Here is a 69,561-nt window from a genome sequence, read left to right on the forward strand (position 1 = left end):
CATTCTGGTCAGCCTATTAGTGAACAATTACAAATTGCACTGCAGTAATCAAGTGGAATTTTATTGCCGCTTTTAGCAATAAAATGTTCATCTCTATAAAGGATAAAAATTTTAAAGCATTAAATAAGCATAATGTCACTACCACTGAAAAAAAAAAAACTGAAGCAATAAAAGCCAAAGAACAGAAATTCAATGCAAGTGTGACTTCTACTTATATATTGGAGTGTGATGCCCATGGCATTCATAACTGCATGTTACAGTATAGTGATTGATATCCATCCATATACAGAGCCCAGGATACTGTTTTATTGTATATTGGTGTAGAACTTGGAGTCCTTGACTTGGGAAAAATTTGATTAATAATAATGTGCAGAAAATGTTAGTGAGATTACTTACATATAGGTAAAGAATAAACCACTGACCTCTTGATTATTTATCCTGTATGATCACAACCAAATGTATCACACAGGTCCTCAGTGGTTTACATAAGGGTGACAAGCTAGCCATGACACAAATCCAACAACTGCAACATCAATCTTCTGGGACAAAACATACAGAGACAACTTACTCCAAAATTTTGGAGTGTCTGAGGGAATTTGTTGGTCAAATGGGTTCAGTGGGGTTGAGGTCAAGGCTCTATCCAAGACACTAGAGTTACAACCTTGTCAAACCTTAGCTCCATTCATAATGGAATTTCCCACTGACTATCATGGGAATATGAGGGATTAAAGTTTGTACTGCAGCAAGCCACTAGAGTACCTCAGAGACATTTGGCATCACCTTTTACATCCTTACTGACACAATGTCCATGGGCTCTTGGAAATTCCAAATGATTCTAAAATTGCTTTATATAACATTAAACTAAGAATGTTCTATGTATTTTCTAATAAAAATCTAGTTATTTGGGAAAAATAAAGTATATAGGGAGAGCTAAAACCTGACTCTTGCTTTCAGACTGTTCCAGCCCTGTGAGATCAACAGGATGCCAACCGTTTAACTGTTAAATTAGCTAAACTGTTAACACTGCATACTTTAACAACAAAAAAGCACTTATTCTCCCCTTATTTCACTTTGTGCCTGTTCAGCATTTGTTGTCTCACTCAGACAGACTCTATACACATTTATCATTTATTTAAGGGCCACATTTTATGGCTGGATTGCTGTTACACAGTATATATCACTGGGCCCAAAGAGAGAATCCTGAGGGAGTGCAACAACAACCAATAGGATCACATTTACCAAGCTTTAGTATAAAGAAAAAACATGCAGTAAAAAAAGGGATGGAAGTAAGTAGTGACAATAGGTTTATATTTAGAAATAATGATAATTTAACAGTAGAAATGTACAACAGAAGTGAGTTTATGTAACATGTAGGAATATTTAAGATGGCTAATTTGTGTGCTCACATCTATTGTGGTATGTAGTTAGTCTAAGTAGTAGGATCAGGATTGCTGTTGGTGATGAGTAAGGACTAAGTATGTTAATCAATACTGTATGTTGGTTATAGATCCTGAGTGTTTGCTAATAAAGTGTGACATGTCCAAGGTTTACTGAGAGAGTATCTCAGACATTATAGACATTATCGTGCATGCATCTGAGCCAAATGTATACACAGAGGAGAACAGAGAATGGATAACAGGCTAATTATGGGAAATAACTATGATAAAATCTTAAAGAAATTAGTGCTTAGCTTTTATATATTATAATGCTATATATATTATATAAAAGCTAAGCACTACTTTCTTTGTGACTTCATGTTTTTCATGTTGTGACTGAAATTATACCACTTCAGTTCAATTTTACTGAAGCACAAAAATGAGTCACGTAGATGGAACCACATGATCACACAATCGTCGCAATTAATTCCCAGGGTCTTATTTAAGGCACGAGCGAGCCACCTACAGCCAGCTACTAATTAACAGAATGGTTGCCGTTACAGCGCATGTAGAGCATTTGCCTCAAATAAGCAGTTGCCATGGCAATGCAGTCATAACACACACAAACAATTTCAACGTCATTGCAAAGCTTTGACAGTTGTGTATTTACAAAAGGTTTACAAGTTTAAAAATAGTCATCACTCAAATGTCTTCCAACTCTTGGTTTCTTGCTTTAGTTGGGAGCAAGACAGAAAACATGTTTCAATCACAACATAGAAACATCAGTACCACCAACACAAGGTGTAATTGCCCATTTTCATTATATTGGTAGAATTAGGAATGTGCTTTTTAACTCTTATTGTTTCAGTTACTACTTTAGAGAGGCATTCATGTTAACATCTAAATGTTTAACAAATGGTATATCTGTAAAGGAAAATGAGTTGACAACTTTTATGTCAAAAATGTATCTTTATTTCATCTTTTTTTGTAATCATCAATACAGTAACTTTTCCAGCTGGGCCATAACACAACACACCCAGCAACTAGATCAAAAATTGTGTCTGTCCGCATCCTAATGGTTCTGTGGCATCCTTACAACCTACACTTAGGCACGATAGCGAGAGATGCACTCACATTCTCATAAAACTGTCAACAGTATGACCTTTTTGATGATGGCACAGAGTGCATGTATGTAAGATTTATGGCTATAGTCATGAAGCCCATGGGCTCTGATCCTGAATAAAGAGCAGTATGTAATAAAGTCCCCCAATCTCCATCAATCTGTAGTATAGGGATGTTTACCACAGAATTGTCATGTTTCTCTGTACAGAGTAAAGAATGGGAAACTGTTTCTACATTTTAATGATGAATTAATAATTGTAATCTAAGGGCAGTTCATTTTCTGTCACATAGGGATTCAATACAGGACTATTGAAGAAATTCAAAACTGCAGAGTTTTACATAACAGTAATGGTTTAAGAAGACAGAAATGACAGAATTTGAATTTTGTGGAATCTGCCATCAGACCCACACAACACTAGTAATGTAAATGTGTCCCTCTGAAAACGTAGTCGCATTTTATTTAAATAATAACTATACAGATTAGGGCCTTTCTTACAAATTCCTTTGATTTGAGAAACTTTTGCAGAAAAACTGTGCCGATTTATCAAATTATTTAATGTAATTGTAAAATATAAACCGGTGTAAGATTAAAAAAAAAAAAAAAAAGTAAAAGTAACAATGAAAAAGTGAAGTATTTGTGTAAGTAACTGAAGTATTTCTTCAACTCCTTTTGTGCACAAAGATAAATTAAACAAAGATAATTAAATTAAAGCAATTACTTTTTGTTAAATCCATGGTACAATTTGCTATTGAGAATCAAAACTTGCATAAAAAAACAAAAAAAAAAACAAACAAAAAAACCTCCATGTAACCGTTACAATTTTTAATTGATCATACAAGTACATGAATCAGGATGCGGCTGAACTATATATAAGAAGGTGGTTGTTCACATAGGGAATAGTATATGACAAAAAGTAAATAAGAAATGCTTAAATTTCTGATCCAAATATAATTTTTGCAAAACTGGAGGAAAGGTGAATTTAGCCTTTACATACATTAGAACAGAAAAAAAATAATGTGTCCATCTTTTTTCAGATGTGTTCTTAATGTGTTCATCTTGTTTTATGCTGGTCACTCACTCATTCATCCTCTATATTCTAGGTTAAATGTGTGTGTGTGTGTGTTTTGTGGGTAATAAGGTGTATTCTACGCAGCACCAAGAGCTATCTGAAGCTCGTGGAGTAGCATGGAGCCGATGACCGTCTTTTCTGTGTTGACAGTTAGTTGAGCACTGACATCTTTCTGTACCACACACACCAACACCAGGGTGCCAGAGCTCACCAGCTTGGCTGCATACCTACACAAACAAACAGAAAAGTAACTTAAAATACAATGTTTCTGAAAATAATGTAAGACTCAAAGTCTGTGAGTGTTTGTATTACAGTGCTACTAGTCATTCAAATCAAGAATGTTAAGGTGGTTACATGTATAGCGAGATCAGGCATTTTTTATTTCGTTTTTTAGTGTGTTTACATTGAATGGTGTAAAAAAAACTAAAACCACTGTGTGTGAATGATCTGCAGGCTGATACACCTTTTTGACAAGAGAGATCAGAGGAGAATGGCCAGACTGGTTTGAGCTGACAAAGTCTAAAACAACTTATATCTCTCTGTATAGCTGTAGTTAACAGAAAATCATCAACCCTTGAGGTGTGGATGGGCTACAACAGCAAAAGACTACGTCAGGTCTGATGCTGAATCTGATGAAGGCTATCATGGGCACAGATTCAGCTGGACAGCTGGGTAAAGACAAAGTGATTTTTACAAACTAATCTTCAACTGTTCAGTTTGCATGAGTCTATGTCCATGACCGCCTCAGATTCCTATTCTTGGCTGACAGGAGTGGAACCTGATGTAGTCTTTTGCTGTTATAGCTCATCCACCTCAAGGTTCATTGTTTTGAGCATGCTAAGATGTTTTTCTGTCCACCACAATTGTAAAGCGTGAATATTCAAGTTGCTACATTGTTTCTGACAGTTTAGCATTTGGCCATATTCCTATGAGTAAAAATTTACCATTGTGTGTAAATATTACAGACCGCAGGAGATCAGCATACTCAAACCAACCCATCTGATACCAACAACCATGCCATGGTTAAAGTTACAACAATCACAATTGTTCTCCATTATCGAGTTTGATATGAACATTAACTAAAGCACTTGATGTGTAGATGCATGATTTGATAATACATCAATACATAATACATCCCTGCTAAAGAGGACAGTGAGTGTACAAACCCCTCCAATGTAATGGAAAATCAACCTCAACCTCAAGTTTGTTTTTTGTTGTACAGTGAAGACATTTAGGATTGTGCTCAAAAGATATGAAACAATTGATCTGAATTTCAGCTTTAGTTTATGGATATTTATGTTTTAAAGTATTAAACAACAACTGATGTATTGTTCAGAGTAAAGCAAAAACAAAAGACTTCTTCCCATTCTAAAACTTTAAGAGAAGACTATATAGAAGGTTTATAACTTTGAAAAGTTGAGTGTGTGAACGTCTATCCAAAATAAATCATGCAAGCTAAAAGACAACATAAACAAGCTTCTGCTTTATTTTTTTATTTTAGTCATTATGAAGACGAAATAAATAAGATAAAGCTTCTTGATTTAAAGAGCGGCAACAATACCAGGAGAGTACAGGAAAATACAGTAAAGCTGAGAGCTTCACAACATGCAGCAATGCTCATTAGAGACCTGCACTTACTCAGTGACTCAGTACAAAAAAAACCTTTTTCCCTCTTTACCAGATTACTTGACTGCAGAAAATCAGGTTTTGGAATGTTTATATCAACACATTTACAAACACTTCAAATCAAAATCTGTAACTATAAAGTGCATTTTTTTAAAATATAATAACTTTTTGTATGCTAAACATAATAGAATAAATAAACCAACACTAAGAAGAAGTGTATTAAAAGAATTACACAGATCTCTGAAACGGAACAGAACTTGATCATATTTGTCAATGAATGCCAGATCACAGTAAACGAGTGCTACAGAGGAGCTGAATTTTTGTTGATTTCAAATTTAAATTCCAAAAGGCAATAAAACTAATACAGATAATTTCAATATTAAATAGAAAATAATTTGTTTAGGATTTAGGTGTGCACAAGAAAGGTTTTTTCCTTGTAACCGAAACACCAGATTAATGGATATTAAGCTGTATGTAAACAGAAGAATTAAGAAGCTTTGTAAAATAATACAAGCTAAGACAAAAAAAGAGTTTTCTACTTAGAAAATAAACAGAGAATGTGTTAGCTCAGGAGGAGGCTCAGCTAGTCTATTATGCCAGCTGATTAAAAAGCTATTAAGGGCTGAGAGAGGCCGTCTGTCAATCGTTCTTTCCCACATGCCCACCCACCTGCCCTGTACAGACACTGGGGTCAGAGAGCACCTCAAGGGGGAGGCTGTGTGCACGACACAAAGAGCAAGTACTATTGCATATCTGATGTTGATTTTGTAGTGCAGTGCAAAAAATCCCCCCACTGCTACTCCAATGTGCGCGCACACATACACCAACACACACAAGCATGCACACACTCTTCCTTGCCATCTGCTTCCACTTTGACGCCATATCACAACAATAAAGCATTTAGTACACACACCGGTCCTCCTTTTTTCAGTGACACACCTCCCATTGCGCAACACAATAAGCCACCCCAGCCCATTTACCTCCTTCCCCCTCTCCCTATCCCAACTGACACATATACCAACACAAATCCCTATTTAGCTATGACAGCATCACACAATGCTGCCTACAGGGGACGTCACGACTGCTAACCAGCTGCTCAGGGTGATACGATTAGCAGACTCAGATACACTCACAAATGCTACACTTGAGAGAACTTATTGCCTTGACACACTGACTTATGACCACCTTCCGTTGTTTCACTTCCCTGAAAAGCTGAACCACTGTGACAAATGCTGAGGGTCAATACTCATGTACAGTAGGTTGAGCTTCCAAGTCAAAAGAAATGCTCATATTTATTGCTCTACTTTAAGCTTACCATCTGATATGGATGGGTCCACAAGGATGCATAAATCCACTGACCACATTTGCCTAAAACCTCCAATGTTGTCGGTTTTATTTCCAAATCTGCCCAGTGTGGAGTTTTCATGTTTTTCCTGTGCTTTGGGGGTGTCCTCTGGGTACTCAGGTTTCCTCTCCCAGAAATTGCAGACATTGTTTACACACTATAGATAATTTAGAGATGCCAATTAGCCAACAATGGGTTGACAACCCCTCTTGGGTGTTTTCTGGGATGAGCTCCAGGCTCCCTCATGACCTTTTGTAGTTTAAGTCGAAAAGAAACTAGAGGAATGGCATCCACATACAATACACTGTATTGCATGTAAAACACAATAAAACACATACGTATATACTGAACTTTCTGTGATGCGTTTAAGAGTTCAGAAATCCAGAGTTCCAGAATGGCTAGTTAGCGATCAATGAGATGAAAAGCACAATGGGGTGCATTGGTGTTAGTGTAAAACTAGAACAGTTACATGGGCAGGCAATTAGACAACACTGAGTTATGTAGGAAACTGTTTACAAAAGTAAAAACATACTAACATGTTGAAAAAAGAAGCATAAACTTCTTTAAGATACCAGCTTAAGATACCAGCTTTGTTACATCCGATCTGAACTACCTCTCCTCACTGTTGGCAGGTACACCCCTGCACAACATCTGATATCTGCAACTAATCCAGGATGCAGCGGAATTCAACCTCTCCAATTTCTCCTACAATACCTCATTGCAGTGGCTTCCCTTAGTTGCCTGCATTCGATTTAAAGCACTGATGCTTGCCTGCAAATCCAAATACGACACCAAACTACCTTAAAGCCCTTATCACAACCCTGCACCGTTCCATGCACCCTCATATCCTCTAGTACTGCTTGATTGTGCCCACTAGCTCTCATAGTAAAAACCCAGTTGGTGAGCTTTGATGCATGTCTCCTTTGAACTAAGATGGTAAACTTAATCCCTGACCTACCACAAGGATGTGTTTTTTTATTGAGATCACAAAGCACTTCTGTAAGTTGTTCTGGATAAGAATGCCTGCCAAATGCCATAAATGTAAATGCCAATAGCAGCTGAGTTGGTGATACATGAGATACACTGTGTGTCTTCTAGAGTATTGTTTCCCTGTTCTGCTTACTTCCATTTCTTTCTCCTGCACTGATTTGCTAGACTCAGCAGCCAGTCAGAGAACTCACTTATTGCCTGCCTCCAATACCAGTTCATCATTTAACATGTTCAAACAGTGCTGACAATGTTCAACTATTGCCAACATTATGAGACACAAAGTAAAGGTGTTTCAGGGTCCTTACACAGATTATATGGGTTCTTTAAGACTTACAGGGGGCATGTCAAGCCTAAATTATTCTGGAACACATTTGTCCTATTGCAGCAGAAGAGAAAATGGTTCTGTTAGTTACACAAACAAGATGATCAGGATTACCTAAATTTTTTTTTTTCAAAATTTAAACTATCTAGTACAGTATATAAGGTTCAAAGAACAGCTCTGAATCAAGACTTTCAGTCATCACTAAACATTAGCATTGCATCATTTGAACAATAATGTTTCTGAAAGTGAATAATTGTTGCACCAAACTGTGATTTGTACTCTTGACAGTGGAATGCTTTCAAAGAAAATTTAAAGCACTGTGCGATGAAATGCTTTGTAATTAAGTAATTAAGCTATTACTTAATCAGTGTTCCTTGGGCAGGTTATCAACATTGATCAGACAAACGATAATCAAATCTTATCCATTTATTCACAGAAAAAATACCTTCACACAACTGGCATCTTTCACATACAACCGAGAGTGTGAGAAAGTGAGAACTACAATATGCTTCTTTATATCAAAGATAAAGATGATGCAGACATGACTGATAAATTCAGTTTTCAGTTTCATGGGAAAGCTGTGAAAATGTGCAACGGTTTAGTGTTTATTCCAAAGCTTTATAGTTCAGTAGAATTATTACCACCTTGCAGCCATTTTGTGCAAGATTTCATGCAATACATGACGATGACCATGGAAAAGAACTGGTGTGAACTCACTTTTCCACACACAGTCAGGGGTATGAGAAGTGCTCAGTGTAAACAGGAAAGAATTTAACCCTTTATCTTCACCCATGTAGCATGGAGAGGTTCAGTATCGTTAGCCCCACAGGTTCACTAGAGGAGTTCCCCACAGGTCAGTAGCTTTCCTGTTCATGTTCTCTCTGCTGTGACAGAAGATCCTGAGCTGCCCTAAGCACTTTTTCCTGGCAACACATCATCTTTAATGAAATCTTAACAAAAATGATTTACATACTGTTTGAATGTCATTATGCTATGGTCATTCAAATACCACAGACACTCACCAGATCATTTGAGATTCCCATACAATCCACCTACGCTGCTTAAATTTGCAGATAAAGTGCAGTCATTTCAATACATGAGTACAGTAAAATATTTCTTACTGTTCTCCCTCCACATGCCATGTTTCCTTTACAGAACACCCAGAACCGTTCTCCACCTCCTGAGGATTTCACATGTAACTGCTTCAGTGTCCTGCCAACATGTTGAATTGCCATGGCATTGCCCTATGTAGCCCAATCATCATTGTGCCTTTATGGTTTCTGCACCCACCTCGATCCAGAAACTATCCATGGTAACACTTCTTGCATTTCTGCGCACTAGCATTTATTCTATATATATTCTAGTTAGGCTTTGAAATTTTTGTTACTGTCCAAACCATTCTAGCATTTACACAAGTAAAGCTTAGCCTCTTGAGTCTTTACTGGTTCCAAGCATTACTCAATTACCTTATAAATAAATACCCTATAAGAGACCTTTCTAAAACACCCGTGAATGCTCTGAGCTACACACACTGTTGTGCTTTGAAAAATTAAAACACTTAAATTTTAAACATTTGCAGAAGTATGTCTATTATACTCGATTAAGACTTTAAACTATCATTTTAGTCTTAAGTCTTTATCAAGTTTTTTAAATTGATTAATGCAAATATTTAATTAGAAGGCCATATAACTGTCCTTTCACAAAACAAATACACAGCCAGTAATTTGAGATATCTTCATTACACACGACTGTGAATCTTCTAATGGGATTTAGCTCTTACATACTAACTCACTTGAGTCCCTGGCTATTGTTTGTTCATAGCAATATCTACAATGTAATCCAGGAACCGTGCTGCTCAGATAAACCCTAGAGCAGCACGTTTAAAGGAATCAAATCACTACTCTGGCTTATAAAATGTCAATCAACCTTCTGGACCAACTAAATTGTGTTAAGATACAAAGATAAACAAAATAGATCATTTGAGAGAAACAGCCAATGATCTGTACATCATTTGCTATTTCACACACAACATCTTTTAAGTCTTGTCTTTAATGAGGAGCTGTGACCCAATGCAGCTTCCTAGGTTCAACAAAACACAATTGTATTTGTTAAGTTTTACAGTGCCGCAATTATGTTATGACAACAGACTGCTTCTTTTGTAAAAACTAATGATTGTCAAGTTGTGAGGGAAAAAATGGACCTCACAAGCCTTTTATCCAGTTGACAAACTCTACTCAAAATTTTTACGCATACACATCCATGTACGTTTACTAAAGTTCAACGCACAAGTCTGTTATTAAATTTACATAGTGTTTTGCAAAGTATACATAAAAATAGATGGCAGTGGAGGAGATAGGTCTGTATTACTTGACCAATCACAATTTCCAAGGTCACACTATACTCTCTCAGTGCAGCGACACTAACCGTTTAACAGGAACAACACTGCCCTCTACTGCTGCACACAGGAACTGACAGAGGCTAAAAAAAAATAAAATAAACCCCTACAACATACTCAAATATTTGTAGAATTGTTTCATTTCATTTCTTCCTTTTTTAATATTTTAAATAGATTTCCAGCATTTTATATTGTTTTGAATCAACTATGACGAAACAAAGCATTCCAAATTAGACAGTAAAGGCTCATGTTATGCCTGAGCTGTACATTTTGAATCTTTTAGTTCTGAAAGTTAAGTTGCATGACTTAAAGGCAGTATTTTTGTATTATTATTACTATTTATTTTAATGTATGCCTTGGTTTTGATACTAAAAAAAATAAGGTAATTCGAAAGTAATTTATATTTTTGTTTTTGTATCTCAGAAAAAGGGTTCATTTAAAACCCAGAATTTTTGGCACTTAAATGTACTTAATTCTTCTCAGTCAACTTTGTCATTGTTCAAAGTACAAGTACAGACAGAGAAACAATGGGTAATATCTAAATGTTTATTTTTGATAGAAAATATTGTTGTATGCATTGCATACTATGCATTTGAAAAATAAAAGTTCATTTTTCTAAAAAAAGAAACCAATTAGTTGCTCAATTTAAGAGACCTGTCTTATTTTCTCTTGTATATTTAATATTGCTCTTTAATTAAGCAAAAATACATTTTATCAGATTACGCGATTAATCGATGAAATTTTTGGTAGAATACTCAATTACTAAAATATTCGATAGCTACAGCTCTAATTATCAGTCTACGAAAATATACTTGAATAGTTCAACTTCAAGTATGATTAGAGCAAGAATAACGAGTTACTTTTTCATATTTCTGCAGGTTTTATATTTCAAACAATGTTACTGTAGTGTATCAGGTTTGTTTTTTATATTACAGATGTATCTCAGCCTACCTCAGTTTTATTTATGTTTAAAAAACACTGCACATATTTTAAAACACTTTATTCACCAGAAGGTGAACAGCTAGTGAACTTGGTAGCACTAAACTTGCACTAAATTCTCAGGTTTCTCTATGTTTATATTTAACATTTTGCACTATTTTATTACACTTTATTAAGCATTTCTTACATTTTCTTTCATTTTGCACCTTAAATGTTAAGAGATAATTGTTAAGTCTTCATTGTGACTTTAGACTTATGTTTACATTTTAATTATTTGAGTTTTCCTGGTTGTTGACGTTTCTGTCTTAATTAACTGAACGGATTATGATCAGAGGAAGGTTAAGTTTAAAATAAAAATGTTTAATTGTAATATAGTTTTCTCCTGGTCCTGGTTAAATGGGCCATAAAAAAGTTCAATAATTATCGATATGAAACACTGATATCGTGATACAGTTTTCGGCCATATCGCCCAGCCCTATTATTTGCATAGTGCTTTTACCAATAAATATTTTCACAAAGCTTTACATAAATATATAAATTAATGCTACAAATTCTAAATTAAATGTATCCCTAATAAGCAAGCCACAGTCAGAGCCACAGGCTGATGATAATTTAATTATTAACAAAAAAGATTTTGTAATTTCTACTTCACACAAAAGGCTTTTCACAAGCAGCCAAATGTGATCCACCATAACGACATGTTTTTTAAGCCTGCATGTAAATTCAGTTGAAACACATCTCAATCCATTATAAGTGAAATGGACATAATAAACCTATTTTTTTTTAACATTGTCAATGACGTCGGTGCTATTAAAATAGGAATAGTATTATCAGTCAGTAGTTATGTTTACATGTTCCCATTTTGTACAATCTGGATGAATTTAACTGTAAATTCTTAAAGTACTGTTGATATGTACCCTAAACATCGCAACCTGATTCTAATAATCATTTACATATATTCCCAATAAAACTTCTGCAGAAGCACAGAGCGCAAAGAATTATTAAATTCGATTGACAAAACAGACGGATAGGAGTCTTTACATGCTACTATTTTTTACTATTTAAAAAATTTTGATTTACAACACCCATTTCGATCTGACTGAAATTGAATTCAATTCAATCTAATTGAGCCATCAATTCAATTACTAATGGATTATTTGATTGCACATAAACATACATGAGTGTTATGACATTATCACATCTGGTTTGGGGGTGTGAACTAACTGTTGGGTTAATATTTATACACAGCATAGAAAAATGTAATTTATTAAGATGTTAATCTGTAACATCTAAGGACAAAGGATTGGAATTTCAAATATCAGGTGAGTGCTTTGGATTAATTTAAAACGATTACATGTTAAGTACACCAATTTACATTTGGCATTATTAGTATTAATAATCGGTAGTAGTATTTACAACAACAAACAATAATAATAATAATAAAGCTCAGTAGAAATAACACCCTGGCAAAAAAAAAACTAAGCAGAATGGGTAAATTAAAAGAATTTTGTTGGACTAAATGTGTGTTCTGTCCAATTCTTACATGAGCTTTAATTTTTTCGTTTTTCCTCACCATTCCTTTCACACTCCCAACACATTAAATAGCGAAGTACAGACAGAAGAGAAGCATTTAGCATGACTGCATGCATGCAGAAGGGCACCTTCAGCATCACTACACTGATGTGCTTGGGTAATCCTGTGGTCATCAAGGAAAGCCATGGGCTGAACCAAGGATGAGGCACACGCTTAAAAGTTCTGATGTGAAAAGGCGGTGAATCACTTTCCTGAATTCTGGGCTTACATTATATTCTTTCTCCTGTATTTATTTATATCAAAGTTGTATTTTTGTGTGTAGTACTTTTACTTCTTAGCAATAAAATACTGTTAACTATGCTTTTACCTCCAAAGCAGCAATTGTGCCAGACGTCACAGAACAATTTCAGTCAATTTCTGAGATCAGGAGCTCTTATGCTTCCTGATCTATGTGCCCTGCCCAATCTGAATGGTGCATGCAGACCAGACAGTGAACAGGGATTGGGTAACCATAATCCTCATTTGTATCTATGTATTACATTTACATTTAGGGTACTGGGCAGATGGCCTTAACCAAAGCAACTTATATTTTTGTCTAATTTACACTTAGATAGCTGTTGAGGGTTAAGGGTCCAGCAGGGGCATCTTGGCAGTGCTGGGATCGGTAGCTCAATGTCTTGACCACTGAGTTAATGCTGCTCTCCAGGAATTGTTTGAGAGCTGGGAAATTTGGACACTGGGTCAACAACTTGAAGTTTTCGTCCTCTTCATCAAACTGATAGTGGACTTCAAAAAAGTGATATTCTTTATTTAAGTGATATTCTTTATTTAAGGGAGTTGTTTATTGGACCACCTTTGCAATATCCATTAGCAAAGCCAGGAAATGAGCATGTCAGTGTAATGAACCCAAAGGTGCCCTTCTGTGTGCGCAGTTGTGAAAATCTCAACTCGCATGTCACTTATAATTTGTCATGTCCTTTGTCAAGCACGTGCTTCTCACAAAACAATGTCTAAAGCTGCTACAGTGCAAGCTGTACAAAATTAGATTAAACAGGTAGTTCACAAAGCCAAGTTCCTTTATAAAACTGTTCACCTTCATGAAAGCCATCATTTAATTATAAGGAAAACTGCATAACACTAAAAGGAGAAATTTAGAAAAAAGATGGGAAAGATAAACCGGGCAAGTTATAATTGTTATTCATTTCACAGAAACATGAAGTTTCTCAGACTTTTAGGTCAGAGTCAGACAGCATTTGTAATGCATTATGTTCTGTATTTTTTGTTGGCTAGTTGGACCATAGTCAACTTCAGTTTTCTGGCTCTTAATGATTTACTGTCTGACTCTGACCTAAGAGTCTGAGAAACTTCATACTCTGAAACGGATTTCTGAAATTGTGGATTAAAATTGTGGATAAAACACTAGTGGTTTGATACACAATCACTCATGTCCATGTTATCTTACATTTATTATTCCTACAGTGCAACATAGAACTGTTTATTTATTTTTGATTGGTCAATGGGTCATGTGTCATGTCACGGCACCATTTAGAGGACACACTCATGTACTCGTTGAGAACATCTGTACTACTTATTTCCAAATGATACATAGGGTTTTTGTTTTGTTTTTTATAGAGATGGTACCATTGCTGGTTATCTTGTCTCCCTGTGGCCTACGATAGAGATTTCAACTCAAAGTCGTCTCAAATTCAACAAAGTGAATAGGACTGCATTTTTGTATCTTCATGTGTGATTGTTATTGTGAAATATCCACTCTACACAGTTGGTTATTTTAGTCCATCATTCCTGTTTACTGTTCCTTCATTCCTACTTCATTGATTGTTGAACCATAAATCAAAACCCAAAAATAAAGTAAGTAATACTTATAAGTTTAGGTGTTTCAAAAAATGTGTAATATGGAAAATGAGTAATACTTAAGAGCTTGGTGTTTCAAAAGATGAATTTTAAAGAGAAGTATATTTCAGTACCTGTGCATGTTATTTTCTCCAGACGGCACCACACCCATGTTAGCCACATTCATGACCTTGTCACTGACCAAGGTGTTTTTGGAGGACAAGACGACTGAGGCGGAGCATTCATTCATTCCCTGCAGCTTTCCTGTAGCAGGAAGAAGATGTGAAGATGTGCAATTTCAGAGTGACAGCGTACAATCATAGTCACAAATTCTAATGTCTATAAGTTTGACATCTTAAGTCTATTACCAAAAAGTATTTTCAATTAATAATTCAACACTTCTTTTACTTGTTTGATACTTGAAAATCATAAACCTCAAAATGTTACATTCATGTATTATAAACTCTTAAAAGAAATTATTGAATAGGGTGATAACAAAATCTTTACAAAGCATATGTTTGTGTGGGAAACCTCTTGGGGGGGTGGGGGGTGGTATCTACATATAGAGGTCATACCATAGAAGTCCATACAATAAATACAAACCTAAAATCTGCACACCATAAAAAGTATGTTATATTTGATTTTTTTTTAACCAAACATGATTTCTTGCACTTTTAGCTTTTTTCTGGAAAAGTATTAGCATCTTCATCTGTCAAATACATATCCTTTGAGAGCAACGCTAGCCAACAATATCCATTTGCATGCATTTACTAGTGCATGTTGTCATGCTGTATTAACCGAACAGACGCTGGTAATTTATTTCCACTTCACATTTTGTCCCTACCACTAATATATATATATGCTTCAATGATTCTCATGTTCAAGTTGCATAGAAGCAGTTACTCTGGAGCTGCACTATTTGATATGGAGTGTTAAATTTGAGAACCATGATTTTCACATTTACCTGTAATCCTCTACATATCCACAGGGTGTTATCAATTCCCAGAGTTCTAAAATAGTTCAGTGCCTCTATGCCTGGGTCCAAGCTTCTATTAATATATGCCTAATTTCCTGCCAATTGTTTCTTTTTTACATAAGTGACTGTTTGTGTGGGATCACTCAGCAAGCCAATCAGAGGCACTGCAGCGACTCCTCACTCTTTGAGAGTTAATGGCAGGAGAGCGTGAGGCTTGGCAGGATAGGGGAGGCGAGTTATTTCTTCTAGCATTGACTGATGCACATTTCCTTTGATGTTACAGATTCTGCCGAGTATTTCCACGTCAATAATTTCAAGGGGTGTCTGTCCAGTTGGATAATGTACATGTTATGCACATAAGCTAGAAGGTATCCAGATCATGTCCCCTTGTGGTTCTATGGGATTTATGGAACCACAGTGACATACATAAATAATTATTTTTGTTTTTTGCACAGTCTGCAGCAGAGTGTAAAACATATATTATAGCATATATTGCATTCATTGAACTGTGTGTTACCTTGCTCTCGGTTAAAGTCCTGTTCAGACATGGTGACAGGGAGTAGCAGCTCTCCTACTGCTGGCTGGATAGACACACTGAACCGATCTTCTTTAGTACTTATTAGAGCAAACCACACACACACACACACACACACACACACACACACAATAACATTAAAACAAATGACAAGTAAAGTGAATAACATTGATTTTCTTGTTTCATTAGAATCATGGGATATATTAAGCAGCAGGTGAACAGTCGAAGTTGATATGGAAAAATGGCCAAGTGTGAGGATCTAAGTTAAGAATCAACCTATTAGAGAAAGAGAATGGCAATTGATTGTAAACTACAAAGTGTTTGCCATACATTTACCTTTAGCTTTTACTGGTTCTCACTAGTGATCCCGCACAGCTTCAGTGATATTTATTTCACTGGTCTAAAGTTACTTACTGTAGCCTTTCGCCTGCTTACTGTAAGTCTTAATCATGTTTACAGTGTATAATTATTGCGCTGAAAGTAAGGCTTAAGTAAGGTAGTCAGTCATTTTAACAGATTGATAGTGGACTAAAACAAGTCCTAAACAGCACATTATGACTAAATTGCATGTAGTAGGTCTCTAAAACAGGTAGCCGGAATGATAATTTGACACACTACTTATTTGGGTGATCTGTGATTTGGGACACAGGCTTCGTCTTTCCTGGCTAACTGCTCTTATACTGATGATTATTAACGATGATGACTGATGATTATGATGGGTGTGTGTGTGTGTGTGGGGGGGGGGGGGGTGGTTGGGTGCTGGGGGGTTGGAGATGTCACGCTTGCCTGTCTTCAAAACTTGAGAGCCCTGGTTAAAGACAATGATTAAGTGTAAAAAATCTATAAGACAGACTCACTGTTCCACAAGAGTTTTGGACATGTGTAACACCTTAAAGATGTGTCTTTTTTGTGGTGTTACATATTAACTCTTTAATAGCTTCACAACTTTAAAAACTCAATTTAATGAGTTATTGCTTAAAATCATAATTTTGATACAAAACTATATTGTGTAAAAACACATTAACACTTTTACTGAATGCAATCAGGTATTTATAATTATAAATACTCATTTTATCAATAAAGAACATGTTTAAGCTATGATGCAGTGTTGATTAGTATTCATATATCACACCCATCACAAAAGCAATATCGATATAGTTCAAATGGACAATATAACAATTGGACTAGAATTTGTTGAATTGTCAAATCTTTTAGCCATGCAAATAAAATGGTGTTACCTTTATTAAGTAGGGTATTAGGTAATTATTAAAAAATATTTCTAGAATGTATATTAATCTTAATATAACTTGTTGGTCATATGCAGAACTTCTGCACATTATTCAAAATCTTTAGAAATACTGATAAAATAAAATGCACCAAACTTCCAACCCATTCAAGATATTAAAAAAGTCCCTGATCAGACCCTGATTCTTATATATAAAGGCAGCATAAAGGAAATGTGAGTGACGGAGAGCATATTGGACAGAGAAGCAGGAAAGATGAGTGAGACAGGTAATAGAAAGAAATCATGTATAGTCCAGAGACTCCAGGAAGGTCAAAACACATTTAGGCAAAAGAGTAAAAAAAAAAAAGACAGAAAGTATTGTTGATAGGCTAAGGATTAGTGAATAAATGGGTGTTCAGTTTATTGCCTAATGTGGATTAAGCTCTGTAAAGCCTTTATTGAACTGCCTGGACCCTGTCTCACATACCCAACCAGCCACCCATATAACAGTGTCATTGTACTCTTACTGGAATGGTCATTAACAAGAATCCTCTTCAGTGTTGCAGTTCGGTGTTATTCATGAGCCTCCATCACCCATTAATCGAAAAAACTAAAACTAATTATACTGACTTTATAGAAATACAATTATCTCATATTAGATTATTTAAAAATGAAATGCTGATTATAGGCAATAGGGCTGTGAAGGTAACAATTTATTAAAATATGGCTTCTAGTCTGTTCTTGCTTGTGTGTGTGTGTGTGTGTGTGTGTGTGTGAGAGTGTGTGTGTGAGAGAGAGAGAGAGAGAGAGAGAGAAGAAAAGAATAACTCAGTAATTCAATCTAGTAATGACATGCTTTCATTATAATAACTAACGGAGTGTGGAAGTGCGTGTGTCTGTGCTGGTGTATTGAGAAGAATTTTGAATATGCTGAGACTGCTGGAGACAAATGAGAATACCAGAAACAAACACACATGCTCTATTTTTCAATTTATGCTCTATTTCAAATGCAGCCTGCTTTTTTTTTTTTTTTCAAAGTTACTAAGCTCTTCATTGTGACCCATTCTTATACTAAAATTTTTTGGCCTTGTGCTTAAAAATAAATAAATAAATAAAAAATTGTGAACTCTTACCACAACTGAAAACTGGCTGCCTGTGTTGAGTCATTAAAATCCATTCCAAGTGAAACTGTTACCGATGCCTCCAACTCCAAACTCTCTGAAAAAGTGATAGACAGAAAGAAAGAGAGAGGAGTCGGGATAAAGAAGACAAGAGACAGACATCCAGACATATATTACTATGTAAAGGCTTGATAGCTTAATCCTCCATCACGGTTTTCCCTAACTATGAGGTAATGGGGATTATTAGACCAGAGCAAAATTCTGAATACTTGTCTGGGTTCTACTTGTCTGGTGTATGTGTGGGCGGAGCTACCAAAGTGCACACACACCGCTGTGTGCGCGCACTTTGGATGGGTTAAATGCAGAGAACGAAATCGGAGTATGGGTCACTTACTTAGCCATGTCACGTCACTTTGGTCACTTTCACTTTCAAAACGGGGTGGGACCCATTTGGGTTAGGGGCGTGTTTGTTTTGGTGATTTCAAATGTCAACATTGGCTTTCAAACAACGGAGACCCCACCTTTAAGGCTTATCCTGTGACTATGCAGAGCTGTATAGTTCCCTGTTGAGCTATCATTTTAAGGTTTATTTCACAGCTCACAAAAACTGCTATTGGTAGACTGCTAAATATACAATTACTGTGTCAATATCCACATATTTATGGACCTAGCTGTATGTGTTATGGTACAGAGAACATTTAGCTCCATGTAAATACTTCAAATGTGTATCTATGTGATATATGTAATCTGTGTGATAATCTATGTGATAGATATAATTGAACTCAGTAATGACATTTGTTGTAGATTGGTAATCTCACCAATTGGGCTGAAACAGTGGATTTTCTGTCTAGTGGATGCTGTTTCCATGATATGGATGTTGTGAAGTACATGGTCACTGTGGTTGCTAAGTGTCAGTTGCAGAGAAACCATGTGGTTGCCGTAGATACACGGTTGCCGTGGAAAGTGGTAGTGAGCAGCGAGGCCTTTTCCAGTCATGCTGTGGAGAAGCTCATGTGAACAAACTGGAACAAACATGGGACTGGTCACCTGCAAACATACATATTACAAAAGTGTTACAGACTCTGACTGAAATTGGTATTGACAACAACTATTAAATACATATTAACCTTTGCCAAATGACTGTAGTCTGGACCTGGACTAAATGGATGTTTTAACAGGACCCTGAAACATTGCTGATAAATTCACAAGAATGAATAATTATTCCACTGAGCCTTTCCTTCAAAAAACTGTGGGCACAGAACAAATAAATGTGTCTATGTCCCTCAACTGAATCAATCAATGTTTACAGTGTACACTAAATGTAGACTGTCAATAATCTGGGTTGAACCAGAACTAAAGCAATCATTAGTTGAATCATTTGTATTAGTGTATCAAAATTGTATTCAGTTAAACACTGTATAGCATGAAACTTGAACTTAGAAGGATGGCATGTAGAAGAGGAAAAAAAATGAAGAAAAACAAACAAACAAAAAAAGCAGGTAGGAAGGATGACAGCATGACTTTCTCCAAGACACATCCACAACAATACAAGGTAAGGACATGCAAAATAATCTAAATCAAGCTCAGTCAAGCCTATTTCTCTAGACAGGAAACTTGGACAAGGACATGATTATCAGTAGTGTTATTTGCTCAATAAAAGAAAAAAGCTGTTTCAAAAATAAATTATTATTTTTTTTTTACCAGAGGACTCTGTTACTGCTCAATAGCTTTTGCCTATGTTTCAGGTATACATACATTTTTATTGTTATTCACATGTACAATAAATAATGTTGAAATTCTGGGATAATGTACATTTGATCTGTAAAAAAGTGCATAGATTCAATGCCCCTTGTATAAATAAATAAATCTAAATGCTTACAAATATTTATGCGTTAAATTATGTATTGATTTTCCTTTGTGTTCCTCAATTCATTTATTTATATATTTAGCTATAATTTAGTCTTTTTTTCTACATTTATCTGTATATATTTATATTTTATTAGGTTTTTTTCACATTCAGGAACTTGAGACAGGGTTGAGAAGCGCAGGGTCATGACTTGGAGAGGTTATTGCTTATTGCACGGACATGATAAGCTTGATAAGGATGTACTGGTGGAGATGTTGATAGGCTTGATTTCATGATGTTTATGTGGTATGATGTACATTCATAGCCTGTGTTTGTAAAGAGAAATCTCAAGATGTGTGTGCCGATGCGTCAGTAAGTATGTTGGCTGTCTAGACAGACTGTTTCCCAATATAGATTTACTTCACTGATTTATTTGTTAAGTATCAGTCTATGCTCTATTCACAAAGGAAACTCAGGCCTATGTAAGGTTCATTTCGCACACTAATCACAGTAGCAGCAGTGTGCTGACTTGCAAAACTGCAGGAAAACAACTCTTATTTTGGAAATTAATTGCCTGGGGTTTATTCAAATAGCAATAAACTTGAGGTGTCTCAACAAGTAAGGCAGTGTGAAGTTTGTGCAAACATGGTAGCAGATAAACTTTCCCCAATTTGCATTAATTAATGACAACCTGTACAAGTGGGAAGTGAGAGTCTCTGATCCAAAAAGTCACAACAAAATGATTTTTCCTGCATAAAATATACTTTGCAGATAAAACACTTAACAGCCCATTTAATTTGCTGGGCATTCACGGCGATGAACGGCAGTTGTGTGCATCTAGCTGAATGTCATGTTGAATGTGCTGAATGTGCATCTAGCTGAATGTGAATGTCAGCTGGTAAATAACTTATCTCGGGGCTAATCTGGTCACATGGCACGGGAGAACTGCTTCATGTTAGTTCTTGGGTACTATGCAACGCCACAGCCCCACACAGGGTAAATTGTGCTCCAGTTAAAATTATTCACCAGCTAGCAGTGGTCTTTGATACAGCATAGCAGGTGGTATAAAGTATTGTGAATTTTAAGGGGAAACCCACAGCAGACCATCTTTGTTGGGACCAAAAGTCTCTCAGAATTTTTTCAGTCCAACTTTAATCCTGCATTGCACTGGATAGCAAAGTTGCTAGAGAAATGTTTGCTATTCTTGTATGGGTACATATACATCACATCATAAATGAAGGGAAGAACTAGATGTGATGTGGATGATTATTAAACATTTCATGGTTCATAGCTAGCATGTTAGTTGATATCACAGTCAACTAGTTGATGGCCCTCAATTCGTTTCCTTTACTTCTTTCAGAGACAAAGAGCTAAAGATGAGAACAGATATTGCAAATTAAAACAATATATTCGAAACTCCTACAGCACAGCATCAATGATGTTAGTGGTGATCATTTTTGTACATTTTAGTCATTCTAATTTCCCCACCATTCAAGAAAAACAGTATTTTTATTGGTTGCCATATGGTTGTCAATCCGTTTCTGATTTTCACCCACAGCTAAAACCAACACCTGAGGATGAACAATATATCTGTAAATACAAACATCAGAAAAGCCCATACTCAAAGCATACTGTCCTTAACCCACATTTGTAGGCAGACACAATAAGCAGAGGTGGTGTAGACATTTGTTGTTGTCATGGCCTGTGTTGATCAAACTGACCATTATGTTAACATTACATTACCTTGCTCTCTTTAATTTACCATGATGACCACACTGTCACTCTACTCAAGGACACACACACACACGACCACCTCTGCTCTGTATGAGTAAATAACAAGCGGAGAGGAGTGTAACCTTGACCATACTGTACACACACAGTGCAGGTGTGTGTAGGAGAGTTTGATTGAGCACCTTATTATGAATAAGCTAGAAGGAAGTGGTGTGATGGATGGCCACTCGCTGTAGTCACCTTCACATTCTGACAAAAAACTGCTGACAAACACAACACACATGCCACAGAGGGGAAAAAATAATGGCTGAAGTATATGAAAATCTATTTCTATATCTGCCTGTAATCTAATTTAGTTATATATGAGGTACTTCTATTTAGACATAGAATTAGTAGAATATTACATATTACATAGAATAGATTCAGAGACTGAAGAACTGTGTGTGCGCTCCAGTGCGTTAACCAAAATAATTCTGGAAAATCTCAATATCAGCTGATATCAGTTTCAGGGTTTACCAAAACTATTCATTTTCTACCGCTTATCCGAACTACCTCGGGTCACGGGGAGCCTGTGCCTATCTCAGGTGTCATCGGGCATCAAGGCAGGATACACCCTGGACGGAGTGCCAACCCATCGCAGGGCACACACACACACCCTCATTCACTCACACACTACTGACAATTTTCCAGAGATGCCAATCAACCTACCATGCATGTCTTTGGACTGAGGGAGGAAACCGGAGTACCCCGAGGCACGGGGAGAACATGCAAAGTCCACACACACAAGGCGGAGGCAGGAATCGAACCCCCATCCCTGGAGGTGTGACGCGAACGTGCTAACCACTAAGCCACCGTGCACCCATACCAAAACTATTATTATTAATATTAAAGAGTAGTAAAAGTACTGTACAAAAGTGTACCCCCGTATAATGAGTAGTACAAATATTTTTATGAGCCAAAGCTGCAACACCACAATATGCTCCATCAGAATCATGTCAGTGGAGATCAGCTCTCATAAAACCACCATCACATTCAGCTATGAAGGTTGTACAAAGGGTCTCCCAGGTTCATACAAAAAAAAAAAAAAAAACACCAATCATTTGTCTTTAATGTTCATTAAATGTGTGTGTTTGTACTGCATCAATCCCTGTGTGTTGAGTAAAAAGTCTGTTGGTCTCATTTCTCACCATAAACTTGTACAGAGAGAAATAATGTACAAAAAGACTCCATCTACTTCAAAAATGAATCCAAATTCAAATTTAGCACTTTATTTTAGCATTTTCATTACTTCATTCTCATCTGTTTATGGCACGGTTCAAACTATAGTTCAATCTCATGTTTTTTTTTTCTTCATACAAGTGGAATGTGAATGAGATGGAGCTGAATAATAACAAAACATCAAATAATTACCAGCAGTTCATCTACACCTAGTGTGGTAAAAGCTAGGACAGGTTAAATAGAATGCAACCAGTGCACTCTTGTGGTCACCCAGATGAGGATGGGTTTCCTTTTGAGTCTGGTTCCTCTCAAGGTTTCTGCCCCTGGCTTGCCCATAAGGGGTAAATATAAATACAATATCCATTGTTAAAAGTGCTATACAAATAAAATAAAATTCAATTGTATAAGTGTTACAATAAGCAGTTAAAAGACAGAAACATGTTGAGGCTTTAAGACTATTATTTTTTTGCTGCGTACCAGCAAGAAATACAATTTCATAATAAACTTTGATCACTTGAATGAGATTAACACCAGTGCAAGCTTGTATTCTCTGAGAACAGACTCTGTACATTGCAGGCTATCTTTGTATGCATGTGTGGTTTATATTTTGTCCATGCTTCTGAGTGATAATGAGGCTCACACTGGGCACACTACAAATGCAGCAGGGTCAGCACTGGTTGATGGGTATCGAATGAACAAATTATGACACGTCCCTCTCAGTGTGATGGGGTCAAACGACCAGCAGGTTTTGCGTAGTTGGTTTGTGCTTGCCTCCGACAGTTCAATTTCCCCAGGCTGATGCTTGTCCCACTCACTTTAATTATGAATGAAATGCTATCAGAAACGATGTGTTTTTGAATGAATCCCAATGTCAAAATGTTATTAGGGAAAGAGGCAGACATCACACCTGACCCCAACCCTTCCTCATCTGCAACCCCCCAGCACCCTGCCCACCCCACCTGAAGAAAGAATACTGCTGAGATGACTGACGTGTGCACATGCCCACTGAAATATTCCTTGGCTACACATATGGCTGAAAATATCAACACATGATAATCATATAATTATACTTCATTTTTTATACCATAGCATTGTTGAGTTCTGATTAATTTTCAAGTTTGGTGTTCATTAATTTTCTTAATGCATGGCTCCAAAAGAAATCATAATAAAAATCAATGGTTTATTATAGGTCATTTCTATGGTAACATTCTTGTTCAGTAACTTGTACAGTGGATGCTCAATTTTGACAGATGTGTGTTATTGTTGATATGTTGAAGGTTTACATAAGATGACATTTGTGTAAAATGTTTACTAGAATAGGGAAAAGTATATTGCCATACTTTAATAAATAAAAGATCCTTCGGAAATGGCGGTGATACGAGACTATATACTCCTATATATAGGCATAACACTCCTGGCTGTTCTATTCTAGTTTCATAATTAGCTTAGAGATGGTAAAGACTTTCCACTTCATCTCAGGTGACCCAACACTTATTTACCTATAAACAACATACCCGTAAGTATTTAATTGCTGGTAAATTGCTGAACTAATTTTGTAAATGAATATGAATTACACAAGACTTTCTGCATAGGTTTCCTTTTAGGCATGGATGAACGAGTATGTGCGTGTGTGTGTAACAAAGATTAGGTTTATTCACTGTGACTGAGAATCTAAAGGCCTGTAATGTATTTATGCATAGCATTGACTTGAAATCAGCCGGTTCATTCTCTTCTCCATTTCGCCCTTTATTCCAGCTCTGATGAGACTGCAGCCGAGCCTCATGGGGAGTATTCTAATGATCTGTGTCTAACAGCCTATAGCAGCACAGCAGTCCTGATGAGTCTGTCAATCAAGCAGTTGTGGACTAGCCTACATCACCCCCCTATCCCCACTGCTGGCAATCCCATGGTAACCCAGGCAACCCTGCTACCCCGGGGATAATGGAGAGATGAACAAAGACAGAGTGGGGATTTTTCAGTAGGGATTCTGGGATAGACAGCTGAGACATCTGGCCCAAATATGGCTGTGCTTAGGTACATAAGGACCAAATGGTATATAATGCAGCAACAATATGCAATCATATACATTTCCTCCTCAAAAACGGCATTTGGAAATTGAGCAATTAACGTCCAAATGCAAACTAAGGCTTAGATCAAGTACTGTTTGATAATAGGTAAAAATGACTAATACAATGTTTACACAGTGTAAATATGTTCCCATGTGAATGACTTGTTAAGACTTGTTAAAGTTTGACATTGTATGACAAAATGATATTGTATGAGTATCATAGGAGTTAAAAGACGCTGAATTTAATGAGTTCATTTAGAAGCTTAACACTCACCGGCTGTCTGTTTCCATTACATTTTTGAATGTCTGCTGATATTTATATACAGTATGACTGCAAAGGGTTTGTTTACATTTTCCATGGTTACACTTGTCACAAATGATTGGAAAAAATATGTTGAGAAAAAAAACAAATTCTATCCCCAACCCTTTCTGCAAGTCACTCAAATGTGGGGGGGAGAAAAAAAGCAAATGCTTTTGTTTTTTGGTTTGCTTAATGTTGTGCAGCATGAAACAGAATCAGACCAAACAGAGAAAAATCAATTTCAATCTAATTCAAATTCAGCAAACAGACTGATAAGAGAAAGCATGCTCTGTGTGTAAAACAAATAAGAAGCTATACAGATTATTTTATCTGTGGCTTTATTTTTGTTAATCCAAAAAAAAAAAAGGCAGAAAATTTAGACAGAATTTGACTCCATTCCTTTCAGAGACATTTTCCTTTCCAGAAAAACAGTTACGCTTTCTCTCAGGCACTTTTCCTCATGGGAGAAAGCCACTGTCACACTCAGAAAGTAAACACACACACACACACACACACACACACAGAGAGAGAGAGAGAGAGAGAGAGAGAAACAGAAAGAGAGATACACAGAGAGAGAGAGAGAGAGAGAGAGAGAGAGAGAGAGAGAGAGAGAGAGAGAGAGAGAGAGAGAGAGAGAGAGAGAGAGAGAGAAAGAAAGAAATAGAAATACACAGAGAGAAATATAAAGAGAGAGAGAGAGAGAGAGAGAGAGAGAGAGAGAGAGAGAGAGATACACAGAGAGAGAGAGAGAGAGAGAGAGAGAGAGAGAGAGAGAGAGAAATAGAAAGAGAGATACACAGAGAGAGAGAGAGAGAGAGAGAGAGAGAGAGAGAGAGAGAGAGAGAGAGAGATGGAAAAACATATGAACTATAAATATGAACAAACCTGTATTGCTGGGGTGGAGGAGGCAGATAGTGAAAGTCCTTGAAGGTCAGACAAAAGACTTGGGGAGAGGATGGAGCTTTTGGGTGTGGTAACTACAGTAGTAGAAACTGGAAAGAAAAAAATACAAATGTTCATAAATAAATAAACAGTGTCATCCATAATTATTAGCCCCATTCAAAAAAAAAAGAAAAAACTGTCATGAATGGAGAGTAGAGCTGAGCAGGTTTTGGGGTTGGAATCATACACCTGTGCTTAATTCTACTGACTTTTCCTCTGTTGCAAGGAACTACTCAGCACAGTGAAAATGCAAAGCTTTTGAGAGGCAGTGCTAGAAATCTCTGGGAGTTTGGAGTATATCCCTGTGTTTGAAATATCTCTGGAAGTTAGAAACCTGCATGAGTACATAAGATTCAGACAGTTATGTTGAAGGTTCTGGAAAAGGTTTGGATTGTGTTTGAAACACACCTTTTAATGATGCATCCATTTCTCCATCCAAAAATCTCGCCAGCTACTTGCTACTTAATCTTAGAAATCTTTATAAGGGGTCAGTTTAGTATGCTAATCCGGTATGTGTGTTATATATATATATATTTAAAGTCTATGAATGTGTGCCTTGACATCTGTTGTGGGAGATACTACAGGATCACGAGTTCTCTGGGCTGCTGGGTCTCTGATCCAGTCGGTGTATAGAGAGATAAAATTTTACTCAAGTTCTCCAGGAAACTTACAGTCATCCAGATCCAAGAGAGAAACCTCTTTTGCTTTCTTAGGTTGCTCTTCCAACTAAGAAAGAAAATGTGAAATGGATCTACATTAGAAAAATATTTTAGACAGAAAGGCTCTATTTTGCTACAAAGTGCAAATATAATATACTGTCTCACCAAACCCACATGTCCCCCCTTCTTACCTTCTTGGCTGGTTGGGATTTGATTTTTGATTTCTGTTTAGTTGGGGAGTCGGAATCAGAGTCAGACTCTGAGCTAGACAAAGTGTCCTCCGAACTGCTTGGCTCGCTTCCCACACTAGCTTTATCCAAATGCCTGTTGTTTTGATCTGAGTCACTAAAACACACAACAGACATGGATATGTTTGTCAGCCCATCAAACCCTGACTCCTTTTCCTCCATGTTTTGATGAGATTACAAAAAACGAAGAGTCAGGCCTTTCCATACCCTGAATCCTACATGTTCCAAATGTTCTTCTCATAATCAACGTAAAAAATTATCCTGTCCTGCAACACCAGACCTGCCCATTGGAACTCATTTCATCCAGAATGCTCTAGATCATCTCACAAGACCTTCTGCCCTTCATCACCATGATCATCAATGGATGGTCATGTACCAACTACCTTTAAGAGATCAAGGGTTATTCCCATCCTGAAGAAACCTGCTCTGGATCAACCAGACATCAGTAACTACAGATGAGTATCACTTCTCTCTTTTCTTTTAAAAAATCCTCTAAGATCCCAAACAGTCTGATTTAAATGTTCTAGCGACATGCTGCTAGATCAGACAAACTGTCATTTGTCTTCATTCTCCTCGACCTTTCAGCTTTAAAGATTTCAGATTTAAAATACTGATGTTTGCCTACAAAGCCAAAAATGGACCAGTTTCCTCTAGGAAGCCTTACCTCAAGGCTCTTTTCACTCCTCACACTGCACCTCGCTCCCTCAAAGCAACTAGCACTTCTCAACTAGTCCCACCATTTCTGAGGGTATACAGAAAGACTCTTTTCTGTTCTGGGACCGAGGTGGTGGAATGAACTTCCACTTGATGTCTGAACAGCTCAATCACTTCAAAGGACAGGTGAACGCCTACCTCTTCATAAAACACTTAAACTACCACTTATTTTCCTGGTTTGTTTTATGTGTATTTAAAAAAAAATAAAAATAAGTAAAAAAAAAACAAAAAACACCACCAACCCAAGTTTCTGGTTTATGGTATACTAAGTCTGCAACCTAGTGAACCAGTGTAAGTATTCATCGATGGAGACTTAAAAGCTCTTGAACATCTCTCTGGATAAGGGCATCTGCCAAATGCCAAACAAGTTTTGGCTGTAAAGGATTCTTATGTCCGTGAAACAACAAAATCAAGGCGGCCTTCTTCATCATTCTGTAGAAGTCCAAGGAGAAAAGCATCCATGCACTAGATTCCCAAACGTCCTGCTATGATCACAAGAACCTAATATCCAAGAGTAACAATATAAAAGAGTGGGTGGATTCTTATCCACCCTCACAGGAATTCATGGCACAACCTGGCAATGCTTTTCTTTCCCAGCAAAAGTAAACAGCTGTTCATCCCAGGAGATGCAGTCTATCATCAGAATATTGTCATCTCTCCAGAAAACTTTCAGATCTCACCTTCTCTCTTGCATGCAACCTTTGGGCATACATTTACAATCACCTGTCCTGCCTCTGCATGCCATTCAACTTTTGTAACTGTTCCAAATGAAGCTGCACATCTATTGAGCCTTCCTCATGTTAGAAGGTTCGTCTCTGTTCTGGCAATTAGGTAGTGGAATGAACTTCCACTAGATGTCTCAACAGCTTAGTCGCTGCCTGTCTTCAAAGGACAACTAAAGACTTACTTCTGCATAAATTCTCTTATTTAAAAAAATAAATCAAACAAAAGAAAACAATGTTATTCCTTATTATTAGACAGATCTTACAATTGTATACTTAGTATTCTACTAACCAAGTATGAGGGATCTACTGTAAAGGTTGTACTGGTACCTGTCTTTACTGGGTTTTCTGCCCTGCTGGAGTTCTTTGTTTTTCTGAGTTTTCCTTTTTTTCTTTTCAGAACCCAAGTTGCTGTTCTTCTCTGACTGGCTGGAGCTTTCTTCAGATTCATTGCTGCTTTCAGAATTCTCCTCACTCTCTGTGCTGCTGCTTGACTCTACACACACACACACACAATTTAAATTTACTATGCCTCCATACTTTACAAAATCAAAAAACAAACACTAAACCCACCTTCACTGCTGCTACTGCTGTCCTCACTGCTGCTATCTGATCCTTCCTCCTCATCCTTTTCTTCCTCTCCAGAGTCTGAGTAGAACTGGCCATCTGATGTAGCAGGTTGGGCTTTGCTGACAGATGGAGCCCATTCATTCACCTTACACAAACAGACACAAAGGTTTTTTTTCAACAGAATTACATATTGCAACAAAATTCTTACACATGTACAATTGTACATTTTGTACCATATAAAAAACCCCAAAAATATAGTGAATTCTCTTTTAGGAAATGCACAAGAAAATGATTCATCGGTCATTTAACAAATCACATTTAGTGAAATGGTTGTTACCGCTTCCACCACCTCCACATTTCTGACAGACTGGTCAGGAGCAACAGGTGGCCAATCGGATAGCTCCAGATAGCCTGTGGCTTTAGAGTTCAGAGTATGCGACAGTGTGCCGAGTTGAAAACGATCACGATCTAAGTAAAAGAGACAAGAAATAAAATAGTAAATAAAAATAAAAGAGATTGGAGAGGTCTACTCAGAATTGATAAAGGTTTCTTAGAGACAAGCAACACAGATTCAATGCAAAGGTTAATTTTAAAACACTTGATTTCAGCTTAATTTACTATATTACTAATTTACTATATTACATATTAAAGTTAACATACACTAACATTCATTATACAGTGGAAAAATCTAAGAAAACGACTGCACAAGAACTATGGACTTTCTTTGAGTCTGGCTCCAACTTAGAAATAATTTCCAAACAACTGATGGTATGTTTATACTTCCATCATCAGAGAATGGTATCATGCATTAAATACAAACCTTGAATACATTAAAGTGTGAAAGTACTTGCATCTCAAGGTTCCAACCTAAATCCCAGGTTAGGTTAGTTTAGCTGAGCTATTACTTTAAAAATGACTTCTTATGGAAATAAAGGTTAGGATAGCCTTAGGTTACAGGCTTTCCCCCCAAAAGTTCACACATTTCATTACAAACACATTACCTATATTTAAAATCCAGTCATGATTTAAAGCATAAAACAGTTTCCAAACTTGCATTACTGTAATTTTCAGTTAATTCTTGATCTGGAAGTCATCACATTTGTTCTTGTATTATTTACAACAGAAATGCATGTAGTTTCTATAGACATATGCTAATAGAATCACTGAATTTACTGCCTGCAGGTCAGCATTCATGTTGGACCTGCATCAGACTAAAAAGACTGAGTAGCTACCCATATACATGCTTATATTGCCAGACCCGGTCAGCTGTGTCCGTGATTTAACTCTAATTAATACAATCCCATTGTCCCACCTCACTGTGTAGATTACTTAAAACTTGCAGTGTGGATTTAGAAGGACTCTCCCTATGACTGACTACATGTGAAGAATCCATATTACTGCAGGAATTTATGTGTTTAATCACAGCAAGGCGAGAGGCTGTTGACCTCTCTGACCTACAGAAATCGGCCATCAGAGCAGAGAAAATGAGATGCTCTGACTGCTGGTCACAGAAAGAGGATACAGAGGAAAAAAGAAACCAGTTAAAAAGTAAAAATGGAATAGATACATTAATCCACAGTCTGTATGATGGTCGATTTTTATAATTGAAAGAAGCAACCAAAAAGGAGCCAACACAACATTACGATTCCAGCATAAATGGTTCAGATTGAGTTAAGAGTGAATATAGGCCCAAATCACTGCAGTTCAAATTTCTTGAACAAATGGTAAATAAAAAAAAGTTTTAGAATTTTTAAATATTCAAAACAAAGAAAAAGTAAATTTGGAATATATTAATTGTCTAATATTCAAGACAAGACACTATTTCTAGGTCCCTGTTCAAAGTCGGGTGCAGACGAATTTAAACATTGACAATTTTCAATACACCTCAGTAATTTTGCCTCTGGATTTGAATTAAAGTAATCCAGATGCAAAGGAAATGTAGACTTTCATCTGTAATTTAAACAGATTGATAAAACTGATATTAACCATTTAGAAATTACAGCCATTTTCACATAGTAAAAAATGTACTCTCTATATTTTCCACAGACTTAAAAATAATTGGACAACTGATTGAGTAGTCATGGCCAGGTGCAGCCTGTATTCTTCTTATTTCAGGGAAAATTAATAAGGTAAAATGTCTGAATTCCTAGTGAATCTGCTTTCAGTAGTCATCTGCTTTCAGGTATAAACTCTAAATATGTGGTTTAAGGATCTGTCAATGCAAGTGAATCATTTGTCTGAAAAAACAAAACAGACCTGAGAGAGAGAGAGAGAGAGAGAGAGAGAGAGAGAGAGAGAGAGAGAGAGAGAGAGAGAGAGAGAGAGAGAGAGAGAGAGAGAGAGAGAGAGAGAGAGAGAGAGAGAGAGAGAGAGAGAGAGAGAGAGAGAGAGAGAGAGAGAGAGAGAGAGAGAGAGAGAGGAAAAGTTAGAAATTGCCTTTGGTTGGAATTCAAAGGTATAAGGAATTTAAATGTTTACTGATGAAGACCCGAGCACAAAACCAAACGCTGCAACAGCAGTTCAAAGACAGCGCAATAGTCTCCAAATGGTTCTTTCAACAGCAGTTCCATGGGTCTCAAGGCTGTCCACTGGAGCCATTTCGAGCAGCAGTGTGCACCACCAAGTGTCAAGAGTAAGGATAGATATGAGAGGTCACTGATCAACACTCAAGAAAGATTCTTTAAACAAAGGAAACCCAGATTAACTTGTACCAGAATGATAGAAATGGAAGGGCTCATAAACTAAAGTGTAAATATATCATCTGTCAGACATGGAGGCATTATTATGGGCATGGGCACTTATTATGGGCATGGGCACTGTACATTATCTTTTCTTCCCACCCAAATAACTGTGCTTCATTTCTGAATAAGCAAAACCAAATGGCCTGAATATTGTTTTTTTTTTAACCACAGCACTCTCTCTCACCTTTGTGGATTTAATAACAGAATGACCAAAGTTGGTCTGACTGATCACCTTTATCTTAGTGTTCTCTTCTTGTGTCCACCCACAGCATGAGTATGAACCCCTAGAATGAGTATGAAACTTAAATAAAACACATGCTAGACAGTGAAGAATAGTAGAGGCATTTCTTATTGACCTTAGAGCTAATATTAGCTTCAGAAGCCATAACCAACAAGCTCTGTCTCAGTTGAAATTCTGAGATAAGTCAAGACCATAGCAAACAGTCACAAATAAGCAGGATAATAGTGATAGCAGAAGCAGAGAGTTAGGAAGAGCATGGTATGTGCTGATGCTTGATTCTGCAATGGTGCTCTCATGTAAATACAGCACTACTATTACATTCAGTAAACAGTAAATAAAAAGTACTAATAAGATCTATTGTGATGAACATGGAACACCTTTAAGTTATTGAAAATGTGCACTGTGAATTTGGTGGATACGTAACCAACACAACTAAATACAGCTGAAAAATAAGAACTCATCTGAATATGCCCCTCAACAGCCCCCTCTGGTCTAACATTCTCTTCTCTTTCCATTCAAGAAGTCAAGCATGCAAGAGAACAACAACACTGCCACCTGATGGCTGCTAAAAGCCACACATACTCAATACTGGATGAGAATAACCGGTGTGTGATTATATATCACAAGATGCAAGACAAGTGTCTCCTGCTAGAGCTCCAGTAAAACTGATGCCTGTTCAGACTAAGAAAGGAAGCAATGATCTGACACCAATCACCTGCACTTATCTTAAGTACCCTTGAATAAAGGGAACGAGCATACCCGTATTCAAATTGGGCATGCTTTTCCTGTGCATCCATTTGATGGCTCGATGACGTTAAAGGTGATAATTAAACCAAGAGACCAGAAGGTGCTTACAGTGACTGCAGAAAAGCAATTAGGGATGAAAAGCAAAACCTAGATGCAGCCCAGAGAGCCAAGAACAAGTTTAAACTCTGACAGGATAGAGTAATCATGTTTCTTTAGAGAAGTGTTGAATCATTTTTTACAATTCAAATCTTATTTCAGGATAACAAAGTGCAATTATTGTAGCATTAATGATATAATTGCTGGCAAAATGGATAAGAGAATAAATGAAGAAGTGAAGGACTCAGAATTAGCACATGCATATAAACACTCAGTAACTATCTAATAGTTGGCAATGCTTCACAGACAGGCAATTGGCTTTAAGAAATTTCAACCATGATCCTCACTCATTTACACTTTTAGAAATGCACCTAGTAATTCACGGGGATTAGAGACTTTTCCTTACAGGTTCCTGCTAATGGTAATTAAACATTAATAAGATAATTTCAACCATAGTTTTGGACCAGAAAGTCATCAAGGGTCTGTCTGCAAACCACAGATAGCTGTGTTACACTGAATAAATCAACATGGAAATCCTGTATAGTAATGTTAGCTATAACATATAAGTAATGTTAGCTTATCAAACTAAAAATAACCTCATATACACTCAGGTCTATAAATACTACATGAAATAATGAAGCTTTAACTTGGAGTTTTTTTAAATATGTATTAATCTGTATTAATAAATATGTATTAATTATTTCCCTGATGAATGAAAATCCATTTACAGCAGTTTACTAGAACTTTGTCAAAGTTTCAAAGTCAACAATCAAGAGAAGCATTCATCAGAACAAACCATTATAAATGGGTAAGCCAAATTAGAGTTTCTAAAACAACATACTATGTATTGTACAAAGATCAACAAAGAAGGAAAAATGTGAAATGTTCTGCAGTGGCTAAGTCAATCACAGATCTGAATCCACACGAACATGCATTTCGATTGCTGAAGACAAAACACCTCAAGAACAAGCAGGAACTGGAGACAGCTGCAGTAAAAGAACAACACATCATCACCAGGAGAGAGGTCTGTGGGTTCCAGACTTCAAATAGTATTGTTTATGACCGTCAAATTATGATTATGTTCATTTGTTCAATTTTGTCACTTAAATGAAGGCTGGGGTGGTGTGTATAAAAATTTCATACAAAACTTCACCCAATTTTGATGTACATACTTAAAACTGAAAGTTTACATGACATGAAGCTTGTATTCTTGATTCACTTCAATATACTGTTCCAGGCAGCTAAAATAACTGTCACAAAGCATACTGTATATAACTAAGACCTGACAGGGACACCAAAACTTTCTTTTTTCCCCCCTTTGAAGACTTGCATAAATAGACAATATGCTCACATTCTAATCTACATTGCATGACCAAAAAGTGTTGCTCTGTTTTTTACATATGAACTCAAAAACATACTAGCCCAAATGCTGTTAATCTTAAGATTTTTTTATAGAACGTAACTAAAAAAGAAGACATGCAAATGGAGAGAATGAGAAAGAGGCAGAAGAGTGTACCTTTAAAGGCAGACTGCAGCACAGGGGCAGGTTTGGGTGCCAGCAGAATTCGCCTTGCATATTTGCTCAAAGCACCACTTTTCTCATTGGGAACTATAAGCTGCCGAATAAAACGTGTACGATCTCTGATGTCGTAGTTCTGATCATACTTTCCCAGGTTTAGAATGTACTGTACCAACAGCTTAGTCTGGAGTTAGAGAGAATAAAATATCTGTTAATGATTAATAAATAGAGTATTATTAAGAACTATGTGTAGTAAATAAAAGAGTAATAAAAAAGAGTGATAAATAAAAAAATATATAAACAAATATTTGAATTTTTTTCCTTTATTTAAATGCAAAAAAATTTATATTGAAATTTCAACAAATATAGATGATGTACAAACATAAATAAAGATGATGCTCTACAGTTTAGATACGTTAGATGTTTGTTTGTAAGGCTTTCAAAATTACACTCAACCTTTAAAGATTAAAGGGTTTCCACAGACTTTAAATGTATGTATAGCTATGTATGTATAAAATCTATGGCTATGCCCCTGTTAATATTACTTTACACACGTTTTTTCCATTATAGTTACTAAGGAGATTTTTGATTTTTTTAGGGGGGAAAAAAACAACTTCAAACATAAAGCATCATCTTAGGATGACTAAGCTTTAGAAATGTATATATTATTTAAAAAAATAAATCATGTAATTTAACATTGTGACGAATGGTTTGTGTATTTTATGATACCTGTTTGGAGTTGGTGAGGTACAGTTTGGCTGCAAGGTTAACTGCTTGCATTTTAACAATGTCCTCTTCACTAGTGAAGGTCTTGGCCACTTTTCTTAGAAGGTCAGGAGAGATTTTTGGCACATGCTCACAATATTCACCAGTGAGCCACAGAATACTTGCCCTTGCCATAGGCACCTAAACACAAAAACAGAACATGATACAAGCTTGTATATTTACTACAAATCATCTGATATGTCTTTACATTTTGATCAGAATGAAATAGCAAATCAAAAAACTTCTAGTGTAGCAACAAGATACACCACAAAACGTACAGTACATGTATGTATATTGTTATCTGATGATTGTGGTTAATATCTAATATAATTCATATGATATAGCATATAAATAGATAAGGAAAATCTGAAGTAGTACAACAGGAAAAAAAAGCATTTTCAGGTGCTGCGTGTTTTCTAGCTGTCTCTTGACTCAATATGCTTAAATGACACAGACATGCAGCACAGAATAAATACATTGTATAGGTAATTTACTCAGTATATAAGCATAAATAATGCCACATTACAGCCTAAAAAAACACTCATTTTCTCAAATTTCAATTCGGGTTTGGAATTATTTGTATATTTAATTTTATAATTTTTATAATCCAATAAACTTGAGCAGGAATTGTAGAATACTAAGGATTAAATGAATTAAACTGTAATGATACAAAATATTTACACTTTTTTTTTTAAACACAGCTTAGCCTTTTTGTGTGTTTTAAGAGTGTATCTATTTGAGTGTAGAAATGTTGCAGAGGTCTCACCGTAATGCTGTCAAACAGCTTGGCCATGTGTTTGATGATGTCGCTGTGCTGTAAGGGCTGCGTCTGGAGCAGCTTCTTAATGACCACCACACTCTCCGCTACGACTGTTTCTGAAAAAGACAAAATCAGATGTGTTCGTCAATGCTTTTTTATTAAATGTACCAATACTCAATTAAACATCATAAAGAATAACTTAAAAGTGCATGTCCACTGGGATGTGTGTGAGTGTTCAAACAGAAGCCAACCAACAGGCGTCCTTGAACCACCTCAGCTGGCTCTTTTAAATTCAGAGACACAATTGTTTTACTCTGTAGGAATAAAAAAACACTTCCATTTTCACATAACTCAGATGTTATCATATGGTGTGTTGGTGTATTTTGGACATTTTGTGCATTTCACTGCCATTTATCCCTTTTAGGCTAATAAAAAAACCAAAAACATGTTGCATCTTAATTTAAACCATGTTTCTTGTCCAAGCATTTAACTGTATTACACAGTGGTAACCGGAAACCATTTAGACTCATAAGTTTCTAAAAACCATTGTCAGAAATAGTTTGCTCTGTGTTCTAATGTGGTTAAGTGCAGATATAAAACGTATTGCATAATAATGTGGCTAATTTGCCCTCAGCCCTATTTGGTTTTTAACTGTACAGAACACAATCTTGTGCAGATCATGATTATTTCCATTGTAAAGAGGTCCTGCTAATCTGCCGATTCTCATTCATGCAAACTAGGAAACAAAATGTTGTATATGAAACTATCTATTTTAACCTGATGGAGCATTTGTGAATGGTGCTCTAAGAAGCTGAGTGAGCAGGTAGTAAGAAGTAGTTTTTGTAGCTGGGGTAAATTAGCAGGAAGATCATTCTGATTCTGTAAACCTGACATCAGCTTTAACATAGTCCTGCCTGTAAAATTGTTAAGAAGAAAACAGCATGCGTAAATCCAGAAAACCAGCATCACTAGAAGTCAAAATATAAACACCACCAACCTGTAAATAACTGAATAACTGATGCTCTGTATGGGACGATTTTAATTTTGAGTCTGAATTACATGTTTTAATTATTTTTTTTAAAAACAATTTGGAGAGCTTATAAACATACATATGTACTCAGAAGGTATGATGTGATTTTGGACATGCATTTCTTATGCAGCGCAATCTGCCTGCAAGGAGCAGCGGCAGAAGAACTAGCCTTAGTTTTTGTTACCTATACATTACAACATAGTGAAATTCTTTTCTACACATATCCCTGATTATGAAGTTAGGGTCAGAGCACAGGTTCAGCAATGATACAGCACCCTGAAGGCAACTCGGTGGTGCTGGAGTTTGAAGCCCAGACCTTCCGTTTAACAAACCAGAGAATTAACCTTTTGTGCCACCACTACACACTGTTACACCTCTTCTGCAGGACTGTGTGCATTGAAGCGGATCTAAATATTAATACATTAATTATTAACTATTACAAAAATGTACAAAGAGAACAGAGAACACTGTATATTTTTTTTTCAAATAACAAAAGATCCAAAACATTTCTTTTCTGATTAAGTTTTTTTTATTTGTACGTTTTTAAGGAATACCGTAACTAACTGTGAATGCGTGACATGAGAAATAGGTATTGTGTGCGTGTATGTGTGTTTGTGTATTTTACCATTTTGGCTAGAAAGCAATAGCACGAGGCCATTGAGACATGTGTCTGTGATCTCAGAGATGTTGGTCGCGCACCTTCCAATTGCCTGGATAGTAGAGGCTGCAAACTCTTTGTCCTGGCTCTTAACATACGTCTAAACACAAACACAAACACAAACACACACACACACAATTCAGCAACACTGGCAGCTCTTTCCGGTGCACTCTACTCTGTCTATCTTGCACTCTACAAGAGACAAGCAGGGTGATTATACAAACACAATCCAGCCCACAAATAGTCCTTCACACATGCTGCACCAGCTCATCTTTTGAATCCGTTACCTCCCATTAATCTAATTTTTGTTATCTACCACTAACCTGGGCCCCTAGAACCTTCATAGAATAACTGGATACAGTCCTTATTCTCTTTGGATTTCCTCCAATCTCCTTTGAGCTCCAGTCCACCTGCCTCATGCTTAACTTGACCTACAACAACTGCCCTCCAACAAACGAGGAAAGCAACATTGTGAACCTGGGCTTCATAAACCTTGCTCTGCTCCACTTTTCATATCATCATTTTGTATCCTACACATTTATGAAGTGTTTGTGGGTTTACTGGTTATGTACAGAGTTGGATTGTTTTCTTGCATAAACAGCAGGACATCACCAGACCATGTCATTTTAACATCCCAAAAAAAAAGAAAAAAAAAGAAATGTACCTGCAGCTCACGGAGAATGGTGGAGATGTTGGCTTCATTGGCTAAATTAGTTAGTATTTCCAGCTATCAAAACAAATTAATAGTCAATCAATGTGATCAGCGAACATTCATTTTCAGACAAGGATGAAAGTTACATTGCATGATGAAACACTTTATTTAGATAAATTACCTTCAGTGTTTTGATGTGTGTAGGATCTGTTGATCTTACGTAAAAACTCTTCAAGAATATCTCAAACATGCCCTAAACACACAGAATACATTTCAAAACACACTTGAGAGATACTTTCAGTTATTAATACATTAATAACAAAACACAGATGCACACTTTACTTACAATTTATGTGCATTTAAAGCACACATTTCAACACCATTATCGAAGCAAGTGGCCTAACAACATGAATGCATTGGATATAATTATTTATTAAATACAACATTGAAAAAAATCTAAATGCTGTACCTTTTTCTGGATGGACATAGTGGCAATATTTTGCAGCACTATATACTGAACCTCCCTGAAAGAATACATAAGAGTGAGGGAGAAATATTTTGAAGAGTAATATGGCAGAGTGAGTGTACGTTTGTGTCTATACCTGTGGCTCCTCAGTAATCGTACCAGAGATTTGCTGACGATGTTTAGTTCATGTTTAGGGGCCACGTGCCAATACAGCTGTGCCACAGCCATTACCACCTAAAACGGGCACGTGTGTGAGAGAGAGAGAGAGAGAGTGAGTGAGAGAGAGAGAGAGAGGGGAATTTTGATCATCAATGGTTTTTGCATCACATCACACCCTTCACATGTTCTTCAATTTTAGCAAATGTTTCAGTCAACACTAAATCTGTAAGACACATTGAGACCTGATCCATCCAATTTTGTGAGAGTAAAATTGAAAGAATCAGAAACCACAATACTATATACATTATATATGCATTTTATATATATAATTTTTTTTTTTTTTTTTTTACATTTTTTTCCTCAAGAGAATATGAAAAACAAATAGGCTGCGTGGTTACTGTTCCTGCCTGTAAGTAAATAAAGGAAATATATTACATGGAGTGTAAATCATGGTTGGGCCATATCATTTTTAGACTGGTGGCTAATTATTGTTGATTTTTATATCCGAAATGAACCCTTCCACAAACGTTATACAAGATATGTTTGTGTGCATGTGTACTTACAGCAGTATTTCTGCTCTGCAGTAAAGGTTTGATATTGCGTAACAATAATCTGTGATCTGGATCCATCACGTATGGCTTTTTCTGTGTCACACCATCTCTCTTCTCTTCATCCGAATCATAGAATGTCTTTTCACAGTTTTCATCAAAACCACAGTCCTACAGATGTGTGAACATGCAACAGAACACATTGATTACCAGAGAACGAAACATGTATGTACACGATTGCAAGATGGCAATAATTGCCAGATGTGATGCATATTGTATTAAACTGCCATTATTTAAATTTGACTTTGCCCAGACAGGCCGTTGACGCTGTTTTTTTAAAGCAGGAATGACGGCCTAAATGACAGCCCATAGTAAGGGTACTAATGGCTTCAATGTAATAATCTTTTGCTAGAAACATTTGTGGACTGAACACAGACAAGCAGTGTGATACAAACAGTGAAACATACCAGCGCTTTTAGATTTAAAAAAAAAAAAAAAAAAAAAAAATGCAGCTCTGTTGAACACCATTTATCCAATCAAATTAGTGGACCAGAACCAGTTGTACAAGTAGAGCATAATCCATGTCATAATCACATCATAAAAGTAAAGGCAATTATCAGAGTAATCAAATTTAATAGTTGCACCTCTCTCCATGGGCTGATGAACTGGGTGCGGGCGTAGCGGGTGAGCATGTTGATGATCACCACCTGTCCCCATTCCTCCACATCAATTAGAAGGTTGCACAGCTTCCGGTAATTCTTATGGATCAGATCAATCCGCTCTGGACACACTTCTTCAAATGCCATCACCACGTTCCCTGCTACCAGCTACAACACAAAGAAAATCATTCCTGTTTATCAGCTGTTACGCTTTGCTACACAAATGACATCACAAACTAAGAGATATTACCTGATATTTTATTATGGCTTAGGCTTCAGAAATGTGTGTGCACAGTACAGTATATGAAATATGAGACATCTTACTTTTGCTCAACTAAACTCAATTTTGAATAACAACCCTGATCCAATTCCAGTTCTTACTTAACATTAAAACATACACCCTGGTTCATGGTCAATCGAACAGTGCAAAGATGACCAATCATGGACAAGAATGTTTTAGGCTTGTCTCCACATATGATAAGGTTTTGTCTTTGCCATATTCAAAATATTAATTTATGAAGTGTTTTGTGGATAAGCCAACCTTAATTTTTTTTTTTTACCTCTTTAATAATAATAATTCACGTCTCCAACTCTATATTTTAACTGCATATGATCCCATTGCTGAATCAAGAATTATAAGAATGAATCTTATTTCCTATTTCGATCGGTCTCTCATGCCAAGAATCGAATCTGTTTATTCCATTGCTCCTACAAAATCTTTTACATTCAGTTTTTTGAATACTTGTTGCTACACACATATAAAGACTATTTGCTTTGCATGTTCAAAATAGAAAAATAAATGTCTTGTATGGCATAGGTTTAAAGACAATTAAAAGCATCTGGTGATATTAAATTAATGCTCTTCTAGACGCATTTAAATGAACCTATAAAATCTACTGGATTTTATAATAGCTTTTGCCACCCCAATTTTGCTAGCGTGAAATATCATCTTAGTTACCATACATGAGCCTAATGTTTATACTAAATCACTTTTTATTTGTTTCGAGTGATTAAAGTAGGTGACGTGTCAAACAGACCGTGCTTTTGTCTTTTAGTAGTTTCTCAATCACTTCAATCAGGTGCTCCTTCTGGTCAGGATCCAGACTGTGTAAGGTATGAGAGCAAACAACAACATAAAAAGATTCTGGTTGTACTAACATGAAAAAAAAATGATCATGCAACATTTATTTGGGTGGAAGCATGAACAAAATGTTCGTACAGAGACCAGAAAAGGAAAGAAAAGGAAAGTGATACAAAGTGAGACTGATTGATAAGTACTTAGAAAACGTGAGACATGGTAAATGTCACATTAATGCTCATAATACAAACTTTAAAGATGCCACACAACCCAAATTACAGACATTTATGCCTGGCTATTATTCATCTTAACTTATAAACTTGTGTGGTCTTATTCATTTATAGTTATTTAATAATAAAGATTATGATGTTGCATCTAAAATCTAAAAGTCAGGATGACTTTTTGTTAACTCTTAACTAAAAATATATGTTATGCTAGTAACTTAATACTACACATTTATTTTTATTTTTCCCTTTACTAAAAGGGATATGCATGTCTGCGTGCATATGCAGGGGTGTGTGTACCTGTACAGCTTCTGTATGGCATGAGCAGCTGTTTTCCTGACATAAGGTGAAAGGTCAGAGGCAGCCTCTTTGATGGCCAACATCATAATGGGCACAATGATTGGCACACGAATGCTGGAGAGAACCCGTAGGGCACTGGCCCTAATCAACTGGTTTGGATCCTGTACACACACACACACACACACACACACACACACACACACACACACACACACACACACACACACACACACACACACACACACACACACACACACACACACAGTTTAGGTAACAAAATTGCAAATCTATCTGAATTGCTCAGCCTTAAACCATTCTGGGAATGTGGGAATAAAAATCAGAGGGCTTTACCTTGAGAGCACGCTGAAAGGTGCTGATGGACAGGAGGGCAAGATCCTGCTGTTCTTCTGCATACCTGACCAAGTACACGTAAACCAGCTTTTTCAGCTGAAAGACACACAGATATACGCAAATTTTTGCAATAAAACATGACTCATTTCACAAATGTGCCCTTTAAGAAATATCTGAACTATTATGGATGCTGATTTCAAGACAACGAGCTCTGCTCTCATTAGGTCAAGTTAGGAGCTGATTTTCTATGACAGTGAGCTCGGCACTTATTGAACTACTTGAGACATGAAATTACTGCATGCAAATATAAAATGTTATTAGGTGCAACAGTATGAGTGACCTCTCATCCTGTTCCAGCTGAAAAATTACACTCTCAAAGTGTGCCAAAGCATATATACACAATCAAGTTAAAGCAACCTTAAAACAAAACACAGTGCAAGACATGAGACCGTGACCACAGACTACACTACAGGATCTCACAAAAGTTAGTACACCTCTCACATTTTAGCAACCATTTTAGTATATCTTCTCAAGGGACAATGCTATAGAAACATAATTTGGATATATTTTAGGATATTTAATGTGCTGCATGTATAATAGTACCAAGAAAACTGTGTCTTGCCTACAGTCAAGCATAGTGGTGGTAGCATCATGGTCTGCATGAGTGCTGCTGGTACTGCGGAGCTGCGCTTCATTGAGAGAAACATGTACTGTGACATTCTAAAGCAGAACATGATGCCTGTCAGACTGTAAAAGCTTTTAACGAATAGAGACTATTTGGACCTGACAATTGTTTACTGGTAGAAGACCACAGCATTACATTGCTTCACATGATGTTTGCCCTACGTTAAAATATATTTCATCAAGTTTGTTCATACATTTGTTTTTACATGCTCAATCATCAATTGTGACTACTCAAGTGAGGGTATGAGTTCAGGAGTGTTTTTAAAAAATAAATAAAATAAAAAAAGACAAAGACGTGAGCACACGCACACATGCACAGAGGTCAGGGGAGAATCAATTCCCTTAATGGACATGTGTAAGTTGTTGAGGATCAATTGCTGTAGTTGCAGCATCTATGGGTGCCTAATATGTATATATGCATTTTTACGCACGTCCTACTGTCTAGATACTTCTTGTTCTGCTCCTTGGTTTTCAGATGTGCTGCGCAACAATCGAAGAGAGTTAAGATCATCAGAGAGAAAGTGGAAGAAATCACAACTTGATGCAGATCTTGATTCTTACCGAACACTTCTTGCCAAGTTCTCCTCAGATGTGACTTCTGCCAAGACTTGAAAAAGCTTGAAGCATCCTCACATGACCCTCGTAAATTCCACAACATCATCTCTTCTCTGCTCAACCCCCCGGCTCCACCTCCTTCATCCTCCCTGACTGCAGAAGACTTTGCTTCTTTCTACCAGGAGAAGATTGAGGAAATCTGCCGGACCTTCACTTCAGCCCAGACTGCACTTACACCTCAGAGTATGGATTCCCCTACACCTTTGTAACTGTAGCAGCAAAAGAGATTTTACAACTCATCCAGTCTTGCAATCCTACCACCTGCCCATTGGATCCACTCCCTTCCACTATGCTCCAGACCATCTCGCAAGACCTTTTCCAGACCATCTCGCAAGACCTTCTGCCCTTCATTTCCACTATCGTCAATAGATCCATAGCATCTGGTCAGGTACCAACTACTTTCAAGAGAGCAAGGGTTATTCCCATCCTAAAGAAACCTGCTCTGGATACATCAGACATCAGTAACTACAGACCGGTATCACTTCTCTCGTTTCTTTCAAAAATTCTTGAACGCATTGTCTATAATCAACTGTCTGTCTATCTCTCACAGAACAACCTCCAAGACCCCAACCAGTCTGGCTTTAAAGCAGCTCATTCCACAGAGACAGCCCTTTTGGATGTCTCTGAGAAACTACATGCTGCTAGATCAGCCAAACTGTCATCCGTCCTTATCCTCCTTGACCTTTTAGCAGCGTTTGATACGGTCAACCACAAGACTCTCTTATCCACCCTCAGGAGTCTTGGGATTTGCGGAACAGCTTGGGAATAGTTTGCTTCCTACCTGGAAGGACGCTCATATCAGATAACATGGAGGGGAGTGACATCTGCTCCACACAGACTCTCCACTGGCATCCCACAGGGCTCAGTACATGGTCCTCTTCTTTTCTCCCTGTATACTCACTCTCTTGGTGAAGTTATTTCCTTACATGGGTTCTCTTTCCACTGCTATGCTGATGATACACAACTTATCCTCTCTTTCCCACCCTCAGATGCCACAGCTTCTGACCGGATCTCAGCATGTCTGGAAGAAATTTCATCATGGATGACTGCTCATCAGTTAAAGCTCAATCCTAGCAAAACTGAACTGCTGTTCATCCCAGGTGATTCATCCCCAGGTCATGATCTTGCTATATCCTTGCACAACGATCTGATCTCCCCTTCAGCCACAGCTCGCAACCTTAGGGTAACCATGGACAATCAACTGTCCTTTTCCTCTCATGTTGCTAATGTGACTCGCTCATGTCGGTTTCTTCTCTACAACATTAGAAGGATTCGGCCATTTCTGTCCACACAGGCTGCTCAGGTACTTGTTCAGTCTCTTGTCATTTCTAGACTGGATTACTGCAATGCACTGCTGGCAGGTCTACCTATGAACGCAATCCGTCCTCTGCAAATGATCCAAAATGCAGCTGCCCGGCTTGTTTTCAACCTGCCAAAGTTCTCGCATACCACCCCACTGCTGCAATCCCTCCACTGGCTTCCGGTAGCTGCACACATCAGATTCAAAACACTGATGCTGGCCTACAAAGCCAAAAATGGACCAGCACCCTCTTACTGTACCTCAAAGCCCTCATCACTCCTCACACTGCACCCCACACCCTCCGATCTACCAGCACTGCTCGACTGGTTCCACCATCTCTCAGGGTAAGAGGCAAGTATACTACAAGACTCTTCTCTGTTCTGGAGCCAAGGTGGTGGAACGAACTTCCCCTAGAGGTCCGGACAGCTGAGTCACTGGCTATTTTCAAGCGGCGGTTGAAGACCTACTTATTCAGGAAACACTTCAACTAGCACTTCTTTCCTTATCTTTTGCATTTAAAAAAAAAAAAAAAAAAACCACCTTTCACACTTTTTCATTGTAACTTTGAACAAATGTTTTAAACTCATGGTATCTTAAATATGTAACTTAGTGAGCCAGCATTAATGTATCCAATGTTAGAGATTTAAGCACTTATGTACGTCGCTCTGGATAAGGGCGTCTGCCAAATGCTGTAAATGTAAATACGTGTTGGTGTATCTGTATACAGGCGATAGTAGTGCAGAGTTCAGCACACAGCTAGCAAGAAGAATGTGGAAATAAAATGACCAAATCCCCAGCCTTCAAATAACTAAATGCTCCTTTTATTTTGTTTCTCTCTCTGGGTTCTCCCTTTAATTAATACAATTCTTTATAAAGCAGCGTTTTCGGTCCTTAGACATGGGTCAACATACTTTGAACAAAGCTAAAATTATTACACGTGTAGGTTTCAGTGAAGATTATATATTAACAGTTTGTTAATTGTAACACAATATACAAAGACGTTTTCATGAAATAAAGATATCGGAAGATATTCAGTGCTGCTCTTACCTCAAGGTTCTTGCTTGCAACATTTTTCACTACAGCAGGGAACAGTTCTGATGCATTTTTCCCCTTTGCTATTAGCTAAAGAAAAAAAAGGCAATCTTTATATACACAGACACACAGATCTGGAAAGGCAAAATCTCTCCAGAAATATGGAACGCCAGCATGTAATCTGGATAATCTGATTGCAAATGTGTGGTAAATTAACTATTTTAATGACAATACCTTATTGCCATTTAAATAAACCACCTAGGCTGTTATCACAAAGGTTTCTTGCCACCATACACACAGAAATAAATGTGCAAGTTACATAGAAAAACTTACATAATGTCACTTTTCATTATGTTCTTTTATTTGTCTCTTACCCCCACCACCCTCTTCATGGCCTCCAGTTTGTGAGACTCCTTGCTGCTCTCCAGCATCTCCTTTAGGTCCTCATTCCTAGAACAGATTCAATTCACCATGATTCAGTCTTGCACTGAAATTCATTCTGACACAAAACAAATGCTCTCACACACTTCCTTTCATAGACAGATTCATTTCACACTGATTCGCCCAGCTCTGATTCATCAGACACAGCTGATTCGCTTCAGGCTTGGATTTAATCAAGCAGACTACATGCTGCAGGACCCAACACACACAGCCATGCTGACACAGTGCCCCATGCAAACTGCAGCCATTTCTCAATTTTTTTTTTAAACGAATTATTAAATAAATAAATAATAACCAGCCAATCTCAGAGAGCAGAATGTTGCACAAGTGTACAATCAATTTAGCCAGAAAAAATGAGAAAGATATTAGATTCATTTATCTGAGGTGCATACTCTCCCAGTCTTTTCCCCTCATCCCTTTCATCTGTATCTGATTGCTAAATGCAATTCCAAAAACCTAGGCTAATTCCCAGCATAGTCAGATACCATAAGACATTTAACATGACATGCAACATCGAACAGAAAGGCTTGCTTCATCAGTAGAGCATGATGCTAGCTTAGAGTATTAATACCTTTTGATTATTAGACAATTATTTAAAAAAAAATAACTAACTTTAAATAAATAATAAAAAATGTAAAAAATGTCTGCAGTTCATCTAACCTATTTTACTAAATTGCTAGAAATGAAATACAAATTGACTTGCAGTATTTGTTCAAGATGGCATAAGGTGAAAAGAAATTGTCACAGTGAAACCCACTATTGTAGCTCATTTGGAAAGGGACATGGTTACGGCATCAAAGCCTATGTCTATATCGCCATCTAGTGGAATAACATGCTTTCACTTCAATTACATTCCTTTAGGACAGGGGTCGGCAACCTTAAACACCCAAAGAGCCATTTGGACCCGTTTCCCACAGGAAAAAAAAAAACAAAAAAAAACACAGGGAGCCACAAAACCCATTTGACATCTACAATGAAGATAACACTGCATATATCGTTTTTTTACCATTATGGAAAGTATAGAAAAAACTAGTGTGTTGCATTTATGAAATCAATGAACTGCTACCGAGTAAACGAAATTTTATTTCTGCAAGCAAACAAAAATATTTTGAACAGTTTGAACTAACCTTAACAAAAAAGATGCTGGGTCGAAGGTTACTTTCACATAAAATGTTCAATGTCTAATTGAGTCCTCTTTGTATTCATGACATCAAAATTTTAACACTTAAGTAAACTTAGCCGCATATTCACAGATTGGAGTTTCCCCGAGTCAATAACTCCTGAGCTAAACGCTCTTATTACACAAATAACACCTCTTTTTTAAATCGTAGTAATGTAGAGAGGCAGCTACAACCCAATTTTCCTCAAAATCATCTTTCCTCCACGTTGGACAAAATACACAAGTCTCTATGTGCAAACAGCTGAGAAACAGATTCCAAGGGAAAAAGTGCAAAAACCCGAAAAGCGAATACAAAAAAACAGTCAATAACTTCACTGTAATACACTGTGAAGTTATTGATTTTTTTTATTATGAAAAATCATAAAAAGTTATACAAAAAGACATTTCTCCCAAATAAGTGTTGTAGTACAACTACTGTATCAGGACATCAGTGATGTGTGAGCTGAATTTGGTGACAGTACAGTGTATTACAGTGAAGTTATTGACTGGTTTTGTATTCGCTTTTCGAGTTTTGCACTTTGCAGACGGTCCCTTGGAATCTGTCTCAGGTGTTCGCACATGGAGACTTGTGTATTTTGTCCACCGTGGAGGAAAGCTGATTTTGAGAAAAACAAAATATGCGCATGTTTTGAGCGACAAAAAAATTAAACACGGTTTATTTTAATGTTACAAGAGCATAATCTTAGAATTTCATTTTTTTTTAAACTAACTAACTAAAATAAAATACATTTAAATTAAATATTTATTTTCCAAATCTACAGGGAGCTGCAGCAGTGGTATGAAAGAGCCACTTGCGGCTCCAGAGCCGTGGGTTGCCGACCCCTGCTTTAGGATCACAGAAAATAAAAACTCATTTGGTGGACTAAACCTTTATTCACAAGGACTGTTCACAATCCTGGTCTGAACTGCAGCTGAACTCCAGTCCAGTGAAATAAAAAGCATTGGATTACTTACAATGAGGCAAGCAAATGCAATGCTGTGTTAGTATTTGGCCAGAATAACAGGCTGATGTGCGAGTACTAAAGCTGTTCAAGCATATTCTCTGCTGATTATAATATGATGCACTAGTGGAACATTTTCAAAAATGACAAATAAACCTATATTTTGAGCAGATCATGAGGAAATTTTGTTAACATAATCTAAGATACTTAGCAATAGGTTAATTCCACAACTCCCTCTGACATTTAGCCATGACTGAATGCTGAAACTGAGAACACAAATTAAGTGAACGTCATGAACACCGTGTTAAATTCTGCATAGCTCGCATGCATAGGCGCTGTTGCGTTCATTTGTATACAAAGCATTGTGGTTCCCCAATTAAGTAAGAAATTAATGCAACATCCTTACTAATTCATGTATTATAATAAAAAGTAATAAAGCACCGTTGGATCTATTATTAAAAACAGTTCCATTTTATCACAAAAATCTTACAGAAACATTAATCAAAGAAATCCATAGCAGTACTATAAACAGTGCAAAAGCTTTAGAATGAAAGTAGCCTAAAAGTGCACAAATGCATTGTGAGATTTAATACCCTGTGGTTTCTGCCTCTAGACATCCTCTGCGATGGCAGCGGAGAGTGTGTTCCTCAAGACTGAAGTCTGATCTCAGCGTAAGCTGCAAATTCTCTGCAGAAACCAGCACCTTGCGCACAGCACACTGTGCTTCAGAGTAGAGTCCAGACAAACCACCATTCATCTTATCCATAAATCCACACCATCCAGTGAATATGTCCAGTTTCAAAACCTAATGTTTTAATCTACTTAAAGCTTTACTTATACATTTTGCTTTGAACTCCAGTCATAATTATTGATCAGACAGAAGAGAATGGAAGTGAATTCCCTGCAATAACTTAAGACAAGGTGGCATCCATAAAAAGTAACTTAGTCACAATTAAATTCCCTCATAGCAAAGAACATGTGATAGATTTTTAAATCCCAAACAAGTTATTATTAAACCAATAGTCAAAATGACAAAATACGCTCTATATAAAGAGCAGTTCTCTCCAAGCCATGCAGTGTCTGTTGCTATTCTTCTACCCTATGTACTAGAAACAGAATAGCATTTATAGAGAAGCGCTACATCAGATCAGGTACCATGTGAGCTGGGAGAACTCTGGAATGTGTCCATCACTCCTTATCAAATTCGTACGATGGTGTGGAGACACAATCAGTCAAGAATTCGGTCAAATTCCTTATCAAACAGTGCTTCTTTTAAAGCATGTAGTCCAGATCCAAATCTCCACAAAATTACACCAACTGTGTACAGACAATGAGCAGACTGGAACATGTTAACTATTAACTCTGCTCACTCTTCCCTTTAAAAAAAAAAAAATCTACCATCCTTAAGAGTTAGCGTCCAATTAAACCAAAGAGAGTCAAAAACAAGCAAAATAAAACTGCAAAGAAGGTGAACACTGTGCTGGAATCATGATTTTTTTATGCAACAGTCTCAGCCCTTTCAGACTCTGGACACTTTCTCCTCCCTTTAACAGGATGTATGGGTGCTCTTATCAACACTAGATAAACAGAGAGCTGGAACGACACTTTCCTCTTCAACACAATGGTCAATGTACTGACTGAGTTTGCCTGCAGATTATTGACCACAGCATTAGTACAAGTCCATATACAGAAAGGGTAATGAGTCCAATGCTAAGTTTAATTATTATTAATAATTATTATTAATTATCATTTCTCTGAAGTGAAATAAAGGAAAGACGCACTTACATCCAAAACTGTTTTTCCTATAAACTGAAGACAATTTAGATTGAGATCTAAACCTATTTAAAACAATAACAGTCATATTTCAGTTTTTATTTCATTCGGATATTTATATTTAGATGTACAACAGACCAACCAATTTTTAGGTGAGGAAAAAGATGCCTCAATATATCAACCCACTGACGCATTCTTTTATTTGTGACCCGCCCAATTAGCGAGAAATAAGGAGAAGAAGAACTGGACTGTTGTCCAGTGGCCCAAAGTCCTCTTTTCAGATGAGAGCAAGTTTTGTATTTCAAAACAAGGTCCTAGAGACTATAGGAAGGGTGGAGAAGCTCATAGCCCAAGTTAATTGAAGTCCAGTGTTAAATTTCCAGTCTATGATGATTTGGGGTGCAATGTCATCTGCTGGTGTTGGTCCACTGTGTTTTTTTGAAAACCAAAGTCACTGCACCCATTTACCAAGAAATTTTAGAGCACCTCATTCTTCCTTCTGCTGACCAGGATAAAGTTGTTCATGCTTTCCTTTTTCATGTAATGGCAAACTGCTGACAGGATGAGAGAGAGAAACAAGAAAGACCCAAAGCATACCACCTTCTTAGGGAGACAAATTAAGGCCATTGGATGACACTTCAAAACGCAGATGGACAATGACCCGAAACATAGACTGAAAGCAACCAAAGTCAATTTTTTCAGGGTGACAGGGTGTATTAGAGGCCACTGCCATTACGGTAAACTGTTGCCATGATCAGGTGTACTTGGACCTGCAATGTTTAGATAGGTGATATCTATCAAACAACCACAAGACTGCCAGGACCCAAGGCTTCCCAGCAGGACATTGCCAAACATCACACTTCCTCTGCTAGCTTGCCTGACACATGTACCTGGCCATTGACTTGGTGTAAAAACAAACCTGATTCATCAGACAAGGTCACTTCTTTCCATTGCTCTATGGACCAGTTCTGATGCTCACTTGTCCATTGTATGTGCTTTCAGTGGTGACCATGAGCACTCTGACCATTCTGTGGACATGCAGCCACATATACAACAAGCTGTGATGCACTGTGTGTTCTGACATATTTCTATCAAAGCCAGCATTAACTTTTCTGCAATGTGTGCAGCAGTAACTCTTCTGTGGGATCAGAAGAGACTGGCTAGCCTTCCTTCTCCTCGCCCATCAATGAGGTTTGAGCACCCATGACCCTGCATTGGTTCACCATCACTTGCAGCGTAATATATCACACCTCCCCAGCAGGTACCATTTTATTTAGATTAATGTTATTCACAATCCTATTCATTTATTCTATATCACTTCATTCATTTATATATGTTATGGTTGATCGATGTATATGAAGAAAAGATTTATTGAAGATAAGCCTCATGATGATAATTTAATGAGTACAGTTACAGATTTAAAGACTCAGATTTATGGACTAGGTTGAAAGATAAACTCGAATATTTCGTACAATCAACCCCAAAAGATGCCAGAAGATGGTAAAAATGCAGAGCAAATCAAAAGCAACCTGTAAAAGGTGAGACACAGGCAAGAAAAGACCTAGTAAATTAGTAAAGAAAATTTACTTTTACTTCATTCCAGTTTGTTTAATGGTCATTTATGTTTATAAATTGTTGAAGGTTAAGGTTTAATTTCAAGGGTCCAGCAGTGGCTGCTCTGAGAAACTCTTGACCCTCGCATCTATAGTCCACCTTCATCCACCGAGATAAATATAAGCCATGTGAACATTAGACAAATAATTTTCCTTTTATTCCTTCAGAATCATTTTAAAATCCACCAACCACCTGAGCATATTATTACAGCTCCCCTATACTCCTTAAACCGAAAGTGTGGAATTTCTCTACTCAAGTTTCTGTTGTTATTAGGCAAATGGATCTAAACCGTTCATTGCCATACCTTTCAATGAAAAAATATTGCAATTAGGGAAAAATCAATATGGCGCAATCATAAACCAGCCTTTGAAGGGTTTATCATAAAAACAAAATCTATTTTACATAGTGTATGTGTCTTTATTGATTCTCACTGACAGTCAAGAATTACACAATACAATACTGCTGAACACACTTAAGCCAACTCTTTTACTCCTATTACACTACACTTTATCTTTTGACACCATCGCAGACAAAACACCGCTTATCACATTTGTACAGTGCTACAGTTTCCATTTCCACATCTCCACAACAGTGGACAGTGTACATTATCACTTCGCACGCTGCATATTTTTAGTGCAAAGCATAATGAATTAGGCAGAAAATAAAAAAGAAATCCACCAACACTGATTCTGTGAAAGCCTGTGGTATCCCAGACATTCCACAGGTTTAAAAAAAAAAAGGACACCTAGGTGCAAACAGCTAACACTGAGTAAACCTAGCACAGCATTAGCAAATCTGAGCCCTGATGTAGGGCAGCGGCCAACATTAACCATACTAATCTCTTACTACACCCTACTGGCCATACACGTTAAAAGCAAAAGAACAACTGCAATGATTGATATAAATGTTCAGCAGATGTTCAGCAATAACTCCGTCTAGGGTGTATCCTGCCTTGATGCCCAATGACGCCTGAGATAGGCACAGGCTCCCCGTGACCCAAGAATAGTTTGGATAAGCGGTAGAAAATGAATGAATAAATGTTCAGCAATACACAAACAAAAATAATGACATTTTAAATAAAAAAGAAGCCCTATTTAATGGCCTCTTTTGTGGTATCAGAGGCGTGGCCAAGTGAGAAGGTGGAGAGAATTCACTAGTTGCATGTCCACATGTGAGGATGCACATGTAAGTGTCTGCCTTCATGCTTGCATGTAACAGTAGTTTGTTCACTAGGGGACAGCATCACATGTTTCAAACCAGACTTTACAAGAAACAGAAAATGAAAAAAGAGCCTTCTTGGAGCCAAAAACAAAGGAGCATTTTGTTTTGATGTGTGCTGTGGAAACAATCTTTGCACAATCAATTATAAACCAAGTGAGTTTTCTCCAATTAGAATTTCTGAAGCATTTTTACTCATCTGTATTAAGCAATATAAAGTGCTTCATGTATTTTTAATCCTAGTGATTATAGAATAATGGAAAAAGTTGAAGGTAATACTGACAAATTGCATATCCAAAATTCGTACTGCTGGATTATATTCTCCCTGTGTTTGCGTGAGCTTCCTGCGGTGTTTTCTAGTTTTCTTCCTCTGTCGAAAATTATGCTGGCATGCAGAGGGGCTACAACTTATGAGTGCATGAATATGTGTATTAAGGTGCACTGTGATGAACTTATATCATATCTGGTGTGAATTTTTATTTTCCACCTTAATTTTCCCAGGATAGGTTGTGACCCTGATCAGAAAAAAGCAGTTACTGAAGATGGATGGATGAATGTATTGAAAAAATACCCATGTTCTGTCACCTGCTTTGTGTCTTTACTGTGAGTTTTTAGGGGGGAACTAGGTAACATTTTAAGTATCCTCAGCCTATGGATGCAATGCATGAAATTATGTTTACAAATGTAAAGTGTAAGTAGACAGTGGCAGAGAGCTTTTTCAAGAGTGACAAAGTTATCTCATTCATACAACTCAAACAACTGCGTTATGAGCATAAAACCATGACGTAAAAATAAATATATAAATAAATCAGTAAGTAAGGCCTGAAGGCTGACTGACATGCACATCATAGCATCTCTGCTCACAACACATGTTAAATCTGATCATTATACATGTAATACATAACAGTTCAGCCAAAATGCACTTGGCTGAATATAGCTTTTAGCTTCTTTAAATTTTGCCTGAATGCCTTTAATTTCACATTAAAGCTAGGACCAGCTTCATCGTATCTTTGCCATGGCCCAAGAAATGTCCTTAAAGAACCTCATACAGTATATGGTTTCCTCAGATACTGTGCAGGGTGTTTTGTTCAATCCCCCTACAGATTAATTACTGGGATTTTTACATAGCCCATAACTAAATATTAATGAAGATTAAAACACAATTAAAACGAAAATCATACGTGAACAATGAGTTATGAGTCAGATAACCAGATATCATACAGATTTACAACATAATCTGATGTGGGGGAAAAAACGGATCTAATATCTGTTTACACACAAGTCTGTATTAAACCTGTTTAAAATGTCTTCTTATATCGAAAAATACACTTAATTTTAACGCTGATACAACGACCTTCCTGAACAAAAACGCACGTCTCTTATTTACAGATACAGAAAAAAATATATTAGTTCTCTGTAATCATCGCCATTTTCCATTTTAAAAACAGCGACTTTAAGCCGTCGTCCCTTCCGCGCATGCGCGTCAGACGTGTATACGCGGCAGCAACTGGGTACACGCGCGCACACACAAACCGTGATATAAAATAAAGTTAGTATTTGTATGTTAGCTTACTTTTTAAAGTCGCTGGTGAAGAGACCAAAGCTGGTGGTCGGAGTGGTTTCCTGACCAACTTCTACGCCTGTGTCCGTTCCTCCTTGGTCATTGTACGACAAACTGTTGGCCGACATTCCTAACATTTAGCTTTGAAGCTATAAGCAGTTTGAAAGTTTGAAAGAAAAAAAAAATAGTAACAATTTTGATTTGGTTATATTTCTTTTTAAAGCCAGTTTAAAAGATAGGAATAATTTTAAAAAAAAATCCCTTTCTCGGAGTGTTTTCTGTGCCTTCTACACACAACCGGATGTGTGAGTTGCAGAAGTTTAAGTCACATGACAGCCTCGTGACGCTTCTGTTGCTGGCACCTGACCGGTCGTTTACGCTACATTAGAAAAACTCTTCTTTAGTTCAGTTCATATACCAAGAAATGTAAATAACAGATTATCTTCAAACCAGAGGCCTGTTTCAGAAAGGAGGGTCAACCAACTCTGAGTTTAAACTTCAACTCTGAGTTGGGAAACTGAGTTTTCGGTTTCAGAACAGCTGAAAAGAGTTAGTTCTATCAACTCTAAATTGACTGACTCTGTGTTAAGCGCGTGCACCACAACTAAAAAAGCCATTATCAATGGAGCGCAGATATAACGAGTCACCATGGCAACAGCGTCAGACAAAAGAAAAGTCTGCATATTTCTCACCAGCAGAACTGGAAGTGCTTATGCATGAATATGGAGAATATGAACACGTATTGAAAAAAAAGCAACACTGCTGTATAAAACAATAGTGGATTTAACATCAAAATTTAAAAGGTGTATTTAAAAAATATATATACATTTAAAAGGTATATTTTTAATGTAAACTTCTCCCTCTAGTTACACACTTTGTTCAATTCAAGGATAATTCATGCAATTGTATATTGTTTATTTGAAAGCATTAGAAATGCAGTTTCTTGTCTCTCCTTATTGTTCAGGTAATAATATCAGAGGTGAAACCGGAAGAACAGTATTTTATTTTATCAGGAAACAACACAAAAATGGTCAGAAAGCGCTTAAGAGCGAGGCGCACTTTCCTGACCGCTCTGCAAACAGTAGCCTATTAATATGTTCTGCAGCCCCGATGTTATACACAAAACTATAATTCGCAAAGAAACGTAAGGTAACGCAAAGCATCTGCTCGGATGTAAGAGCACGGCCGCGATGGCTGATGTTAGGATGGTTGAGATTATGGATTTTATTGACTGTAAAGAAAAACGGTACCGTTTAAAAATTAAAAAATAAAATAAAAATTCATAGGGATGTGACAAAAATCCACTCTGGGCTCAAAAGAATTAATACAGACTCTTCATCAACAGGAACAACCATAAAAGGACACGCTATTTTATTCATTTTACATTTACGGCATTTAGCAGACCCCCTTACCCAGAGTGACTTATATTATGTTTCAATTTATGCAACTGAGCAATTGTGTCCACAAAAGCTTGGTGGACCTGGGATTTGAACCCATGACCTTAACACCTTAACCACTGAGCTACCACACCCCTCATTCCCTGTGCTGCTCTCTGCGTAACTGAAATGTGGCCAATGAATTAGGTGTTTAAACGTCGCTTCCTCTTTAAAAAGGGGATTAGACCGACAGAAACTCTGGGTTTACCGAAGAAAACCTGCTCCTGACCAGGTTAGGTTCACAGAGTAAGTTACTATGGTAACTGACTCTGAGTATAAGTTACCTCACTTTCAGAAACGGGCTTAACTTAACCTGCTTTCTCGGGTTTAACATACCTCCCTTTCTGAAACGGAAAACCCAGAGTTTCCCTCATTTCAGGGTTAACTTACTCAGAGTTTTCACTTAACCTGCTTTCTGAAACAGGCCCCAGTTCTGGCATGTTTCAGGACTGAGTTTTTGAAGTACAGTCTTCTGGTCCTAGTGGCTCTCAGCACAAATCCTAGTTTTCACTTCTCATCTAAATCCACTATTAAACTGAAGATAAAATGCATCCACAATGCATGTCGAACAAAGAATTAGAATGATGTGTAATCTACTAAATCTGGGAATAAACAAGCAAAACTCGTAGAAAAATATTCCACAGGATTTTATACCTGTCGCATCTTCTTACAGAGATTTGACATAAAGTCACTGGAAAACAGTTTAATATCTGATTCAAACTGGTATCATAATCTATATACAGTACAAAATCATTTTATTGGTTACTTAGGTTACTGTTTTATGGATTATTCTTGTGAAAAAATGCAAATGGAATGAAATTGTTTCTGAATCCTCTTTACAGAAACAACAAAAGACACCAATGCCTTTACAGAATACCATTGCAATGAAGTAGCAGGAAAACGATGTTGCAAAATACACATGAAATCCAGGGCCCAAGGTTTCCCAGCAGAACATTGCCAAGAGCATCACACTGTCTCTGTAGGTTTGTTTTGTCCATACATCACATTTTGTTGCCATCTCTTCCCCAGGTAAGCCATGTATGTGCATCATCCATATGATGAAATAAAACATGTGATTCATCAGACCAAGCCACCATTCCATTGCATCGTAATCCAGTTCTGATGCTCATGTGTACATAGTGGTGCAAGCTGTGATTTACTGTGTCTTCTCTTTCTGTCATAGCATTACAGTTCCACAATTTGGCCCTTTCAAAGTTGCTCATCAGATTTTATTGCTGCTGTCTCTTTACTATGAAGTTGGCAGTAGGCGTTCCTAATACTGGTTGCCTTAGTAATAACATTTATCAGTGGGTGGCAGTATTAGCAATAAACTTTAATAAATTTTGACTTGTCGCCACACATGCCCATATCTATTAGCCAGTGATCATGAAGTTGCCAGCTTTCATTGAATATAAATGGTGTCTGGTTGCCTTGTTGGTTGCCACCAACACATCAACATCAAGAACTGACGGTCAGTTCACAGGCTGCCTAATATATATATCACCCTGTGGACCAGTTTTCAATTGTCACTGTAACAAGATAATCAATGTTATATTTACAATATGCCTTTGCTGTAATAAGATGATACAATGTTGTACATTTACAGCATTTAGCGGATATACAGTACTGTATATAGTTGAACCCCTGCTGCTTTTGTACGTTTGCCCACTGACAAACAAATGATGTCTTTAATTTTACTGTTTATTTTAACAGTGAGAGACAAAATAACAACAACAAAAAATTCAGAAAAATGCATTTCAGTATTGTTGAATTTGATTTACATAAATTGATTTGCATTTGATCCCCAATCAATCAGCAAGATTTCTGGCTTCTAGGTGTCTTTTATACAGGCAACGACCTGAGATAAGGACCTAATCTCAGCTAGTTACCTGTATAAAAGACACCTGTCCACATCAATCAATCAGATTCCAAACTCTCCACCATGGCCAAGACAATGTCAGGGATAAGATTTTAGACCTACGCAAAGATGGAATCTTGCCGATTTCAACCTCCCCTCTGACAAGCTTCAATCTTCTTTCCTTCTGACACTTTTTCTTTGTTTCCACCCATCCTTCTCCAGCTACAGACATGATTGCTACCCAAATTTCAATTCTCCGATCATCACCTGGTATCCTTCACCATCACTCTCTGTCACGCTCATCTCTTTCTGGTACTGACTTTTCCTTACTACCCTTGGACTCAGCCACAGACACTTTCTTCTCTTCTCTTTCCTCCACCATGGACCTTCTCTATCCATTAAAAACCAAGAAGACTTCTTGTTCTGCTTCTTGGCTTTCATAGGTGCTGCACAGCAATCATTTTTATCATCAGAGAGAAAGTGGAACAAATCACTACTCAGTGCAGTTCTTGCCTCTTACCATACACTCCTGGCCAAGTTCTCTTCAGATGTGACTTTTTCCAAGACTTCCTTCTACAAGGAAAAGCTTGAAGCTTCTGCACAAGACCCTCGTAAGCTCTATAACATCTCTTCTCTACTCAACCCCCTGGTTCCACCTGCTTCATTCTCTCTGACTGCTGAAGACTTTGCTTCTTTTTACAACTAGAAGATTGAGAAAATCTGCCAGACCTTCACTTCTGGCCCAACTGCATGGACATTTGTCACATTTCTCAACCATAGCAACCCTACCACCTGCCCATTGGATTCAATCCCTTCCACTATGCTCCAGATGATCATTTATGGATCCCTAACATCTGGTCATGTACCAACTACCTTCAAGAGAGCAAGGGTTATTCCCACCTACTCTAGATCCATTACTACATCAGTAACTACAGACCAGTGTCACATCTCTCTTTTCTTTCAAAAATTCTTGAACGCATTGTCTATAATTAACTGTCTGTCTCTCACAGAACAACCTGCAAAATCCCAACCAGTCTATCTTTAAAGCAGCACATCCAACAGAGACAGCCCTTTTGTATGTCTCTGAGAAACTACATGCTGTTAGTTCAGCCAAGCTGTCATCTGTCATCATCCTCCCTGACCTCTCAGCAGCATTTGATACAGTCAACTACAAGATACTCTTGTTCACCCTCAAGAGTGGACATTAGAAGGATTCTAACTCACTGCTGGCAGATCTACATACAGTATGAACACAATTCGTCCTCTGTAAATGATCCAAAATGCAGCTAAATGTAATATTAATTGCAAGATATGTAAGAAGAATACTTCCAACGCCCCTTTTTGGAAACATATTTTGTATGCTTCTTCACACAACTATGGAAAGAAAATGTTATGTTGGCTTAATGTTAGCCTGCACAGTTCATTGATTCAACTAGCTGATCTGATGAGAAATTTCAGATTCAGGCCATCAAATCAGCTCATATGTGCACTGTTGGAATGGACCCAATTTACTGTATGTCCTACCATCATCTATGGAAATTTAAAATGCTTAATGACCTTACAGCCCAAAGGTAAGGTCTAATTCTGTTCCAACCCAGCTGAGTGAAGTATATTTTCCCTAAATGTATGTTACGACCCCAAATGGTGTTTAGGGGTATGGTTGGGATGTAACAATATGAAATGATTATAAAGTTAGATTTCTGGTGTGTATGTGGCAATCAACGACAAGGACAACAAATAGTGGGCAAAACCTGTCTCTATTATCATACAGGTGGTGGTGACAAAAGTGGTAATATGTATGACATCTACAGAAACAAGATAACAAAAAACACAAAGGGGAAAAGAGCCATGAGCGGTGCCAAAACAAAGAAATTAGCAAAACAAAACTGCGCTAGCTTGAACATAACCCTCTAACCTGAACTACAAAGAAAAGTAATAAAACAAATCTTCAGCATCGATGACGCCCTAACTAACCTATACTCCAAACAAAAGATACAGAGGGTGGCACGCGCTCCTAACCTAGTGTGTCTAATACAGAAAAGCTTACCTGCGTGCTGCACAATGTATGTCACGTGATGTACATTCAGTTTTCCCAAAAATAAACAGTCATATCCACAAAGCGAAGAAACACAAGCATCCAGATGCCGAACGAGTGACTAACAAGTCACATACTCAAAGTGACCCTCAAGTCACATACACAAAGTAACTAACAAATTGGGATACATGAACAGTCTGACATACTAAAACCCGAGTGCCCAACAATAGAGCTCTCTAACCAATTAGCACACATCTTCTTTCTCCTTCTGTTTCTGTCTCTGTTTCTGATTCTAATCCTGATTCTGATTCTGGTTGATAGGTGGATCGACGGGTGATGCCACACAGGATAATGAAGATTGACAGGAGATGTCCAATGGTAGGATCTGAAAAGATAGATAGTGGAGCAAAGAGAGAGAGAGAGAGAACAAGAACAAGCAAAACAGCGAACCCACAAATAGTTCGTAACAATGTACCTTCAAGTACATTTAATGTACCTTCAAGTACATTTATGAGGTGGCTCAGAAATCTGCAGTCATCCTATAGTAATAGAGGTGAACAGGTGATCAATTTCACTGCCAGTCAATTTGAGGCACCAAGTTAATCAGGGTCTAGAATATCAGGTATAATTTATAATTATATAAATATAATCTATAATATAATATTCCCCTGTTATTAACACATTACATTTAACCTTTTCAGTGGAACTGTCAAATTATTATTTTAATAAAATACAGGAAGATACAGTAGATTGTGACTTACATGATTAAATGACAAATTGGTGTCATCACTCCCACTGCTGTCCATCTGAAATGCAAGATTTGTTTAATTTGCATGTTTCCACATCTTGCCAAAATTAGCTTATACTGTATATGTATTCATTTTGAGAGAAATGTATCAGGCACACACTAGGGGGCCTCAGAGACATTTTAGCTTCATCTTTGACTCAGTGAGCACTGCAGCCTTAAAGGTAGGGTGGTCAAGACAGCTGTTTTTGAGTATGATGAAATCCTCAAAGCACTGAAGATAAGAACCAGACAAAGCTCCACATGAAGTCTTAGTTTAATGATGCTTAGATCTTAAACCAGTGAAGCAATGGGCAATGAGTTGATCTAGAGTGTTTTGTAAGGGGCAATCATTACAATACTGAACAGCCAACAACATCAGACTTACCAGGGGGTATTTTTCTTGAAAGCTGTTTGCTCCCTTTTCCAAAGCAGAGGCCACACATGTTTCCTGTTTGGGTGAGAAATGAAACCGATCATGACATAGCATTACCACTTAACTGTGTTATTGCTGAGCTGACCTCAGAAAGTGTTTAGAAACTTTGCTTCTTCTGACTCCTTTCGTATTGATGTGGGTGGTGTGTCTCCTCAGTCATTCAGTACGTCTACACATCCTAGTCTACGGTTTGATGTTTTGCCTTTGTTAGAAGAATAGACGAAACAGCCTGTGACAAAACTCAGTGCTTATTCTGTTGTTTTTGATCTGCACGACCTCATAGGACCAAGGTGAAGCACAGTATTAAGTTTAAAGGATTATTAAGTTAAGGAAACATCTGCAAACACCTCTCAATGTGAGTATTATCTGTGAGTCTGACTCACCTTTTTCTTCTCACGTAGTGGTAGCCAAGAAAAAGGATAGGAATGTTAGATTGTGTGTCGATTATCAGGGATGCAAACTGTGGATGGAGTATTTAGGGATTTTTTTTTTTTTTTTTTAGAAAATTTCCCAGCTTCAGACTAAAAGTATGCAATAGGTTACCACAGGACACAACAAAAAAGTTTCATCCTGCATCCAATTTATGGAGATGGTTTCCAGGTTTCACAGAATTCTCACCCCAACTACAATTTAAAAACTGCACAAAAATAAGCCCAGAATATTCAGACATACATGAACACACAAGTGTCTGTCTTTATATAGGAAGTGGAACCAACCACCTGTTTGATTTTAATCTTTAATTAAATTACGGACAATTAATAAAAGTGAGGTACACTAACATGACACCTCTTAAGGAAGCTGAAGAACAGATTGTTTTGTATGTAACTGTGATATTACATCTGTATGGAGGACTGCCATCCACCTGGATCATCCACCAGGTTAAACGGCTTCCAGTGTGAAGTCACTGTCATTGAGATAACTTTAACTATAACAAGTACTAAACTGATCCCTGAGGAAATTTGTTAAATCATAAATCTCGCTGTACACAGTAGACTTTTCAACAAAATCCATCCCTGTTTATGGAATGATGTAAAATCATCATTGTCATGCACAATGTGTAGCATATAAAGCATTTATAGCTTAATATTTACCCAGGCTTGTAACTGCAAAAGTGTGGATAATAGCTTTACAAGCTCTTTACAAGAGCAAACAAAATACATGCTTTTGTGGGAGATGTCCATGTTTTTTCCCCACTTGGTAAGAAACTATATTATTACAATGTGCAAGTTAACACTAACAAGGTGCCACAAAGACAGTATTTCTCTGTGTGCATTTCTCTATATTTGTATATTTGCATTCTCTCTCTTTCTCTCACTCTCTCTCTCCTTCCCCCTTGCTTCCTCTTCATTCTTTTTGTGCCTTTCTCATGTCAGAAAGGAATTTTCTGCCCCTTTGGGAATTTCTTGCAGTTATATTCATTATACCTGCTCTCCTAAACTCAGGCACATACTCAGGGATTAAAAAAGGGGGTTGGTTTATTTACAGTATATCTTACAGTACTTTATCCTTGTAAATATAATAATTAATACAGTAAATTAATGCTTTGTAAATCCAACCAGAAGACAATGTCTGTCTTTTTTGTTTGTTTGTTTGTTTGTTTGTTAACATAAAATTTGCAATTTTCCCAGGAGTTAAAAATGGCCAGATATTCTTATTCTTATAGACATTTAGTTCCCATCAAAATATAAAGACATTCTGACATCCCCCATACACACACTCTCACGTCTATGTCTCTTTGAGTGATCAGTATGTAACTCTACCTACTTCCTTTTACTTTCTTTTTTTATTGCATATGTTTCTCCTTAATCCAGATGTATTTTTCACCCTTCACACTTACATTTCTGATATGGCTTTGAGGGATATGATCTAGAGTGCATCTGTGGATTCATAGGAAGAAAGCATTAATTAAAGAGGGATGTTAAAAGAAAGAATTACTGGATGAACACTGACAATGATGGTGGTGTAGACACCTATTTTATAGTATTCTGTACTAAAGATTTTTACTGTATGTATATTACATGCAATAAAATGCTCTAAATGCCCTTGAAATAATTACAATTAATGATGTGTTAATTTATAAAAATATATATATATATATATATATATATATATATATATATATATATAATTATTAAATTAAATATTTAATATGATTGAATATATGGTGTGACAAGCAATTTAAAAAATACATCAAAAGCCTCTGGTTTTCACATTTTCACAAAAGCACACTTTTCACATTGTTCTGATCGGTGAATCTGCCACAGTTTTTCTGGATTCTTTGTACTACTGTTTTCTTCAGGTAAAACCTGACAAACGTTTTTCTTTTGTCTGAAAATTGGTAGATTATGTTGCTGTCATATTTACTGACATACCAAAATCTATCTGTAACATTTAAGCTTTTGTTGAAAGCTTATTGTTTGGAAATCTAATTTATGTGTGTGTGTGTGTGTGTGTGTATGTGTGTGTGTGTGTGTGTTTTGACGTAATAATGCTAAAGCTATAAGTCTGCAGCTTGCAAAAATTCTGTCTGTCTCCCAAGTTTCCCTTTTTTACACTTATACATCTACAGTGGTGCCAAAACCTAGCACCATGTAAGAGTAAACCAGTGGAGGCCTCATCATCCTCTTGATCTTGGGACACATTGGCTAGGGTTTCAAGCATTAGTTAGTGAAATGTTTGTGGATGGTTCCTGTGGGAGGGCGGCACATTATGGAATGTACAAAGCATTGACTGCAGAGGTAGTGCCTGGGGCTGTGGACATCAGCTGTGTATCAATGATTCCTGTTGTTGTATGCACAACCAACTATATCACTCTCACTTTATCTGGTTATTGCTACCCTTAAAGCACAAAGAAACAGACATAAATTGACTGGTATTAATTAATTAAGACTCACTTGAGAATCATCACATTACCTACCAGTTCAACCAGTGGAGGAGTCTTTGTGCCGAAGATTGAGGGATCAGTGCATTTTTGTGTGGACTTTTTTGTAGATAAGTCTAAATGGTGTCTAAATTTGACACATACACAATGCGTAATATCCTAATGATTGCCGACTACAACGTATTTAATATTAAAAAGTAACAGAATGATGGCATCCTATAAAGATGTTCTACTATAATGATGGATTTTCAGCTGACTGATTTTTGGTCATCTACAATTAGAATTTCAGTCTATGATCAGAATTTTCTAAAGACTCTCAACAAATTATCGAAGGTCACACATTTAAATTTTTTTAATGTTCCTTACTTTGGTGAATTAAATTGCATTATTTTTCTACATATATTAGTGAAAAGAGGAACTGATGGATGTGGGGATGAGAAAATCTGCTCCTTAATGTTCTCCTTCTTTTCTGCAGACCTTTTAAAAGAGACAGAAAGAGATTAAAATATACTGTAAACAAAAATATAACTAAATGTATTTATACTTACCTGTGGAGTGCTTGAGCAATGTGAGGGGAAATATTGGGAAAATGTGGTGTAGTGACCCAAAAAAAAAAGCTTGAAATGTGTTGCGAGAGTAATTTTACTTACACTCACTGTCCACATTAATAAAAACACATATAAACCTGCACATTTATGCAGTTATCTACAATGCATACCGTCATGCAGATACAGATCAATAGCTTCAGTTAATGCTCAAATCAAACATCAGAATGGGGGAAAAGTCTGATTTCTGTGACTAATCATGGTGTAGAAGATGTTACCAGACTATGTGTAAATCCTTCAGATTTATTTATTTATACTTTTCCACATTCTGATGTTTGATGTAATCTCTTGCCAATGACTGCACAATTTTATGTACCGTGCTGCTGCCACATGATTGATTGATAGGATAAATGCATAAATGATCAGGTATTAAAAGAATTATGTGTTACAGATGACTATATAATTAGTAAACGTGTGTGTGTAGACATGTGTGTTTGAAGTAAGGGCTGACAGGGAATACAGGGAAGTGTAACACATAGCTCAAAGCATCTCCAAAGTGTCTATCAACAGCTGGACATGCTGCACGAGAAGCCGGCTAACTGCAGGGGCTAAAGCTGCTGGGTCGGAGTACAGGTCCCGGGGCAGAGCAAACAGAACATCACAAAGCTCCTTCAGCTGTTCCTATTAACAAATTACACACACATCCAAGTGTCACTGATGTAAAGATACAATGCTGAGCATTTGTGTATAGTGGCATCAGAAGATGTTAGACACTTACGATAACCTGCAGGATCCAGCATATCTGGGTCCCACATGCTGATGAGTGCCATCAGTCTCTCCAAGAACGCTCACGCAAACTTTCAGAAAAGAAAGACAGCAAGCTCCGTTAACGAAATGTCTAATCAGGGTGAACAATATGGGAAAACGTTCAACATTCAAGCAGCACTTATAAATCTCTAGATAAGATGCTTACTTTCTCAGGTTCTGAGCTGTTGACAAAATATCTGAAGACCATCAGCTCGTAAAAAAACACATCCACAGCAGTTCCGTAAAACACATCTTCATCTGAGCTGCACAAACAAGAAAAAATTTTAAAAAGAAATTCACATGACAGATACATTACTTTACATATCAGAGTCACTGGCCCCGGAGAGCTCTGCTGCAATGGATTCCTGGTTAGATGGCGTCCTCAGGCATCGGATCAGAGCCTTGTAGGCCAGCTGCACATGAGCTGCCTCCTATTAAAAACAAATCTCTTTGGCCATGGTGTTCAACAAAGCTACTCATTTAAAACCCTAACAAGAAGGAGCATGTAATCTAAAACTTGACCAGTTAAAGATACATAAGTTTTTTTGATACATAAGGCACCTTGTTGTTAGCTGCTGCCAGTCGCATCACAATTTTTTTTCAGCCACAACAAGAAGTTTTGATTGTAGAGGCTGGCAAGCAGGGACGACACACGGTATAATTTAAATTGGAGCAAACTTTACCTGTGCAATAACAGCAGTTACACAGAGGTTTAATTCACAGCAAATGCTTGGCAGAGAGCAGGCAGGTTCATGCTGACCTCAGTCACCCCGCTCTGTGAAAGATGGCGGCTAAGAAAAATGGAAAAGCTTAGTGCACATCAAACAATACCGTTACACCGTTAAACTGTAGAGAGAATTGTACCTAATAAAGGACACCTTCACCTCCTCTGGGGTCTCCTCACATTCCTGCAAGATAAATTACAACAAATCATTAAAACTATTACAGTACATTTTACAACCTCCCTTTCAGTGGAATAACAGCATATGTAGATACACATCAGTTCTGAAACACAGAATTACCTCAGAGTCGGACTGCATCACCGTGGGGAGACTGAAGATCTTTTGTCTCCCAAGTGCAGGTGTCCAGCTGTGCATCTGCAGCAACATGAAGGTTTGTGCAGGTCACCTTTTTAAAGTCGTGCTGTTCATTACAAAACAGAAAATGGATAGTGCAGAGGAATAAATGTACAACAGACAAAAATCCAAAAGTTACTATCTACAATACACACTTCATGTCAGTGTTATACTGTATATGTACCATGTAATCATCAAGTGCCACGATGATGGATGTCTTTAACGTTCTGTTGCTTTATTTACAAAAAAATTGTAACTCCAGTGAATGGCTTAAGTAAATAAATTGGTGGTTTGTTTACCTGAACGACAGCTGAAAGTTCGCTGTGTGATGCGGCGGGAGGAAGCTGAAGGTATGGCTCATGAACCTTTACACACACACACACACATACACACACACACAAAGGAGTCACTACAGTTAACAACATTTTGTAGCACCACAACAAATAATCCCTTACCTGTATATCAGGGAGACAGTCCTTTTTGTCAGGGACATGAGAGAATTCCTGCAATTAACAATTAGAAGAAACTCAAGATCTATTTGATAAAAGTGCTCGTATAATAATCATTGATGTCAGTTCCCTTCATCAGAGTAAATAAGACTGTGATTACCTTGAGATTCAAGCTGTGGGTCTCTGTGGCCTCAAAAAAACTCTCTGGACCAGTGATCATCTCGAGGGCATCTTAATTAATGTCCACTGACTGCAAACAAAGAAACAAAAAACATCAGAACAAGTAAACAAGTGTGTGCGTCTCAATTGTAGCACTGAATACCTCAGACTGGGAGCTGAAGAACTTTGTAGACCAAAGCTGAACATCGTGCTAGGCGTTGTTAAGCTCATCAGCATTGGGACGCTGTGAAAAGTAAAGCAAGTAAATCACAAGTTTTCACAAAATACATCTTATTGTAGCAGTTTTACACCAACACATCTAACATTCTCTCACTTGAAAAATCCAGAAATCATTGTTAGTAAATAAATTACTAGTTTGGTTACCAAAACGACAGATGAAGTGTTGTGATTCGGTGGGTGGCAGCTGCACTTTTGGCTCGATAAACATGGTGAAATAAAAAGGTGAAAAGTGAAATAGTTTGTTTGAAATAGTTTGTGTGTGTGTGCATGCGTGTGTGTGTGTGTGTTTGATGGAGCAGTCCTGATGGTAATTACACTAGGGAACAGAGCTCTGAAGTCCAGACAAAGGTTTTATAGAGGGACCATCAATAGCATCCAGAGCAGCTGCATCTCTGTGCAGTTTGAGAACTGCACCGTCTCAGATCGCGAGACCCTGTAGTGGATAGCGAGGACAGCTTAGAAGATCATCAGCATCTCTCTGCACTCCTTCATTCACAACACATGCTGTATCCGCAAAGCCAACAGCATCATGGATGATCCCACACACCCCTCACACACACTCTTCACCCTCCTGCCATCTGGAAAAAGGTATCATAGCCTTCGTATCCTCCCAACCAGACAATTGTCTCTTCTCTCAAGCCATCAGACTCCTCAACAAACAGAACTAAACAAACGCACACACACACACACACACTCACACCCAACTGTATAACCTTCACTGGGCTGTACAAATCAATCACTCACTCATTTGCTGTTTTGCACACCACATTTCAATACCTCACCAAACTGCTGCTACTACATATGTTTGTATATGTTTACAACTGCTCTAGCTGCACAATCTACTTTATAATATACAGTATCCACACTGGTCAGTGCTATTTTGTCTCGTAGTGTTTTGTATTGTCTGTATGCACTGTCTTTTGTCTTGCACTGTTGCACTAGGTTGCACACGATGCACTTTATGTGGCTAGGACTTAAGTCCTTAGCTTTGTGTTGTTTTATGTAGCCTTATGTCATTTTATGTAGCACCATGGTTCCTCTGACATACAGTCGCCATTGCTTTGCACAAAAAAGGGATTCACAGGCAAGGATATTGCTGCTAGCAAGATTGCAAATAAATGGACCATTTATTGGGTCATAAAGAACTTCAAGCAGAGAGGTTCAGTGAGAATAAAGCAGATGCAGCAGAAAGACATATCAACACTAATAGACACTAATATGCCAAGCTTACAGAAAACACACACACTCACTCACACACACACACACACACACACACACACACACACACACACACACACACACACACACTCATGGGATTTGTACATTTTCCACCAAAACATGTAGAAACTGCTCAGCATCTTGGAATGAAGTTCCTCTGTACTTCTTATAATTGTTTATTGGAGCACTATGTTGTTAGGTTTAAACTTAGATCAGCTCCAAAATTATACAGCAAACAACATGAAAATGGTGCATTACAGTCAAGAGTATACCATCCATCCATCCATCCATTTTCTACCGCTTATCCGGGGCCGGGTCGCGGGGGCAGCAGTCTATGTATTTACATTTACATTTACAGCATTTGGCAGACGCCCTTATCCAGAGCGACGTACATAAGTGCTTAAATCTCTAACATTGAATACATTAATGCTGGCTCACTAAGTTACATACTTAAGATACCATGAGTTTAAAACATTTGTTCAAAGTTACAATGAAAGTGTCAAAGGTGTGTTTTTTTTTTTTTTTGTTTAAATGCAAAAGATAATGAAAGAAGTGCTAGTTGAAGTGTTTCCTGAATAAGTAGGTCTTCAACCGCCGCTTGAAAATAGCCAGTGACTCAGCTGTCCGGACCTCTAGGGGAAGTTCGTTCCACCACCTTGGTGCCAGTACAGAGAAGAGTCTTGTAGTATACTTGCCTCTTACCCTGAGAGATGGTGGAACCAGTCGAGCAGTGCTGGTAGATCGGAGGGTGCGGGGTGCAGTGCGAAGAGTTATGAGGGCTTTGAGGTAAGAGGGAGCTGGTCCATTTTTGGCTTTGTAGGCCAGCATCAGTGTTTTGA

The 69,561-nt window shown here is 37.3% G+C and overlaps 1 protein-coding gene across 3 annotated transcripts; it reads right to left on the bottom strand.

Moving 5' to 3' along the window:
• Positions 1-2,325: 2,325 nt before the first annotated feature.
• Positions 2,326-55,112, bottom strand: ap3b1a (adaptor related protein complex 3 subunit beta 1a). Of its 3 annotated transcripts, XM_060890372.1 has the most exons (28): positions 49,788-49,805; positions 49,226-49,335; positions 46,445-46,520; positions 46,086-46,160; positions 42,440-42,535; positions 42,089-42,249; positions 41,524-41,590; positions 40,472-40,654; positions 39,843-39,998; positions 39,257-39,354; positions 39,124-39,178; positions 38,836-38,907; positions 38,667-38,729; positions 37,970-38,102; positions 36,321-36,430; positions 35,519-35,695; positions 34,787-34,973; positions 29,783-29,913; positions 29,449-29,590; positions 29,206-29,371; positions 27,383-27,536; positions 27,204-27,258; positions 26,476-26,582; positions 19,245-19,473; positions 18,439-18,523; positions 16,063-16,160; positions 14,704-14,833; positions 2,326-3,795 (listed from the first exon to the last, which is right to left on the bottom strand). In XM_060890372.1, exons 1-28 carry the CDS (start codon positions 49,788-49,790, stop codon positions 3,645-3,647), a joined length of 3,270 nt encoding a protein of 1,089 aa, XP_060746355.1. In that variant the 5' UTR covers positions 49,791-49,805; the 3' UTR covers positions 2,326-3,644. The 3 variants fall into 3 exon arrangements, with proteins under 3 accessions (XP_060746355.1, XP_060746354.1, XP_060746353.1); XM_060890371.1 differs by lacking the exons at positions 49,226-49,335; positions 49,788-49,805 and adding an exon at positions 54,811-55,112; XM_060890370.1 differs by lacking the exon at positions 49,788-49,805 and having other exon boundaries at positions 49,226-49,434.
• Between the last annotated feature and the right edge of the window lie 14,449 nt (positions 55,113-69,561).

The sequence above is a fragment of the Tachysurus vachellii genome, chromosome 17, assembly GCF_030014155.1.
Source record: "Tachysurus vachellii isolate PV-2020 chromosome 17, HZAU_Pvac_v1, whole genome shotgun sequence".
Taxonomy (NCBI): Eukaryota; Metazoa; Chordata; class Actinopteri; order Siluriformes; family Bagridae; genus Tachysurus; species Tachysurus vachellii.

Bases quoted from the DNA above. Each gene is read 5' to 3' on its own strand.
- ap3b1a (XM_060890370.1), bottom strand. From the start codon at position 49,398: ATGGATAAGATGAATGGTGGTTTGTCTGGACTCTACTCTGAAGCACAG. The intron at 39,355-39,842 runs GTAAGTACACAT...TGCCCGTTTTAG, and splicing joins TGCAGAGCAGAAATACTGCT to GTGGTAATGGCTGTGGCACA. The intron at 36,431-37,969 runs GTAAAATACACA...TGTCTTTTTCAG, and splicing joins ATTGCTTTCTAGCCAAAATG to AAACAGTCGTAGCGGAGAGT.